We start from the raw sequence: 72,089 nt of genomic DNA, 5'->3' as shown, positions 1-72,089 counted from the left end.
TACACGCAACCACGGGGAGAACATGCAATCTCCCAATATACAGGCATTAGTCGCGATCGAACCCACGACCTCCTGTATACCACGCGAGGTAGTTAACATCTCGACAAGAGAATCACAATGCAGTTCTCCAGGAATTTCTGATATAGTTCTTACATAGTGCATAAAGGCTCAGTGCTTATTGTACATATTTCTGAGTGTTTTTTTACTTATGGTATTCTGGCCTACACTATGTTTCTATGATGGGTTTTCTCGTTAGTTACAGATTTGTCTGAAAGCAACCTGTGTACAAACAGCAAATTGAAAGTGATGCTGGATCAGATCTGGAGCCGTGTAGGACAGGACGAGCTTCTATACGAAAATAGCATTGGAAGCCAGCTAAATGGGCATGTAATGGCATCCATGTCATTCCATGAGACTTTAACAATCACATCTTCACGATGAGAACTACAAACTCGTGTTATTCTTTTGTTATTTTGATGTATCTTAATTGGCTGCAATGGCCACCAATACCATTGGTGGTGAGCATATTTGCACACACATAATGAAACAGAGATTTGTAAAACTCAATTCCAGTGGGCGTGGAGGAGCCATACCCGAGCTCGCCAGGAGAAGGCAGTATAGCAACTAGGACTAATCACCATCTGTTTCCATCTGTACAGAGATAGAACATTGTCACTTTGGGTTTTCTCCGGGTTCTCCGGTTTACTCCCCACTTGTATAATAAACACAACTCATCATTAATTGGATGAAAACATCTGAAAATGAAAACCCAATACAGCAGCAGGACCCTCCTGAAAAAGAGTCCTACAACTCAGTGCGGCTTTCCTGGATTTGGAAAGTCATGCTTTTTCAGCTGACAGTTTGTATGAAGACAGGAGCTTGATCAATACCACGAGAATACTTGCACATATCTAATAAAGTGTAATATTCTAGAACAAATATGATGCGTAAATAATGAGGAGCAGTAGAGGTCAGAATGTAATAATCACACCATATAAATGTGTTTGTCTCTCTTTACATGCACTCGCCGTCATATGGATCAGTTCCCACGATATCTCCCGGTGAGTTCATGCAATGCAACTGATGTAAACGCAGATAATGTAAAGTGATTGTGGATCATCTGAAGAGTTTTATCAAACCGAATGAGCTTCTGCTCCAATAACAGATAGCACCTGGTTAGAGGCAGGAACCTGCTGGTTGTTTTTCATACATAGCTCTTCATGGCATCTTCAAATTTGCATGTATAACTGGAGGCAACTATCTAAAACCAAAACAATTTTAATGTAAATTTCACAAAAAAATACGCTCTAAGGCCTTGGCACCGTGGTCTGAGGGGCTGTGCTAAAATGAATGTAGCTTACTATAGTTTTAATTTACAAAAATTATAAAACAAATATGAGTGTAATGGAAGGGGCGAGGTGGAAGGCAGAGCCGTCCCTCGGGTACGGTGAATCGGGGCGACCGCCCCAGGCGCTGCGCTTTGGGGGGTCCCGCGTTACGAAGTCATGGTGTGAGATGTAATCATTGCAATTTAGTTGGAAGGCGTCGGGGGACCCAGACAGTGGCATTTTCCCCGGGTCCCACACCCCCCCCACCTACGGACAGCCCTGGCGGCAGTGGTGGACTGGTTCACAGGACTGTGCGATGAAGCCAGCGAACTAAGTTATATCCCTGACCATAGCTAAAATCCGTGATGAGTGATGTCTGCATTGGTCACCAACCATGACTGATCAGCACGGTGAAGTATGGTCAGACAACCCCGAGGCTTTCATCAAGCAGTGGAGTGACAAACTCTGACATTTATTCCTACTTTTAAGAGGCTGACACTGTCAGATTAAATCACGCTGCTACAGACAGCATACTGCGTGAACTGATGATGAGATGAAAAAAACTACCAGATCCAAAGCATAATTGTGGTACCGGTATGTGTAGGATCTGCATGCGCATCGAGCCCGTGCCAAAACGGCGGGACCTGCATTGCGGAGTGGACGTTCGGGTGGGACCCTCCACGGCCCTACTGGTGCTACTGCAGCATGTTCTGGTCTGGCCCGGATTGTGAATATTGGTGTGAGTATGGTTCCAGTTGTACTTCGTTGTGCATGAGTGTTTGTCTTTTTGTAAATCTATATATATAAAAGGGAAATTTGTGATTATGTGTGTCTGTTCAAAATGTTTAGCGGACTTCCCGACATGCAAACAACTTTAAATTTGCCATGTGGGTACTTTCCAGACTGTACACCATACAAATATTATAAAAATACACTTTTGTATATATTTTTTTGGGGGGGGGGGCGCAATAATGCATATATTTTGCACGCCAAGTGAGCTGTGACGTCTCATCTCTGTCATGTGACCCGTATGCGGAAGAGTAACGGAGTGTGCCTGCTCATGTCACCCCCCCCCAACCCTCCGCGTGTTGCAGGTCTAAGGCGTTCTTCGCGCAGCATTGCTTTATTATTTCAGTCGTTTACTGCCGTACGCACCCTGAAAGTTGTGTGTGTCTGTAGCAAGCGCGTGTATGTGTACCTATGGACGCGCGTGTATGTGTACCCATGGACGCGCGCGCGTGTGTGTGTGGGGGGAGCAGTAGTGTAGTGGTTAGCTCGCTGCCCTACGAATCCGGCGAGCCGAGTTCGATTCCCGCTCACGGCCATCCCACCGTTGACGATTATTTTAACCGGTCCTGGGCTTCCCCTATGTCGACTCAGCCTCAATCGAGTAACTAGTGTGGTGTTCGAATATCACCACTGGGGAGACAATGACGGCCGGGCGTGGTCACTCCAAGTCCAGAGTTAGAATTAATAATTGGGATATTTTGTGTTAGGTCATGTAAAAACGTAAAAAAGAAATACTATTTAACTGTCACCATACTTATCTTTGTAGGATATTAAAACCAAATCAAGGAATATATATAGACATTTACAAATTATGCTTGCAATGTTTACTATAGGCCTGAAAGATAATATGATGAACTGAGATTTTTAGATGGAGTGACACAGTATTTGGGACACCTTTGATGATGATGATGATTTGAAACGGTGGTGGTGGTGGTGACGGTGAGGAATTCAAGAGGATGACTGCTCCGGAGATGCAGGTGTTTGATAACAATGCTTCGTTCTTATAATCTTAACACTGGGAAGCGCTAGCCGCAACACCTTCCTTGATTGCATTCCCATTTGTAATAGACCTCACAGTGGACTCGTTTATTCCAAAATGTATAAACGAGTCGACTGTAAGTACCTATAAAGTAAAAGTGCACAATAGCGAGTTCAGAGCGGGATCACTGCGAGACTTCACGACTAAGTGGGCAGCCGAGCGGGCATGCCGAATCTTCGCAGATAGTTTCAAATATAAAACGTTGCGTGTCACCACTACACGTGCATCTCCCCGGTGTTGGTGATTAGGCACTACGTACACTCGTGCATACTCGAGCCTGGCAGGTCGCGAATAAGGAATTCGTATCCATTTTGTAACTCGCGAATATACAAATCCAGAAGCCGTGCTGAGCAATGATTAACTGTATTGTCATCCAATAGCAAGCACACCATACTCTTTAGTTCTTACGGTAAAGTCACGTAGTTAGAAATAAAATAAAACATTTTTCCACCATGCTACGGAGAAGGTCTCACTTCAACTTCCAGTGAGACCTTGCAATGCATCTTAGGCAAAACGCAATAATGCATCTTATGAAAATGCTGGCTCAGATGAGGAGCTGTGTAGGAAGGACAAGCTTCTACATCAGGGGTCCTCAAACTTTTTAAACAGGGGGCCAGTTCACTGTCCCTCAGACCGTTGGAGGGCCGGACTATAGTTAAAAAAACTATGAACAAATTCCTATGCACACTGCATATATCTTATTTTGAAGTGAAGAAACAAAACGGGAACAAATACAATATTTAAAATGAAGAACAAGTAAAATTAAATCAACAAACTTGCCAGTATTTCAATGGGAACTATGGGCCTGCTTTTGGCTAATGAGATGGTCAATGTCTGGTTCCATATTTGTCACTGCTAGTCGTAACAAGTGATGCAAGTGTGCATCCGTTAGTCTAGATCTGGTTGGAGATTTCAAATGTTTAATTCTGGAAAAAGTCTGTTCACAGACATAAGTGTTGCCAAAGATGGTTGCCATTTTGAGTGCATGGTTCCTGAGATGAGGATATGTCTCAGAGGGGAGAGATGCATAGAAATTATGAAGGCTGCTTGACTTGAATGCGTCTTTCAGAGTCACAATTCTGCAGTTCAGCCAGTTCCATTTCGTAAATTGTATCCACATTTTCAATGTCAATAGAAAATGGGTTACGGAAAAGCTGTATGTCCTGTTCATGGAGATGAAGCTCTTTAAATCTAAATTGGAACTCCTTTTGCAATTTTTCCAGTGAATCCACACATGTTTTGTTTGGGAATCGCAACCAATGGTTTTTCCGCTAACAGATTTTGAGTTTTGGGGAGATGGCAGAAGTTTTCCTCCTTAACTTGTTTGATGAGGAGGCCTAATTTTACTTCAAATGCTTTGACATGTGATTGCATATCACAGATGAGCTTCCCCTTTCCTTGAAGTTGCACATTGAAACTGTTGCGTAGCTCTGTTACATCTGTCAGAAAGGCAAGGTGCAATTTCCATTCTGCATCATTGAGCTCTGGTACTTCTTTGTTTTTTGAAAGCAGAAAAGCTGTAATCTGTGTAAGTAAGTCATAGAAACGTTTCAAAACTCTCCCTCGACTCAGCCAACGGACTTCTGTGTGGTACAGAACATCTTCATAGTCAACATTTAGTTCAGACAGAAATTCCTGAAATTGTCTGTGGTTTAGTGCATGAGCTCTAATGAAGTTAACACAAGATTCCACAATTTTCATAACAGAGTCCCACTTCAGTGATTTACTACACAGTGCTTGTTGGTGGATGAGGCAGTGTATGGCTATTGGATGAGAATGGTTATGTTTGTCCATCTCTTGCTTAATGCGAGCAATTACTCCTTTCTTAGACCCCACCATGCTAGTAGCACCATCAGTTGTCACACTGGCTAGTTTAGCCCAGTTCAACTCCAAACCATTCACAGTTTGGCAAACTTTTTCATAGATATCCTCTCCTGTAGTTGTTCCTTTGATGCTTTGCAGTGCAGCAAGCTCTTCTGTGACTTCAAAATAGTCATTCGTCCCACGAATAAAAATTAGAAGTTGTGCAGAATCACGAACATCATTGCTTTCGTCGAGTGCCAAGAAAAAATAGGAAAGTTTTTTTGTGGAGTTTTGCAAATGCCGATGCAAATTGTCTCCCATTTCTTCAATCCTCCGTGTAATTGTAGGTCCTGAAAGACTCACTGTACTAAATAAATCGGCCTTCTCTGGACACATCTATTTGGCAACAGAAAGAAGGCATTCTTTAACAAATTTTCCCTCCACGAATGGTCTATTAGCTTGGCAACTTGAAAACTTGCTCGCAGTGATGAAATATTTAGCTGCTTCTGCTTCACAAAAGTATTTTGCTGAGTTGTTAATGTATTTTTCAGTTTTTCTCACTTCTCCGACCAAACAATCATATTTATCTTTATGTTGAGTTTCATAGTGTCGACGTAAATTGTATTCTTTGAACAGAGACACTATATTCTGGCATATCAGACACACAGCTCTTTCCTTGTACTGCATGAAAAAGTAATCATAAGTCCACTGTTCTTTGAATATCCTACACTCCGAGTCAATTTTTCTCTTTCTTGACATCATTGTTTCCTAGGGACTCAAAATTGCTATTAGTAAAATACCAATATATATACAGCGCTACAAAAACAATATACCAGCAATAACTTTGCCCACACAGAGACATACAGATTGCACTGCCCATCAATGCAGTCTGATTGGGGGAACTCCGCTTTTACCCCAGGCTCACACTGGTGCGGGTGCCATTAAAAAGTTAATTACACCTGCAGTTTTGTTCACAGATCGCAGTACATCCCCAGCACACAGGAAAATCACTGGGAGTGGAACCGAGGGGCAAGTGAGGGAGCTGAGGAAGGGAGAGCCAGTCAAGCGCAGCCAGGGGAGGGCTGGCAGCCTTAGGCCTGGGGGGCAAGTCCAGTCAATTGGCCCATTGAACCATTCACCAGCGCAGCCCAATGAGTGCCCACCGCCGCAGCCCAATCAGTGCCCACCGCCGCAGCCCAATCAGTGCTCACCAGCGCAGCCCAATGAGTGCTCACCAGCGCAGCTCAATGAGTGCTCGCCACCGCAGCCCAATCAGTGCCCACCGCCGCAGCCCAATTAGTGCTCACCAGCACAGCCAAATCAGTGCCCACCACCGCAGCCCAATGAGTGCTCACAAGCGCAGCCCAATTAGTGCTCACCAGCGCAGCCCAATTAGTGCTCACAAGCGCAGCCCAATTAGTGACCATGGGCCGGATAAATGTCCTCGGCGGGCCGTATGTGGCCCGCGGGCCGTAGTTTGAGGACCCCTGTTTTACATCAACCAGACATATCGCTAGTTAAGCAGACACATGTTGATAGTTGTTTTGACAATGTTTTCCATTGTTGCTTCAAATTCACACCGAGAACTATCTGAAATTGCATAAAACATTTAAAGAAAATGGAAATTTGTGGCAATCTGTTCATAAAACAAAAACGGGCTGGAGCTTTGGTGTGGGGGACTGAAGGGCTGGGCTACTAATGATCTCAAGGACTGCGATTTCAGTCCATGGTTAACATAATTGACGAGTGGTATCTGAATTGGTCCTCGGGCTCCCTTTCCTCGTCTAAACACTGTAATACAATGTATTCATCGTCATGTGGAGCAGCTCCGTGGTCAACTGTCGGTGAGATCTTGCAATGCAACGTGTGTTAACACGGCATATTTAAAGTGGCACCCGCTCAGGTGAGAAGCCGTGTAGGACAGGACGAGCGACCCTGGGGTTCTGAATAAACGGAAGTCAGAATCGTAATTAGTCAATGTATTTTGGCGACTCCGCCCCACCATGCACACAAACGCCGCGACCCACCTGGTGCGGATCATTCTGTTGTCATGTCGTCCAAGCGCAGCGAGGACGAATGCGCAGAAGAAACAAAACGTTGAAACCTTGTTGAGCGCATCGCGTAGAGCTCGTCGAGAGGAATAGATTGTTCGTATCGTTCGCCTTCAACAGACAAAATGACGTCGCAACGCAGTTTATGCGAGAGCCGGGGGCTTATGGGACCCCGGGGTCCCGCCATAAGGTTCACATGTCTTTCCATTGTATCTTCAAGTTCACATCTGTACCTATAGGCAATTGTATACGACATATTCTTGGTTCTTTCGGTAAAGTCACGTAGAAGGGAAATAATAAATTATAAAAACATAAAACAATATTTTTTATATATTTTTAAATATAAAACAATTTTTATATTTTTTTATATAAAACAATATTTTTTTATATCTTTTATTATTTTATTATTTCCCTTCTACGTGACTTTACCAAAAGAACCAAGAATATGAATCCCTGCAGTCACGAAAGCTTTAAATCAAAATTTGCATACGACATAGTTTAATAATAAGAAAAACTATTATTTTAGAAAATCAGTTCATAAAACAAAAACGTATAAATGCTCCGATATGTGCGTTGTCTTTGTACTTTTGGCATTCTCTGGTCAAGGCCATAGAGAAGGCTGTCTCTGGTGTAGGCCAATCAGTTTCAAAGACAAAGCCATCTATTATCAGAGCATGTTTGTTTGCACGTTCACCACAAGAACGTGTGATACAGACTTCATTCCCTGCAAAGGTTAATATTTGGTGTGTGGATATCTTAACACCTGTTGTATTGTCAGAAAGGGTAAAACCTATTCTTATTTTTTTTTATTTTGATACTGGCAAAAGGGTCCCATGATATAATAACAAGTTTTGGAGCTTTGGTGCAGTGGTCTGAAAGACTGTGCTATGAATGGTCTGAAGGACTGAGTTAGATTCCAGTCCATGGTTAACATAACTGATGAGTGGAATCTGAATTCATCCTATAAGATCTTTCCAGTCATGTCAATTAAAAGTGAGAACTGGAGGCAGTGATTGTCTACGAATACAAGTAGAATGGACCACCTTGTGGTTGAGTTTATTTTGCATGTTCTTTACCTACAACCACCAGTTTATCGGGAGGTCAGATACATTGTGCACCATTCTCGAAAACGGGCGATTATAAAGTGATGGTATCTGACTTGAAAGGTTTGCAAAAGCAGGAGCACGACCCCGAACAATAGAATGAGCATCATACTGAAGTATTCCAGGACGTATTTTCTACATAAATCCTTTGGAACACTACAGTTCATCACTTAATGATCACACCATGTGAACATGTTTGTGTCTCTTTACATATATTCACCATCATGCGGAGCAGCTGCTACATCAACTCCCGGTAAGATATTGCAACACAACTTTAGATGCAGCATATTAAAAGTGATGCTGACTCAGCTATGGAGCTGTGTCGGACAGGACTAGCTTCTACACCAACAAGGTAGCACCTAGTTAAGCAGGCACTTGCTGGTTCTTTTTGTAATCTAGCTTCCCATTGCATCTTGAAACCACCTCTATTACTATAGGCAACTATAGAAAATAACATTTAAACATTGTTTTTACTTGTGACATTAGATTTGTGGTGCAATGTTCTGCAGGACTGTGCGATGAACCCAGCAAAGTGAGTTAGATTCCTGTCCATGTTAACATCACTGAGTAGTGATATCTGAATTGGTGCTATGTTCCCATTTCACTCTCACATTCCTATTTGTCTCATTACATGTCTTCATTGTTGTACGGAGCAGCTGCTACGACAACTTCCGGTGAGATCTTGCAACGCAACTTGTGTAGATCAAGAATATTATATGTGACGCTGACTCAGCTCAAGAGCTGTGTACCAGTCCTAGCTTCGATACCAACAGGAGATTGCGCCTATTTCCACAGGCACTTGCTATATTCTTTTCTTTTACACAGCTTTCCAATTTATCGTCCGATCACAATTATAGATGTAGACAATAGAATAAAAAAAAATTCCATTTAAATTAATAAGTTCATAAATCAAATATAGCGTGAGGCCTTGATGTAGTGGCTTGAAGGGCTGTGATATGAACCCAGAGTCTAAATTCCCGTTCGTGGCCGACATTACTGATGGGAGTGATATCGCAATAGTTCCGAGGACCCCAGTTTACCATCCAACACCAATTAGAGCGTCTGTCTCTTTACATGTCCTCAGTGTTATACGGAGCAGCTTCTACAACTCTCTGTGAGATCTTGCATTGTAACTCTTGCAGATGCAGACTATTTAAAGTAATGCTTGTTAAGCTGAACAGCTGCGTAAGACAGGACTAGCTTGTATGTCAAACAAGATGTGGAACCCAATTAATTCGGCATATTGGATTATTTTACATTTTTCCACTCGTCTCCAAAAATACATTAAAAGCAATGATGTTTCAATAGAGTGTTTTGCCACTGTGGGACCTTGGCATATAACACTTAAGTTTTTTTATTCTAGGACAAATATTCTGCATTAATCATGACGAGTTATAGCGTTCAGACATATGTACGTGTTTGTCTCTCTTTGCATGTATTCACCATATGGAGCAGCTCTCACTACAACTGCTGGTGGGTTCATGCAAAACAACTTGTTTACAGACGCAATATTGAAAGTGATGCTGACTCGGCTAATGAAGCTGTGTAGGACAGGACGAGCTTCTACACCAACAAGATAGCACTTAGTTAGCAGGCACTTGCGGATTCTTGTCCTTATATTACTCTTCTGTATATATCAAAATACATATATCACTCTAGACAACTGTAGAAAACAAGATTCATAAAAAATGTTGACTTGCGATATTAAGTTCGGAAAGCAGATGCAGTGCGGGGGCTTTGATGCAGTGCTATGCAGGACTGAGCGATGAACCCAGCGAAGTGAGTTAGATCCCTGTTGTTGTTGCTGCTGTTTCCCTCGCACTTTCTGTTCATAGGTGGCGTTGTATCGCCACTTTAGATCCCTGTTCACGGTAAACATCGAGTGATGTCTGAAATGGTGGTGTTCCCATTGCACCATCAAATGTCGATTTGTTTTTTCACGTCTTCCCCATCATATGGAGCAGCTGAAGGTACATTTGCCGGTGAGCTCTTACAACGCAACTTGTGTACAGACAGGATATTGAAATTGATGCTGACTCAGCTATGGAGCTGTGTATGATAGGACTAGCTTCCACACCAACAAGAGATAGCACTGAGTTAAGCAGGCACTTGGCAGTTACTTTTCTTATACAGCTCTGTATTAGATGTAAAAGTTCACCTCTCTGACAATAGACAACGTAGAGGACTTGTCCAATTTTTCTAGTTAATTAATAAATGGGGGGCAAATACGGTCCATTCGTGGGACTGTGCTATAAACCTATTGACCTGAGTTAGATCCCCCAGATCATGGCTAACATCGTTGATGCGCTATGGGGACCTCATTTGCCAGTAAAAATATGATAATTGGTTCTTTACCCTTCTATCTGGCAACAAAACTGACACCTTTTTTGCAAGGAGTCATGTTTGCATAGACCACAATACCTGCAGTCATAATAGAAACAAAAGAACATAACTCTAATAATGTGCACTGTCCTTGAAGTTGATTGGTCCACACCCGAGACAGCTTTCCTTCGAGCCTAGTCTCATATGGGTTGGACCAGATGACGCCAGATGCGCCTTTTGGCGTCATCTGGTCCAACCCATATGAGACTAGGCTCGAAGGAAAGCTGTCTCGGGTGTGGACCAATCAACTTCAAGGACAGTGCACATTATTAGAGTTATGTTCTTTTGTTTCTATTATGACTGCAGGTATTGTGGTCTATGCAAACATGACTCCTTGCAAAAAAGGTGTCAGTTTTGTTGCCAGATAGAAGGGTAAAGAACCAATTATCATCGTTGATGCGATCCTGAAATTTTTTTCCCAGACCCACCCTCCTTTTACCATGCAACACTGACGAGCATGGTGAAATACAGTCAGACTTTTTTATTCCAGCTTTGGATTGACAATGGCCGAAATAAGTATTGAGTGATTCAAATTGTCAAGTTTAACCGATGCTGCAACAGAGAATCGAATCAACGACGTTATGAGATGCAAAGAATAACCAGATCCATGGCATTATTGTGATACCTGTATCTGCAGTCCCTGCGTGTGCATCGAACCCGTGCCAATACGGAGGATACTGCATAGAGGGGTGGACGTTTGAGTGGGACATTTGGCTCCCCTACTCGTGCATTTGCTACGGAGTCTTTTATGGCCCGGATTGTGGTGAGTATGGTTCGTACTGCACTTATTGATGCATATGCTTCTATGTTGTTGCAAATATATATGAACCACAGATAAGTTCAGTTACCATGGTTATCTTTGTGGGATTTGAAAATGAAATCGAATGATATATTTAAACAATATTTTCAGGGTTATAAATATGAATTAAACCTTTCCTCAGCAGTGGATGAGAAGGCGTTTAAAGTTGATATTATTATATCTTATAAAGGTTTGTAAAGAAGGAAACGTGATTAGTAAAACAACGTGCAGCCACAACACCGGGATATACGTCTAAATTAGCATTATTAATCGATAAAAATGTATTAGTTATACAGATGATCAAACAATACGTATGTAAATTGTTGTATTTATTACGTGGTATATTTGTGTTAATCATGTACATAGACTGCTAGTAAGCACGGCCGCTCAGTGTTTGTCAATCAGTGGTTGTGTAGAGGCAGGAACGTGATCACTAACTTGTGAATATTCACTCTAGGACAGGCCGAGCCTCTACACGAAACAAGACGTACAGTGAGGCAAAAAAATATTTGATACCCTGCTGATTTTGTACGTTTGCCCACTGACAAAGAAATGATCAGTCTATAATTTTAATGGTAGGTTTATTTGAACAGTGAGAGACAGAATAACAACAAATAAATCCAGAAAAAACGCATGTCAAAAATGTTATAAATTGATTTGCATTTTAATGAGGGAAAAAGCATTTGACCCCTCTGCAAAACATGACTTAGTACTTGGTGGCAAAACCCTTGTTGGCAATCACAGAGGTCAGACGTTTCTTGTAGTTGGCCACCAGGTTTGCACACATCTCAGGAGGGATTTTGTCCCACTCCTCTTTGCAGATCTTCTCCAAGTCATTAAGGTTTCGAGGCTGACGTTTGGCAACTCGAACCTTCAGCTCCCTCCACAGATTTTCTACGGGATTAAGGTCTGGAGACTGGCTAGGCCACTCCAGGACCTTAATGTGCTTCTTCTTGAGCCACTCCTTTGTTGCCTTGGCCGTGTGTTTTGGGTCATTGTCATGATGGAATACCCATCCACGACCCATTTCAATGCCCTGGCTGAGGGAAGGAGGTTCTCACCCAAGATTTGACGGTACATGGCCCCGTCCATCGTCCCTTTGATGCGGTGAAGTTGTCCTGTCCCCTTAGCAGAAAAACACCCCCAAAGAATAATGTTTCCACCTCCATGTTTGACGGTGGGGATGGTGTTCTTGGGGTCATAGGGAGCATTCCTCCCCCTCCAAACACGGCGAGTTGAGTTGATGCCAAAGAGCTCCATTTTGGTCTCATCTGACCACAACACTTTCACCCAGCTATCCTCTGAATCATTCAGATGTTCATTGGCAAACTTCAGACGGGCATGTATATCTGCTTTCTTGAGCAGGGGGACCTTACGGGCGCTGCAGGATTTCAATCCTTCACGGCGTAGTGTGTTACCAACTGTTTTCTTGGTGCCTATGGTCCCAGCTGCCTTGAGATCATTGACAAGATCCTCCCGTGTAGTTCTGGGCTGATTCCTCACCGTTCACATGATCATTGCAACTCCACGAGGTGAGGTCTTGCATGGAGCCCCAGGCCGAGGGAGATTGACAGTTTTTTTTTGTGTTTCTTCCATTTGCGAATAATCGCACCAACTGTTGTCACCTTCTCACCAAGCTGCTTGGCGATGGTCTTGTAGCCCATTCCAGCCTTGTGTAGGTCTACAATCTTGTCCCTGACATCCTTGGAGAGCTCTCATGGCCATAGTGGAGAGTTTGAAATCTGATTGATTGATTGCTTCTGTGAACAGGTGTCTTATATACAGGTAGCAAGCTGAGATTAGGAGCACTCCTTTTAAGAGTGTGCTCCTAATCTCAGATCGTTACCTGTATAAAAGACACCTGGGAGCCAGAAATCTTTCTGATTGAGAGGGGGTCAAATACTTATTTCACTCATTAAAATGCAAATCAATTGATAACATTTTTGACATGCGTTTTTCTGGATTTGTTGTTGTTATTCTGTCTCTCACTGTTCAAATAAACCTACCATTAAAATTATAGACTGATAATTTCCTTGTCAGTGGGCAAACGTACAAAATCAGCAGGGGGTCAAATGCTTTTTTCCCTCACTGTAGAATATATTTAATTGGGTATTCCATGACACCTTAACAATTACCTGTATTACTACTGACAACTGAAGACTCACATTCAACAATCATAAAAAAAAGGAAATGCACTACCTTGTGATCATGACTTTTTTATGCTTGCACATTTCATTATCTGTAACATCCCCTATTTGCACTGGTGGTAATATAGTTTGTTTATGATCCATAAAGCACACATTTGGAAAGTAATGGTATTTTAGCTTTTAGTTTTGTCGAGGCATAAACGTTTTTCCCTGTCAAAAAATTATTGTACATAACACTGAAGTGAAATATTCTAGGACATATATTCAGTATGAATCATGAATAGCAGTATTATTCAGGAATGAATAAACAAGGCATATTATTCTGTCTGTGTCTCTCTACATGTAATCGCCATCATACGGAGCAGCAACCACGACTCCCCGTGAGATCACGCACCACAACTCGTGTCTACGTCGCACGTTTTAAGCTATTCTGATTCGGCCGAGCAGACGCATAGGACGGGATGAGCATCTTTGCTCAACAAAAATTTGGATTCAAGTTGAATGGGCATGGAAGGATATAGGGATATGAAAATCATGCTGAGATCCGTTTTGAGATGAAGCAGAATTTCATTTTTGGGGATTATTCCAGAAAGGGAAGTGACATTAATAACATTTTGTCATGTTGTTTTCTCAATTAAAATGGTGTCACACGGCATTAAGTAACATTCTTGCTGAAAGACAAATAAACATAAAACACAGGGCAATTTAACCAAATGTTCAATGATATCAATATATTTCCGAAAAATAATAACATCACAAGCCTTTTTAAACTGAAACTCACCCCTATGAAATTAAATCGATTAATACGTTATTCCATTATACCTCAACATTCCCATCTATTTTTTATTGAGAACTGCAGGTGCGATTTGGTAATTTCACAATAAAAATAGAACTCACAACACTGTGATTAAGCGATGGTTATTTTTTCGTATCTTCTTTAGCTGCAACAGCCAACAACCTCCGTGGAAAGTTCATTTCCGACTCCAAAGACGTTTGGAAATAAATAATGTTTCAATGGAGGGTTTTGTAACTGTGGGACCATCACAAACACTGAAGTGTAATATTCTAGGACATTCTGCATAAATGATCAAAAGTAATCGATTTCAGACGTTATTAATCACAACCATATTCACGTGTTTGTTTATATTTGCATGTATTCACCGTCATATGGAGCAGCTCCCACTACAACTCCCGGTGAGATCCTGCAACGCCACTTGTGTACAGACAGAATATTGAAAGTGATGCTGGCTCAGCTAAGGAGCTGTATAGGACAGGACTAACTTAAGCAGGCACTTGCTTTTTGTTCTATCCTACATAGCTTTCCATTGTATCGTGAAATCAAAATGATTGCTGCAGACAACTGTATTAAAGCGTTTAAAAAATAAGCATTCGTAATATTAAGTTCATACATCAAATATGGTGTGAGGCCTTGATGGGTTGAAGGGCTATGCTATGCACCCAGAGAACTGAGACAGATTCCCGTCTGGAGCCAACATCACTGAGTGATATCTCAATAGTTCCTAGGAATCCATTTTACCATACAACACCAATTAAAATGTCTGTTATTCTCTTTACAAGTCATCTTTGTCATACGGAGTAGCTCCTACGACAACTCTAGGCAAGATCTTGCGATGCAACCCCTGTAGATGCAGGAAATTGAAAGTGATCCCGGTTAAGCTGAAGGGTTGTGTAGGACAGTACTTACTTGTACACAAAACAAGACGTGGAACCAAGATAATCAATTAACAGTTTACTCTGTGAGACCTTACCAGTCATGTCAATTAAAAGTGAGAATTGGAGGCTTGTGGTTGGCTATGAATACAAAAAAATTGCACCACCTTGTGGTTTAGTTTATTTCACGCATCTTCTTTACCTTCAACAGCCAACAGTTTCTCGAGAGATGAGATCAATTGTGCACCATTAAAGAATACAGACGTTTACAGAGTGATGGTATCTTCGTTGAAATGTTTAAAGACGGGAGATCGATCCCTAACAATCAAATATATGTCCATCATACTGAAGTGAAATATGCCAGCACGTGGTCTTCATTAATCATGAAGAGAAACAGAGTTCATCAATTAATATTCACACCACATTATCGTGTTTGTGTCTCTTTACATATATTCTCACCATAATATGGAGCAGCTCCTACGACAACTCCTGGTGAGATCTTGCAACGCAACTCGCGCAGATAAAACACATTGAAAGTGACGCTGACTCAGCTGCGGAGTTGCATAGGACAGGACCAGCTTCTACACCAACACGAGATAGCACCTAGTTTAGCAGGCGCTTTCTGTGTTTTTTCTCTTGTTTAGCTTTCTATTGTATCTTTCAATCACAATTATAGTTGTAGACAACCGTATAAAATATTTTTTTTATTGCAGATATGAAGTTCATAAATCAAATATGGTGTGAGGCCTTGGTGCAGTGGCCTTAAGGGCTCTGCTATGAACCCAGAGAACTGATTAGATTCCCACTTGTGGATATAACTGAGAAGTGATATCTCGATATTTTAAGGGCCCCATTTTACCATCCAACACCTATTAGAATGCCTGTTTGTCTCTCTATATGTCATGAATGGCATACGGAGCAGTTGCTATGACAACTCCATCTTGCAATGCAACTCGTGTAGATGCATCAAATTGAAAGTGGTGCTGGCTAAGCTGAAGAGCTGTGTAGGACAGTACTAACTTGTACACTAAACAAGATGTGGAACCAAGATAATCAATTAATAGCTTACTCTATGAGACCTTACCAATCATGTCAATTAAAAGTGAGAATTGGAGGCTAGTGATTGGCTATTCATGAAAAGTAAAACGGATCACCTTGTGGTTCAGTTTATTTCACTTATCTTCTTTACCTACAACAGCCAGAGTACCTCGGGTTCTGCGATAATTTGTGAAATCTGGTATGGGGATATGGTGCGATGTATCCAGCGAAGCAAGTTAGATATTCTTAGGTTTTTTCGGTAAAGTCACGTAGGTAAAAAATAAAAATTAATAAAAGTCTAATAAAATTAAAATCACGACGTTTCGGAGGCAACACAAGCTTCCATCTTCAGGTGGAACCATCACAGCACGCTTGCTGTATCAAGTAAATGAGAGATTCCAAGAGATACTACCCCGTATATATACTGGTCAGGGGTGGGGGGTGATGGGCCAGGAACGGCCCACTTTTTATTATTATGGTAAGGTGCGGATTGAGACTACGACTAGTCTACATAACAAAGGACTCAGCCTTTATTATGGTAAGGTGCGGCTTGAGACTACGGCTAGTCTACATAACAAAGGACTGAGCCTTTATTATGGTAAGGGGCGGCTTGAGACTACGGCTAGTCTACATAACAAAGGACTGAGCCTTTATTATGGTAAGGTGCGGCTTGAGACTACGGCTAGTCTACATAACAAAGGACTGAGCCTTTATTATGGTAAGGTGCGGCTTGAGACTACGGCTAGTCTACATAACAAAGGACTGAGCCTTTGTTATGGTAAGGTGCAGCTTGAGACTACGGCTAGTCTACATAACAAAGGACTGAGCCTTTATTATGGTAAGGTGCGGCTTGAGACTACGGCTAGTCTACATAACAAAGGACTGAGCCTGTATTATGGTAAGGTGCGGCTTGAGACTACGGCTAGTCTACATAACAAAGGACTGAGCCTTTATTATGGTAAGGTGCAGCTTGAGACTACGGCTAGTCTACATAACAAAGGACTGAGCCTTTATTATGGTAAGGTGCGGCTTGAGACTACGGCTAGTCTACATAACAAAGGACTGAGCCTTTGTTATGTAGACTGGCTGAGAGGGGGGGGGGGGTGCCAGAGTTGTTTAAAGTCCAACTGCTGCTAATGAGACCGAGCCTCTGCCATGTAGATGGTAAAAGCACAAAAGCAGGTCAGGAATAAACAGCTTCCTGCTATGTTGCTTGGTGGGTAAAATTTATAGCAGGAAACCAGTGTGTGAAAAAATAAGCTAAACATGGTAAAACAAAACTGGCTGTCTATCAGTAACCTGTACAGTTACTCAATAAGCAAGTTAGATCCCCGTCCATGGTTAACATCACCGAGTAGTGATATCTGCATTGTTCCCATTTCACCATGAAATGCCTATTTGTCTCATTACATGTCTGCATTGTCGTGGAGAGCAGCTGCTACAACAACTCCTGGTGAGAGCTTGCAACGCAACTCGTGTAGATAACGAATATTGAATGTGACGCTCGCCAGGGTCAGGAGCTGTATAGGACAGGCCTAGCTTCAACACCAACAAGAGGTCGCACAGAGTTACGCAGGGACTTGCCATGTTTTGTATCTTAAGTAGCTTTCCTTTGTATGTTCATATTAAAGTTATAACTGGATCCAATTGTATTAAAAGATTATTTAAAATATACATTTGTAATGTTAAGTTTATATGTCAAAATGGTGTGAGGCTTTTATTTAGTTGTCTGAAGTGATGTGCTATGAACCCAGACAACTGAGTTAGATCTCAGTGAGATCTTGCAATGCAACTACTGTGATGCAGCAAAATGAAAGTGATGCTGGCTAAGCTTAAGTGCTGTGTAGGACAGCACTAACTTCGACACTGAACAAGATGTGGAACCAATATTAATGGGGATATAAATAAATCAATTGCTAAGTTATTCTATGAGACCTTACCAGTCACGTCTATTAAAAGTGAGAACTGAAGGCATTGATTGGCAATAAATACAAATAAAATGGACCCCTTGTGGTTTAGTTTATTTCACGCATCTACATTACCTATAGCCACCAGTTTTTCTAGCAGCGAGATAAATTGTGCACCATTCAATAATACAGACGTTTATAGAGTGATGGTATCTGAGTTGAAAGCCAGGAGCTCGATCCCTAACAATCAAACATATGTCCATTATACTGAAGTGAAATATTCCAGGACGTGGTCTTCATTAATCATTAAGAGAAACAGAGTTCATCAATTAATAATCACACCACATTAACGTGTTTGTGTCTCTTTACATATATTCACCATCATACGGAGCAGCTCCTACGACAACTCCTGGTGAGATCTTGCAACCCATCTCGTGTAGATGCAGAATATTGAAAGTGATGCTGACTCGGCTGTGGAGCTATATAGGACAGGACTAGCTTCTACACCAACAAGAGATGGCGCTGCGTTAAGCAGGCCCTTGCTGTTTTTTTTTATCTTACATAGCGTTCCATTGTATCTGGAAATCAAGATGATAGCTGCAGACAACTGTATTAAAGCATTTAAAAAGATATATACATTCGTAATATTAAGTTAAAACATAAAATATGGTGTGAGGCCTTGGTGGGTTGAAGGGCTATGCTATGCACCCAGAGAACTAAGTCAGATTTCCGTCTGGAGCCAACATCACTGAGTGATATCTCAATAGTTCCTAGGACCCCATTTTACCATCCCACACCAATTAAAATCCACAATAGAGGTTTTTAGGTTAGATCGCGTAAATTTATAAATGTGGCGTTAAAACCCACCACCACCTGACACAGCCAACTAGTAAGGGTTGTCACGTAAACAAAACGTGCCAATTCGTCACTAGTACAGCACTAGTGTGTAGTGTATAGTGTAGTGTATAGTGTAGTATACTAGTACAGCGCACTGGTGTGTTGGAGAGCCAAGCCACGACATTTACAATCTGAGTACAACGTTTCACCAGTAATTACAACTAGCTTCATCAGGCGACAGTCAGATTTGTGGAGAAGTCCACCTGTTTCGTTCCTTTTATAGAGGCGTAGATGTTTTGACCTCCCTTCTGCGCTCTTGCACAATGTTGGGGGGGGGGGGGGATTACTAAGGCAAAGTACATTATGCATGTGCATTATGCGAGCCCTTTGAACTTGTCTTTCCTGTCTATTGTGTTTATTATAATAGCCCTACCAACGGTAATCGCTATTGAGGTTCGTTGCCCTTTGTCGGAATGTATTTAATTATTTATTATTTGATGATTCGCTTCCACGCAGCACTAAGGCGGTAGCTATCCGAACGGTTAAAATTATTTTGATTTCTTTCAATTTCGATAAATTTTCTAATCAGTTTTGGCCAGTAGTAGCTAGTTTTTCACAAAACTTCAACATTATCAAAATCAATTGAGTGTCCTTGTTGGCGCGCGTGTTCTGCTACTGCTGACAGTTGCATTTGAGAGAATTTAATATTTCTCTGATGTTCTTTTAGTCTCGTGCTGATCATTCGTCCTGTTTGCCCAACGTAACATTTACCACACCTGCAGTTAATCCTGTACACGCCTTCTGATAGCTTCGGTAATACATCTTTTGTACCCGATGTTAATTTCTGTATTTTATGTACCGTGCCAAATCTTACTCGGATGTTTTGTTTTTCCAAACATCTGGATAGTTTATCAGTTACTCTCGCAGTTTCAATGCTCTTGTTATTTTATTTGGTTTTGGTATTCAGTGGCCTGTTGTTTTGTGCATCATTGTAACCGTTCATTTGCAGCGCTTCTTTAACATGTTGAATTTCACTTCTCAGACTGTAACCATCTGACGCTTTTTTAGCTCGATGAATGAGCGTCTTGATAAGAGTAGATTTATGTGCGGTGTGATGGTCGCGAAAGCCTACGTGTTAAACTGACCAAGTAAAATGCTTGTTTGTCTATTTACATGTCCTCTTTGTCATATTGGGCAGCTCCTACGACAACTCCAGGTGAGATCTTGCGATGCAACTCGTGTAGGTGCAGCAAATTGAAAGTGATGCTGGCTAAGCTGAAGAGCTGTGTAGGACAGTACTAACTTGTACAGCACCAAGAAGTGGAACCAAGATAATCAATTCACAGGTTACTCTGTGAGTCCTTTCCAGTCATGTAAATTAAAAGTGAGAACTGGAGGCCAGTGATTGGCTATGAATACAAATAAAATGGATCCCCTTGTGGTTGAGTTTATTTCATGCATCTACTTGACCTATAGCCACCAGTTTCTCTGGAAGTGAGATAAATTGTGCACCATTCAAGAATACAGACGTTTATAGACTGATGGTATATGAGTTTAAAGGTTTAAAGGCAGGAGCTAGATCCCTAACAATCAAACATATGTCCATCATACTGAAGTGAAATATTCCAGGACGTGGTCTTGTTGTTTTCTCAATTAAAATGGTGTCACACGGCATTAAGTAACATTCTTGCTGAAAGACAAATAAACATAAAAAAACAGGGCAATATAACCAAATGTTCAATGATATCAATATATTTCCGAAAAATAATAACATCACAAACCTTTTTAAACTGAAACTCACCCCTATGAAATTAAATCGATTAATACGTTATTCCATTATACCTCAACATTCCCATCTATTTTTTATTGAGAACTGCAGGTGCGATTTGGTAATTTCACAATAAAAATAGAACTCACAACACTGTGATTAAGCGATGGTTATTTTTTCGTATCTTCTTTAGCTGCAACAGCCAACAACCTCCGTGGAAAGTTCATTTCCGACTCCAAAGACGTTTGGAAATAAATAATGTTTCAATGGAGGGTTTTGTAACTGTGGGACCATCACAAACGCTGAAGTGTAATATTCTAGGACATTCTGCATAAATGATCAAAAGTAATCGATTTCAGACGTTATTAATCACAACCATATTCACGTGTTTGTTTATATTTGCATGTATTCACCGTCATATGGAGCAGCTCCCACTACAACTCCCGGTGAGATCCTGCAACGCCACTTGTGTACAGACAGAATATTGAAAGTGATGCTGGCTCAGCTAAGGAGCTGTATAGGACAGGACTAACTTAAGCAGGCACTTGCTTTTTGTTCTATCCTACATAGCTTTCCATTGTATCGTGAAATCAAAATGATTGCTGCAGACAACTGTATTAAAGCGTTTAAAAAATAAGCATTCGTAATATTAAGTTCATACATCAAATATGGTGTGAGGCCTTGATGGGTTGAAGGGCTATGCTATGCACCCAGAGAACTGAGACAGATTCCCGTCTGGAGCCAACATCACTGAGTGATATCTCAATAGTTCCTAGGAATCCATTTTACCATACAACACCAATTAAAATGTCTGTTATTCTCTTTACAAGTCATCTTTGTCATACGGAGTAGCTCCTACGACAACTCTAGGCAAGATCTTGCGATGCAACCCCTGTAGATGCAGGAAATTGAAAGTGATCCCGGTTAAGCTGAAGGGCTGTGTAGGACAGTACTTACTTGTACACAAAACAAGACGTGGAACCAAGATAATCAATTAACAGTTTACTCTGTGAGACCTTACCAGTCATGTCAATTAAAAGAGAGAATTGGAGGCTTGTGGTTGGCTATGAATACAAAAAAATTGCACCACCTTGTGGTTTAGTTTATTTCACGCATCTTCTTTACCTTCAACAGCCAACAGTTTCTCGAGAGATGAGATCAATTGTGCACCATTAAAGAATACAGACGTTTACAGAGTGATGGTATCTTCGTTGAAATGTTTAAAGACGGGAGATCGATCCCTAACAATCAAATATATGTCCATCATACTGAAGTGAAATATGCCAGCACGTGGTCTTCATTAATCATGAAGAGAAACAGAGTTCATCAATTAATATTCACACCACATTATCGTGTTTGTGTCTCTTTACATATATTCTCACCATAATATGGAGCAGCTCCTACGACAACTCCTGGTGAGATCTTGCAACGCAACTTGCGCAGATAAAACACATTGAAAGTGACGCTGACTCAGCTGCGGAGTTGCATAGGACAGGACCAGCTTCTACACCAACACGAGATAGCACCTAGTTTAGCAGGCGCTTTCTGTGTTTTTTCTCTTGTTTAGCTTTCTATTGTATTTTTCAATCACAATTATAGTTGTAGACAACCGTATAAAATATTTTTTTATTGCAGATATGAAGTTCCTAAATCAAATATGGTGTGAGGCCTTGGTGCAGTGGCCTTAAGGGCTCTGCTATGAACCCAGAGAACTGATTAGATTCCCACTTGTGGATATAACTGAGAAGTGATATCTCGATATTTTAAGGGCCCCATTTTACCATCCAACACCTATTAGAATGCCTGTTTGTCTCTCTATATGTCATGAATGGCATACCTAGCAGTTGCTATGACAACTCCAGGTGAGATCTTGCAATGCAACTCGTGTAAAAGCATCAAATTGAAAGTGGTGCTGTGTAGGACAGTACTAACTTGTACACTAAACAAGATGTGGAACCAAGATAATCAATTAATAGCTTACTCTATGAGACCTTACCAATCATGTCAATTAAAAGTGAGAATTGGAGGCTAGTGATTGGCTATTCATTTATAGTAAAGCGGATCACCTTGTGGTTCAGTTTATTTCAATTATCTTCCTTACCTACAACAGCCAGAGTACCTCGGGTTCTGCGATAATTTGTGAAATCTGGTATGGGGATATGGTGCGATGTATCCAGCGAAGCAAGTTAGATATTCTTAGGTTTTTTCGGTAAAGTCACGTAGGTAAAAAATTAAAATTAATAAAAGTCTAATAAAATTAAAATCACGACGTTTCGGAGGCAACACAAGCTTCCATCTTCAGGTGGAACCGTCACAGCACGCTTGCTGTATCAAGTAAATGAGAGATTCCAAGAGATACTACCCCGTATATATACTGGTCGAGGGGGGGGGGGATGGGCCAGGAACGGCCCACTTTTTATTATTATGGTAAAGTGCGGATTGAGACTACGACGAGTCTACATAACAAAGGACTGAGCCTTTGTTATGGTAAGGTGCAGCTTGAGACTACAGCTAGTCTACATAACAAAGGACTGAGCCTTTATTATGGTAAGGTGCGGCTTGAGACTACGGCTAGTCTACATAACAAAGGACTGAGCCTTTATTATGGTAAGGGGCGGCTTGAGACTACGGCTAGTCTACATAACAAAGGACTGAGCCTTTGTTATGGTAAGGTGCAGCTTGAGACTACGGCTAGTCTACATAACAAAGGACTGAGCCTTTATTATGGTAAGGTGCGGCTTGAGACTACGGCTAGTCTACATAACAAAGGACTGAGCCTTCATTATGGTAAGGGGCGGCTTGAGACTACGACTAGTCTACATAACAAAGGACTGAGCCTTTATTATGGTAAGGTGCGGCTTGAGACTACGGCTAGTCTACATAACAAAGGACTGAGCCTTTATTATGGTAAGGTGCGGCTTGAGACTACGGCTAGTCTACATAACAAATGACTGAGCCTTTGTTATGGTAAGGTGCAGCTTGAGACTACGGCTAGTCTACATAACAAAGGACTGAGCCTTTATTATGGTAAGGTGCGGCTTGAGACTACGGCTAGTCTACATAACAAAGGACTGAGCCTTTATTATGGTAAGGTGCGGCTTGAGACTACGGCTAGTCTACATAACAAAGGACTGAGCCTGTATTATGGTAAGGTGCGGCTTGAGACTACGGCTAGTCTACATAACAAAGGACTGAGCCTGTATTATGGTAAGGTGCGGCTTGAGACTACGGCTAGTCTACATAACAAAGGACTGAGCCTTTATTATGGTAAGGTGCAGCTTGAGACTACGGCTAGCCTACATAACAAAGGACTGAGCCTTTATTATGGTAAGGTGCGGCTTGAGACTACGGCTAGTCTACATAACAAAGGACTGAGCCTTTGTTATGTAGACTGGCTGAGAGGGGGGGGGGGTGCCAGAGTTGTTTAAAGTCCAACTGCTGCTAATGAGACCGAGCCTCTGCCATGTAGATGGTAAAAGCACAAAAGCAGGTCAGGAATAAACAGCTTCCTGCTATGTTGCTTGGTGGGTAAAATTTATAGCAGGAAACCAGTGTGTGAAAAAATAAGCTAAACATGGTAAAACAAAACTGGCTGTCTATCAGTAACCTGTACAGTTACTCAATAAGCAAGTTAGATCCCCGTCCATGGTTAACATCACCGAGTAGTGATATCTGCATTGTTCCCATTTCACCATGAAATGCCTATTTGTCTCATTACATGTCTGCATTGTCGTGGAGAGCAGCTGCTACAACAACTCCTGGTGAGAGCTTGCAACGCAACTCGTGTAGATAACGAATATTGAATGTGACGCTCGCCAGGGTCAGGAGCTGTATAGGACAGGCCTAGCTTCAACACCAACAAGAGGTCGCACAGAGTTACGCAGGGACTTGCCATGTTTTGTATCTTAAGTAGCTTTCCTTTGTATGTTCATATTAAAGTTATAACTGGATCCAATTGTATTAAAAGATTATTTAAAATATACATTTGTAATGTTAAGTTTATATGTCAAAATGGTGTGAGGCTTTTATTTAGTTGTCTGAAGTGATGTGCTATGAACCCAGACAACTGAGTTAGATCTCAGTGAGATCTTGCAATGCAACTACTGTGATGCAGCAAAATGAAAGTGATGCTGGCTAAGCTTAAGTGCTGTGTAGCACAGCACTAACTTCGACACTGAACAAGATGTGGAACCAATATTAATGGGGATATAAATAAATCAATCGCTAAGTTATTCTATGAGACCTTACCAGTCACGTCTATTAAAAGTGAGAACTGGAGGCATTGATTGGCAATAAATACAAATAAAATGGACCCCTTGTGGTTTAGTTTATTTCACGCATCTACTTTACCTATAGCCACCAGTTTTTCTAGCGGCGAGATAAATTGTGCACCATTCAATAATACAGACGTTTATAGAGTGATGGTATCTGAGTTGAAAGCCAGGAGCTCGATCCCTAACAATCAAACATATGTCCATCATACTGAAGTGAAATATTCCAGGACGTGGTCTTCATTAATAATTAAGAGAAACAGAATTCATCAATTTTCTAATCACACCACATGAACGTGTTTGTGTCTCTTTACATATATTCACCATCATACGGAGCAGCTCCTACGACAACTCCTGGTGAGATCTTGCAACACATCTCGTGTAGATGCAGAATATTGAAAGTGATGCTGACTTGGCTGTGGAGCTATATAGGACAGGACTAGCTTCTACACCAACAAGAGATAGCGCTGCGTTAAGCAGGCCCTTGCTGTTTTTTTTTATCTTACATAGCGTTCCATTGTATCTGGAAATCAAGATGATAGCTGCAGACAACGTATTAAAGCATTTAAAAAGATATATACATTCGTAATATTAAGTTCAAACATCAAATATGGTGTGAGGCCTTGGTGGGTTGAAGGGCTATGCTATGCACCCAGAGAACTAAGTCAGATTTCCGTCTGGAGCCAACATCACTGAGTTATATCTCAATAGTTCCTAGGACCCCATTTTACCATCCCACACCAATTAAAATCCACAATAGAGGTTTTTAGGTTAGATCGCGTAAATTTATAAATGTGGCGTTAAAACCCACCACCACCTGACACAGCCAACTAGTAAGGGTTGTCACGTAAACAAAACGTGCCAATTCGTCACTAGTACAGCACTAGTGTGTAGTGTATAGTGTAGTGTATAGTGTAGTATACTAGTACTGCGCACTGGTGTGTTGGAGAGCCAAGCCACGACATTTACAATCTGAGTTCAACGTTTCACCAGTAATTACAACTAGCTTCATCAGGCGACAGTCAGATTTGTGGAGAAGTCCACCTGTTTCGTTCCTTTTATAGAGGCGTAGATGTTTTGACCTCCCTTCTGCGCTCTTGCACAATGTTGGGGGGGGGATTACTAAGGCAACGTACATTATGCATGTGCATTATGCGAGCCCTTTGAACTTGTCTTTCCTGTCTATTGTGTTTATTATAATAGCCCTACCAACGGTAATCGCTATTGAGGTTCGTTGCCCTTTGTCGGAATGTATTTAATTAATTTATTATTTGATTATTCGCTTCCACGCAGCACTAAGGCGGCAGCTATCCGAACGGTTAAAATTATTTTGATTTCTTTCAATTTCGATAGATTATCTAATCAGTTTTGGCCAGTAGTAGCTAGTTTTTCACAAAACTTCAACATTATCAAAATCAATTGAGTGTCCTTGTTGGCGCGCGTGTTCTGCTACTGCTGACAGTTGCATTTGAGAGAATTTAATATTTCTCTGATGTTCTTTTAGTCTCGTGCTGATCATTCGTCCTGTTTGCCCAACGTAACATTTACCACACGTGCAGCTAATCCTGTACACGCCTTCTGATATCTTCGGTAATACATCTTTTGTACCCGATGTTAATTTCTGTATTTTATGTACCGTGCCAAATCTTACTCGGATGTTTTGTTTTTCCAAACATCTGGATAGTTTATCAGTTACTCTCGCAGTTTCAATGCTCTTGTTATTTTATTTGGTTTTGGTATTCAGTGGCCTGTTGTTTTGTGCATCATTGTAACCGTTCATTTGCAGCGCTTCTTTAACATGTTGAATTTCACTTCTCAGACTGTCACCATCTGACGCTTTTTTAGCTCGATGAATGAGCGTCTTGATAAGAGTAGATTTATGTGCGGTGTGATGGTCGCGAAAGCCTACGTGTTAAACTGACGAAGTAAAATGCTTGTTTGTCTATTTACATGTCCTCTTTGTCATATTGGGCAGCTCCTACGACAACTCCAGGTGAGATCTTGCGATGCAACTCGTGTAGGTGCAGCAAATTGAAAGTGATGCTGGCTAAGCTGAAGAGCTGTGTAGGACAGTACTAACTTGTACAGCACCAAGAAGTGGAACCAAGATAATCAATTCACAGGTTACTCTGTGAGTCCTTTCCAGTCATGTAAATTAAAAGTGAGAACTGGAGGCCAGTGATTGGCTATGAATACAAATAAAATGGATCCCCTTGTGGTTGAGTTTATTTCATGCATCTACTTGACCTATAAGCCACCAGTTTCTCTGGAAGTGAGATAAATTGTGCACCATTCAAGAATACAGACGTTAATAGACTGATGGTATATGAGTTTAAAGGTTTAAAGGCAGGAGCTAGATCCCTAACAATCAAACATATGTCCATCATACTGAAGTGAAATATTCCAGGACGTGGTCTTCATTAATAATTAAGAGAAACAGAATTCATCAATTTTCTAATCACACCACATGAACGTGTTTGTGTCTCTTTACATATATTCACCATCATACGGAGCAGCTCCTACGACAACTCCTGGTAAGATCTTGCAACACATCTCGTGTAGATGCAGAATATTGAAAGTGATGCTGACTCTGCTGTGGAGCTATATAGGACAGGACTAGCTTCTACACCAACAAGAGATAGCGCTGAGTTAAGCAGGCCCTTGCTCTTTTTTATCTTACATAGCGTTCCATTGTATCTGGAAATCAAAATGATAGCTGCAGACAACTGTATTAAAGTATTTAAAAAACATATATACATTCGTAATATTAAGTTCAAACATCAAATATGGTGTGAGGCCTTGGTGGGTTGAAGGGCTATGCTATCGACCCAGAGAACTGAGTCAGATTTCCGTCTGGAGCCAACATCACTGTGAAATCTCAAAGTTCCTAGGACCCCATTTTACCATCCAACACCAATTAAAATCCACAATAGAGGTTTTTAGGTTAGATCGCGTAAATTTATAAATGTGGCGTTAAAACCCGCCACCACCTGACACAGCCAACTAGTAAGGGTTGTCACGTAAACAGAACGTGCCAATTCGTCACTAGTACAGCACACCGGTGTGTTGGAGAGCCAAGCCACGACATTTACTATCTAAGTACAACGTTTCACCAGTAATTACAACTAGCTTCATCAGGCGACAGCCAGATTTGTGGAGAAGTCCACCTGTTTCGTTCCTTTTATAGAGGGGTAGACGTTTTGACCTCCCTTTTGCGCTCTTGCACAATGTTGGAGGGGGGGGGGATTACTGAGGCAACGTACATTATGCATGTGCATTATGCGAGCCCTTTGAATTTGTCCTTCCTGTCTATTGTGTTTATTATAATAGCCCTACCAACGGTAATCGCTATTGAGGTTCGTTGCCCTTTGTCGGAATGTATTTAATTAATTTATTATTTGATGATTCGCTTCCACGCAGCACTAAGGCGGCAGCTATCCGAACGGTTCAAATTATTTTGATTTCTTTCAATTTCGATAGATTATCTAATCAGTTTTGGCCAGTAGTAGCTAGTTTTGCACAAAACTTCAACATTATCAAAATCAATTGAGTGTCCTTGTTGGCGCGCATGTTCTGCTACTGCTGACAGTTGCATTTGAGATAATTTAATATTTCTCTGATGTTCTTTTAGTCTCGTGCTGATCATTCGTCCTGTTTGCCCAACGTAACATTTACCACACGTGCAGTTAATCCTGTACACGCCTTCTGATAGCTTCGGTAATACATCTTTTGTACCCGATGTTAATTTCTGTATTTTATGTACCATGCCAAATCTTACTCGGATGTTTTGTTTTTCCCAACATCTGGATAGTTTATCAGTTACTCCCGCAGTTCCAATGCTCTTGTTATTTTATTTGGTTTTGGTCTTCAGTGACTTGTTGTTTTGTGCATCATTGTAACCGTTCATTTGCAGCGCTTCTTTAACATGTTGAATTTCACTTCTCAGACTGTCACCATCTAACACTTTCTTAGCTCGATGAATGTGCGTCTTGACAAGAGTAGATTTCTGTGCGGTGTGATGGTCGCGAAAGCCTACGTGTTAAACTGACTAAGTAAAATGCCTGTTTGTCTATTTACATGTCCTCTTTGTCATATTGGGCAGCTCCTACGACAACTCCAGGTGAGATCTTGCGGTGCAACTCGTGTAGGTGCAGCAAATTGAAAGTGATGCTGGCTATGCTTAAGAGCTGTGTAGGACAGTACTAACTTGTACACCACCAAGACGTGGAACCAAGATAATCAATTCACAGGTTACTCTGTGAGACCTTTCCAATCATGTCAATTAAAAGTGAGAACTGGAGGCCAATGTTTAGCTATGAATACAAATAAAATGGACCCCCTTGTGGTTTAGTTTATTTCACGCATTTACTTTACCTATAGCCACCAGTTTCTCTGGAAGTGAGATAAATTGTGCACCATTCAAGAATACAGACGTTTATAGACTGATGGTATATGAGTTTAAAGGTTTAAAGGCAGGAGCTAGATCCCTAACAATCAAACATATGTCCATCATACTGAAGTGAAATATTCCAGGACGTGGTCTTCATTAATAATTAAGAGAAACAGAATTCATCAATTTTCTAATCACACCACATGAACGTGTTTGTGTCTCTTTACATATATTCACCATCATACGGAGCAGCTCCTACGACAACTCTTGGTGAGATCTTGCAACACATCTCGTGTAGATGCAGAATATTGAAAGTGATGCTGACTCGGCTGTGGAGCTATATAGGACAGGACTAGCTTCTACACCAACAAGAGATAGCGCTGAGTTAAGCAGGCCCTTGCTCTTTTTTTATCTTACATAGCGTTCCATTGTATCTGGAAATCAAAATGATAGCTGCAGACAACTGTATTAAAGCATTTAAAAAGGATATATACATTCGTAATGTTAAGTTCAAACATCAAATATGGTGTGAGGCCTTGGTGGGTTGAAGGGCTATGCTATGCACCCAGAGAACTGAGTCAGATTTCCGTCTGAAGCCAACATCACTGTGAAATCTCAAAGTTCCTAGGACCTCATTTTACCATCCAACACCAATTAAAATCCACAATAGAGGTGTTTAGGTTAGATCGCATAAATTTATGAATGTGGCGTTAAAACCCGCCACTTCCTGACACAGCCAACTAGTAAGGGTTGTCACGTAAATAGAACGTGGCCAATTCGTCACTAGTACAGCACACCGGTGTGTGGGAGAGCCAAGCCACGACATTTACAATCTGAGTACAACGTTTCACCAGTAATTACAACTAGCTTCATCAGGCGACAGCCATATTTGTGGAGAAGTCCACCTGTTTCGTTCCTTTTATAGAGGCGTAGACGTTTTGACCTCCCTTCTGCGCTCTTGCACAATGTTGGGGGGGGATTACTGAGGCAACGTACATTATGCATGTGCATTATGCGAGCCCTTTGAATTTGTCCTTCCTGTCTATTGTGTTTATTATAATAGCCCTACCAACGGTAATCGCTATTGAGGTTCGGTGCCCTTTGTCGGAATGTATTTAATTAATTTATTATTTGATGATTCGCTTCCACGCAGCACTAAGGCGGCAGCTATCCGAACGGTTAAAGTTATTTTGATTTCTTTCAATTTCGATAGATTATCTAATCAGTTTTGGCCAGTAGTAGCTAGTTTTGCACAAAACTTCAACATTATCAAAATCAATTGAGTGTCCTTGTTGGCGCGCGTGTTCTGCTACTGCTGACAGTTGCATTTGGGAGAATGTAATATTTCTCTGATGTTCTTTTCGTCTCGTGCTGATCATTCGTCCTGTTTGCCCAACGTAACATTTACCACACGTGCAGTTAATCCAGTACACGCCTTCTGATAGCTTCGGTAATACATCTTTTGTACCCGATGTTAATTTCTGTATTTTATGTACCGTGCCAAATCTTACTCGGATGTTTTGTTTTTCCAAACATCTGGATAGTTTATCAGTTGCTCTCGCAGTTTCAATGCTCTTGTTATTTTATTTGGTTTTGGTATTCAGTGGCCTGTTGTTTTGTGCATCATTGTAACCGTTCATTTGCAGTGCTTCTTTAACATGTTGAATTTCACTTCTCAGACTGTCACCATCTGACGCTTTCTTAGCTCGATGAATGAGCGTCTTGATAAGAGTAGATTTATGTGCGGTGTGATGGTCGCGAAAGCCTACGTGTTAAACTGACCAAGTAAAATGCCTGTTTGTCTATTTACATGTCCTCTTTGTCATATTGGGCAGCTCCTACGACAACTCAAGGTGAGATCTTGCGATGCAACTCGTGTAGGTGCAGCAAATTGAAAGTGATGCTGGCTAAGCTGAAGAGCTGTGTAGGACAGTACTAACTTGTACACCACCAAGACGTGGAACCAAGATAATCAATTCACAGGTTACTCTGTGAGACCTTTCCAATCATGTCAATTAAAAGTGAGAACTGGAGGCCAATGTTTAGCTATGAATACAAATAAAATGGACCCCCTTGTGGTTTAGTTTATTTCACGCATTTACTTTACCTATAGCCACCAGTTTCTCTGGAAGTGAGATAAATTGTGCACCATTCAAGAATACATACGTTTATAGACTGATGGTATATGAGTTTAAAGGTTTAAAGGCAGGAGCTAGATCCCTAACAATCAAACATATGTCCATCATACTGAAGTGAAATATTCCAGGACGTGGTCTTCATTAATAATTAAGAGAAACGGAATTCATCAATTTTCTAATCACACCACATGAACGTGTTTGTGTCTCTTTACATATATTCACCATCATACGGAGCAGCTCCTACGACAACTCTTGGTGAGATCTTGCAACACATCTCGTGTAGATGCAGAATATTGAAAGTGATGCTGACTCGGCTGTGGAGCTATATAGGACAGGACTAGCTTCTACACCAACAAGAGATAGCGCTGAGTTAAGCAGGCCCTTGCTCTTTTTTTATCTTACATAGCGTTCCATTGTATCTGGAAATCAAAATGATAGCTGCAGACAACTGTATTAAAGCATTTAAAAAGGATATATACATTCGTAATGTTAAGTTCAAACATCAAATATGGTGTGAGGCCTTGGTGGGTTGAAGGGCTATGCTATGCACCCAGAGAACTGAGTCAGATTTCCGTCTGAAGCCAACATCACTGTGAAATCTCAAAGTTCCTAGGACCTCATTTTACCATCCAACACCAATTAAAATCCACAATAGAGGTGTTTAGGTTAGATCGCATAAATTTATGAATGTGGCGTTAAAACCCGCCACTTCCTGACACAGCCAACTAGTAAGGGTTGTCACGTAAATAGAACGTGGCCAATTCGTCACTAGTACAGCACACCGGTGTGTGGGAGAGCCAAGCCACGACATTTACAATCTGAGTACAACGTTTCACCAGTAATTACAACTAGCTTCATCAGGCGACAGCCATATTTGTGGAGAAGTCCACCTGTTTCGTTCCTTTTATAGAGGCGTAGACGTTTTGACCTCCCTTCTGCGCTCTTGCACAATGTTGGGGGGGGATTACTGAGGCAACGTACATTATGCATGTGCATTATGCGAGCCCTTTGAATTTGTCCTTCCTGTCTATTGTGTTTATTATAATAGCCCTACCAACGGTAATCGCTATTGAGGTTCGGTGCCCTTTGTCGGAATGTATTTAATTAATTTATTATTTGATGATTCGCTTCCACGCAGCACTAAGGCGGCAGCTATCCGAACGGTTAAAGTTATTTTGATTTCTTTCAATTTCGATAGATTATCTAATCAGTTTTGGCCAGTAGTAGCTAGTTTTGCACAAAACTTCAACATTATCAAAATCAATTGAGTGTCCTTGTTGGCGCGCGTGTTCTGCTACTGCTGACAGTTGCATTTGGGAGAATGTAATATTTCTCTGATGTTCTTTTCGTCTCGTGCTGATCATTCGTCCTGTTTGCCCAACGTAACATTTACCACACGTGCAGTTAATCCAGTACACGCCTTCTGATAGCTTCGGTAATACATCTTTTGTACCCGATGTTAATTTCTGTATTTTATGTACCGTGCCAAATCTTACTCGGATGTTTTGTTTTTCCAAACATCTGGATAGTTTATCAGTTGCTCTCGCAGTTTCAATGCTCTTGTTATTTTATTTGGTTTTGGTATTCAGTGGCCTGTTGTTTTGTGCATCATTGTAACCGTTCATTTGCAGTGCTTCTTTAACATGTTGAATTTCACTTCTCAGACTGTCACCATCTGACGCTTTCTTAGCTCGATGAATGAGCGTCTTGATAAGAGTAGATTTATGTGCGGTGTGATGGTCGCGAAAGCCTACGTGTTAAACTGACCAAGTAAAATGCCTGTTTGTCTATTTACATGTCCTCTTTGTCATATTGGGCAGCTCCTACGACAACTCAAGGTGAGATCTTGCGATGCAACTCGTGTAGGTGCAGCAAATTGAAAGTGATGCTGGCTAAGCTGAAGAGCTGTGTAGGACAGTACTAACTTGTACACCACCAAGACGTGGAACCAAGATAATCAATTCACAGGTTACTCTGTGAGACCTTTCCAATCATGTCAATTAAAAGTGAGAACTGGAGGCCAATGTTTAGCTATGAATACAAATAAAATGGACCCCCTTGTGGTTTAGTTTATTTCACGCATTTACTTTACCTATAGCCACCAGTTTCTCTGGAAGTGAGATAAATTGTGCACCATTCAAGAATACATACGTTTATAGACTGATGGTATATGAGTTTAAAGGTTTAAAGGCAGGAGCTAGATCCCTAACAATCAAACATATGTCCATCATACTGAAGTGAAATATTCCAGGACGTGGTCTTCATTAATAATTAAGAGAAACGGAATTCATCAATTTTCTAATCACACCACATGAACGTGTTTGTGTCTCTTTACATATATTCACCATCATACGGAGCAGCTCCTACGACAACTCTTGGTGAGATCTTGCAACACATCTCGTGTAGATGCAGAATATTGAAAGTGATGCTGACTCGGCTGTGGAGCTATATAGGACAGGACTAGCTTCTACACCAACAAGAGATAGCGCTGAGTTAAGCAGGCCCTTGCTCTTTTTTTTATCTTACATAGCGTTCCATTGTATCTGGAAATCAAAATGATAGCTGCAGACAACTGTATTAAATTCATTTAAAAAGGATATATACATTCGTAATGTTAAGTTCAAACATCAAATATGGTGTGAGGCCTTGGTGGGTTGAAGGGCTATGCTATGCACCCAGAGAACTGAGTCAGATTTCCGTCTGAAGCCAACATCACTGTGAAATCTCAAAGTTCCTGGACCTCATTTTACCATCCAACACCAATTAAAATCCACAATAGAGGTGTTTAGGTTAGATCGCATAAATTTATAAATGTGGCGTTAAAACCCGCCACTTCCTGACACAGCCAACTAGTAAGGGTTGTCACGTAAATAGAACGTGGCCAATTCGTCACTAGTACAGCACTAGTGTGTAGTGTATAGTGTAGTGTATAGTGTAGTATACTAGTACAGCGCACTGGTGTGTTGGAGAGCCAAGCCACGACATTTACAATCTGAGTACAACGTTTCACCAGTAATTACAACTAGCTTCATCAGGCGACAGCCAGATTTGTGGAGAAGTCCACCTGTTTCGTTCCTTTTGAAGTACTCTTGAAGACGCGTGGACACCGTAGTAAGGCACACGTATTTATTTACACAATGTCGTACAGCACTGGAGGGATGTATCGGCCCCCTCACCCGTATAACTGGGAATTCACCTCTAGCTAGCCTTCCTAGCCGAGTCCTCCGCTAACGGGCTAGGGGAGGCTGTCTGGCCCGACACTGGTCAGTCGGGCTACGGTACCCGGAATCCCAGAGGACTAACTCTGGTTCCGGAACCACGCCACTGGCTCCAGCCTGCGCTGCCCTTACAAGGGCGGCGTCCCAGGGGGAGTCCAGGGCCTATCTGGCCAGTCTTCCTTCTTCCTTTAACTACACTAAGACTCAACCCCGAGCTCTCTGGCTCATCCCTTTTTATACCCCCCTAGAGGATCGAAACCCCCCTCACGCCGTCCAGTGCGGACGTCGTTGCGGGCACCACCCCGTGTGCTCACGGAGTCCCCGCCCACTGTGTTTGTTATCCGTTAGCTCCTATGCAAACAGCCCTACACAAACAGCCCCTCTGTAACAGCCCTACATCACCCCCCCCTGTACAGCTCGCAGCCGTCCCGGCTGCAACAACTTCAATAAAGGTTATTTAACCCCTGGATCCCCGCGTGTGCCTTAAAAAAACGTTTTTAACGATAACATGAAGGGAACAACAGCAACAACAACAACAACGACAACAACAAAACCCACAACCCCGACGGGAACAATCCGACGCACCCCCCCTGAATAAATACGAATACCGTAAGAGCGACGTATATACAGGTTTAGCAGGAAACCCCTAGCACGCATGCAACACAACAAAAATGTGGTAGGAGCTCCCCACCGACGCAGCACCCCGCAACCGTACATAAGAGAATTAAGTGTTCTTCCAATGCATTATAAGAGTCTGCGCATTTTTGCGCGTGTCCTTGCTGCAGGCCCGTCACACGGGGCAATCCCGGGTGGCGAACCCGCCGGTGGCAGTTGTTCATTTTGTATTGAGTCCGCGTCTGACGTCGCGAGACCCTCGGCATCCCTCGCAGCGGTAGGTGGGTGCGAGCTCGTCAATCCCGGTGCACCTGTGGGTGGGACAGCCGGCGACACGTCAGGCGAGGGCAGTAAGGACGGACCCTTTGAGTCGGCCGACCCCCCACATGTTTGGCCACGCGTGTGTGGAGTGGGGCCTCGCACCGCAACGAATGGTTTTAGCCTCGAGGGGTGCACAAACCACCGGCGCTTCCCCCATTTGATGCGAACACACTGAGGCCGCAGAACCTCGACCACCTCTACAGGACCCCTCCACGGCCGCGCCAGTTTAGGGGATGTTGCGAGCGGTACCTGGGGGCAGTGCAGCCATGCCCTGTCCCCCGGCTTCCACTGCAGCACGTGCGCGCGACCCAGTCTGAGGCGCTCGTTTGCTTTTTGACGCTGTTCTGAATTTAACATGGCAGCATCCCGTGCCTCAGTCAATTTTTCAAGGTTGAATTTGACATGGTCAATTAATTTTGTTTTACCCAGTGGTGTGGGGATCTGCAGCTGCGCCCGAATGGGTGGGTCAGGGTCGCGCCCATACATGAGGAAGAATGGCGAAAATCCCGTTGCAGCATGGGGGGCCAATCTGTATGCTGCCAAGACCCCTTGAATTTTCAAGTCCCAATCAGTCTGTGAGTCCGAAACCTGCTGTGATAACATAGACGAGATGGTGCGATGCAGACGCTCGACCATCCCGTCAGTTTGCGGGTGATAGGGGGAAGTACAAATCTTTTTCGTTCCTAGGAGCTCACAAACCTGTTGGAGGAGTTTTCCGGAAAAATTTCTACCCTGGTCGGTCAGCAGCCGCTCCGGGGCACCTTTGTCCATGACATAGCCTTGGACAAAGGCGTCGACGATGGCTGCTGCCGACTGATTGGCCAGGGGCCAGGCCATAGGCCAGCGCGTAAAATACTCGACCCCGGTTAACAAGTATCTGTTTCCCCTAGGGGTGGCGGGGAATGGGCCCAGAATATCCAGCGCGACAAGTTCGTTTACTCTGGAGACCCTGATAGACTGCAAGGGCGGGTTTGATTCTCGTGCTGGTGGTTTTCGCTGTGCACACCGCGGGCATGAAGCCAACAGATCAGAGACATCCCTTGTCATGCCTTGCCAAAAGAAATCACGCTGGAGCAAGGCGAGGGTCTTTTGGGTACCCAGGTGGAGGAGGCGCTCATGAGCAGCCCACACCACCCTACCCCGTAAGCCCGAAGGGACCACCAGCCGGTGTCGGTGGGATTTTCCGTCCCAGTGCAACAGCAACCCCGCGTGCATTTCCCATGCGTCGGCATCACCCGATCCCCGCCCTGCCTCCCCGGCGCGACGACGCAACGCGAGGAGGGAGGTATCCTCCATCTGGAGGCGCCCCCATTCCTGAATGTGCAACCCCAGCAGGGAATCTTTCCCTTGTTGTTCAATAGAATTCTGAACAACTGTCCCGCCGTCGGCGGCGGCCGCAAGGCCCGGAACCGACACGTCCCCTGCTGGTTTGCAACGTCCCGACCCCAGGAGGCACGCGCATTCCGAGGTGGTTGGCATGCGCGACAGAGCGTCCGCGTTGGTGTGGCGGACGCCCTTACGGTATGTGGTGTCAAAATCAAAATCCTGGAGGATCTCCAACCATCGGGACAATTGTCCCGATGGCTGTTGAACTCGCAGGGCGTACTGCAGTGCCGCATGATCTGTGCGGACGGTGAAATGCCGACCGTACAGATATGGGCGATACTGTTGGATGAAATAGACAATTGCCAACAGTTCTCTGCGGGTAACACAATATCTTTGCTCTGCTTGAGACAACACCCGACTGCCGTACGCAACCACCCGTTCGACGCCGTCAACCACCTGGGAAAGCACGCCCCCAATACCCGTGTTGCTCGCATCGGTGTCGAGCAGGAACGGCTTTGAAAAATCGGGGTAGATCAATGGAGGAGCTTTTACCAAGGCGTCCCGAAGGGAGCAAAAAGCAGCCTCCTCCTCTTGGCCCCAGTGGAACCGAACCCCCTTTGATGTCAATGCGTGTAGGGGTTTGGCAATTGTTGCAAAGTCGGCGACGAACCGTCTGTAATATGACGCGAAGCCGACGAAACTCCTGACCTCTCCCACCGTGGTGGGAGTTGGCCAGGAGCTGACACACTGCATTTTGGCGGGATCGGTAGCAATACCCGAGCGCCCTACGATGTGCCCCAAATAACGCACGGAATCGCGTAACAAATGACACTTTTGGGGCTTGAACTTCAAATTAGCAGCCCGCATCTTTAGGAAAACCGCCCGCAACCTCTGGAGATGTTCGTCATAAGTTTTAGCGAAGACAATAACATCATCCAAATAAATCAGGCACGACTCCCATTGCAATCCAGCCAAAACCAATTCCATCAAACGTTGGAAGGTTGCCGGCGCTGAGTGTAAGCCCATCGGCAACCGGTTGAATTGGAACAGGCCGTGCGGTGTACGGAAAGCAGTTTTAGGTTTCGACTCATCATCCAGAGGAAGCTGCCAGAATCCCGAAAGTAAATCCAGCGTGGAGAAAAATCGCGCTCCCGCCAAGGCGTCCAGCGATTCGTCCATCCATGGGAGCGGGTATGCGTCGGCAACCGAGATTTTGTTAAGGCGCCGAAAATCAACGCAAAACCGCAACGAGCCGTCCTGCTTTTAAACCAGGACGATCGGCGCTCCCCAAGGGCTGGTAGAGGGAGAAATGATGTCGGCGGCTAACATGTCATCCACAGCCAATTTGACATGGTCCTTTTCGGCGGGACTCAACCGAAACGGATTTTGGCGAATTGGCGCGCTGTCACCCGTGTCAATATGGTGACGCAGCAGATGAGTGCAACCCAAATCATATTTATCTCGACTAAAAACGTCGGAAAATTCCTGCAGTAGTGATCTAAGCTGTTGGCGCTCTGAATTTGACAGGTCCGTCGATCCCGCACAAAGCGCGTCGAGCCACCCGTCATCGCTGTCCGAATGTGGGTGCAGTCGGGTGGCGGTGCTGACATGATTCGCAACCGGTTCCTCGCAGGGCATCGGCGTCGCGTGCGCAAGCACCGTCCCTCGAGGAACCACAACAGGTTGCGATCCCACATTGAGGACCGCGATGAAAGGGTCACCATCTCCCCTCACAACGGTCAGGGCCGGAATCAAATGCGGTCCACTAACCCCGGCCCTAGACGGTCCCAACAGGATCCCCTGGGCCCCGATACCCTCTGCGAAGGGCCGACGAAGTTTTAGAGGTACTAACATCTGAGCCCCCGGCGGCACACGAACGGTTTCGACGACGGACGCTGGTATAGTTACGAACGCCGTCCGAATCACAGAAGGGGAGGGTAAGAACGCCATGCGCCGTCCCGACGGGAGCTCAATGCATCCCTGGTCTATTAAAATACGGATCGGCATTTTACCCAAGAAGTCCGTCCCCAGCAGGCACGGAACCGCCAGCGAGGAGGAAACAAAAATCGGGCCTGATAATTTGATATCCCCGATACAAATTTGCGCTCGAATTTGTCCAATAATACCAAGGGAGCCCCCATTCGCCGCATAGAATGGGACATTAACTGGTAGTAAGGGACGGCTTTGGACAGGCAAAATGTTGTAAATCAATTCGGAAATAATGGTCGCCGATGCCCCCGTGTCAACCAGGATGCGTACCTCAACCCCGTCAATAAGTCCCACGACGGCCGACGACCCTGACGATGCGGCCACAACGCGATGGGCCAACGCGGACCACTGCCCGGGCTCAATTCGAGTCCCCACAGTGGTACGCGCCGGCCCGTCGCGATGCGACGTCGTCCCCCCATTCGTTGCGATGCGAGAGTGTGCGACAGGTGTGTGTGCTGGCCAAACATGTGTGGTGTCGCGACTCGCCGGATCATGCTGATGGAGCTTGGGAGGAGGAGGAGGCCCGGCGTCCTGGCGAGGCGTCGTCCCACGCTGTCGGGGAGAGCGGCACCCCGAGGCGACATGGCCCCGGACGCCGCGGTTGAAGCAGCGCGGAAGCGGCGGCGGCGATGACGGACGGTCGAAGCGGCTCGACCCATCCCAGCCCGGCCGTGCTCCCGTCCCCTGCTGCCGACGATGGTTGACGGCGAAGACCTCCTCCGCCGGGAGGGTGGCTGCCGCCACCGCACGCCCAGCCGCTGCTCTGCTGGCCTTCCGCCGCTGCGACAGCAGGTTGGCGTGGAGGAGTCGCGCCGCTTGTAGAGAAGTCATCTCTGTATCCTCCTGTGCCACGACGGCGATGTCCAGGTCGTCTGCTAGCAGGAGGATTTTCTCAGTCACCATGGCGTCGACCCCGTCCTCGTCCATGCGAGGAAAGGCTGTCTTGGCCAACGCCAGGAGACTTGTTCTGTAAGCCAGCGGCGACTCCTTCGCGCCCCGCTGGCGGTCGTAGAACTGCTGCCTACACTCCGCGGAAGGCCCGTAGACTCCGGCCAGCAGCTGCAGCGCCATCGGCAGTGTAGAGCGCTTCTCCTTCGGCGCCGATGTGAGGGCGGTGAGCGCGTCGCCGTCGAGGAGCGCCGGCAGCACGCTGAGAGCTTCAGCGTCTGTCCATTTGGCCATTTCTTGGTGGGCGAGGAAGCGTCTTTGGAAGCCGCCCCAGTCGCCCTCTGCGCCCACAAATTCTTTAAGCGGAGGCAGCCTTTGGTGCAGCGCAGCGGTTGCCGTGGAGTCCCGTGGGCTGCTGTCTCCCTGACTCGGCTGTGTCTCGGCGCGAACGGCAGATGGTATCGCCTGTCGCAGCCTTGATGACGCGCCTTCCTCCGTCGTTGACGCGGCAGCCCCAGCGCGGCCGATGTCGGACCCAAGGTTGAGGTTGGCCACGCCCCTAGCGGTCGCCGCGTCGATGGCGGGAAATTCAAAGTTTGAATCTTCGGAAATGGCGGGAAGGCGCTCCGGACGCCGGCTCCCCTCGCCCCGCGGTAGACCACCAGCCCCCAGCCGTGTGATGTTTTCTAGCGTGGCGGCAGCGGCGTAGAGCAGTTCAGCCAGCCTCTCGTGAGCCAGCCTCAGCTCGTCTGTCCGCGGCTCCTCTTCATGCCGACGCTCCGGTAAGAACGCGTCCGGCCCCGGCTGCACGTTGTCTTGTTGAGCCATCTCGGGCTCGACAATTTCGGCGGCGTCTTCCATTTGCTGTACTTTGGCTCGAGCTGATTGGCGCGTGTCCATGTTCGTGGTTCTTCTGACGCCAGATGAAGTACTCTTGAAGACGCGTGGACACCGTAGTAAGGCACACGTATTTATTTACACAATGTCGTACAGCACTGGAGGGATGTATCGGCCCCCTCACCCGTATAACTGGGAATTCACCTCTAGCTAGCCTTCCTAGCCGAGTCCTCCGCTAACGGGCTAGGGGAGGCTGTCTGGCCCGACACTGGTCAGTCGGGCTACGGTACCCGGAATCCCAGAGGACTAACTCTGGTTCCGGAACCACGCCACTGGCTCCAGCCTGCGCTGCCCTTACAAGGGCGGCGTCCCAGGGGGAGTCCAGGGCCTATCTGGCCGGTCTTCCTTCTTCCTTTAACTACACTAAGACTCAACCCCGAGCTCTCTGGCTCATCCCTTTTTATACCCCCCTAGAGGATCGAAACCCCCCTCACGCCGTCCAGTGCGGACGTCGTTGCGGGCACCACCCCGTGTGCTCACGGAGTCCCCGCCCACTGTGTTTGTTATCCGTTAGCTCCTATGCAAACAGCCCTACACAAACAGCCCCTCTGTAACAGCCCTACACTTTTTATAGAGGCGTAGACGTTTTGACCTCCCTTCTGCGCTCTTGCACAATGTTGGGGGAGGGGGGATTACTGAGGCAACGTACATTATGCATGTGCATTATGCGAGCCCTTTGAATTTGTCCTTCCTGTCTATTGTGTTTATTATAATAGCCCTACCAACGGTAATCGCTATTGAGGTTCGTTGCCCTTTGTCGGAATGTATTTAATTAATTTATTATTTGATGATTCGCTTCCACGCAGCACTAAGGCGGCAGCTATCCGAACGGTTAAAGTTATTTTGATTTCTTTCAATTTCGATAGATTATCTAATCAGTTTTGGCCAGTAGTAGCTAGTTTTGCACAAAACTTCAACATTATCAAAATCAATTGAGTGTCCTTGTTGGCGCGCGTGTTCTGCTACTGCTGACAGTTGCATTTGGGAGAATGTAATATTTCTCTGATGTTCTTTTCGTCTCGTGCTGATCATTCGTCCTGTTTGCCCAACGAAACATTTACCACACGTGCAGTTAATCCTGTACACGCCTTCTGATAGCTTCGGTAATACATCTTTTGTACCCGATGTTAATTTCTGTATTTTATGTACCGTGCCAAATCTTACTCGGATGTTTTGTTTTTCCAAACATCTGGATAGTTTATCAGTTACTCTCGCAGCTTCAATGCTCTTGTTATTTTATTTGGTTTTGGTATTCAGTGGCCTGTTGTTTTGTGCATCATTGTAACCGTTCATTTGCAGTGCTTCTTTAACATGTTGAATTTCACTTCTCAGACTGTCACCATCTGACGCTTTCTTAGCTCGATGAATGAGCGTCTTGATAAGAGTAGATTAATGTGCGGTGTGATGGTCGCGAAAGCCTACGTGTTAAACTGACCAAGTAAAATGCCTGTTTGTCTATTTACATGTCCTCTTTGTCATATTGGGCAGCTCCTACGACAACTCAAGGTGAGATCTTGCGATGCAACTCGTGTAGGTGCAGCAAATTGAAAGTGATGCTGGCTAAGTTGAAGAGCTGTGTAGGACAGTACTAACTTGTACACCACCAAGACGTGGAACCAAGATAATCAATTGACAGGTTACTCTGTGAGACCTTTCCAGACATGTCAATTAAAAGCGAGAACTGGAGGCTAGTGATTGGCTATGCATACAAATAAAATGGACCCCCTTGTGGTTTAGTTTATTTCACGCATCTACTTGACCTATAGCCACCAGTTTCTCTGGAAGTGAGATAAATTGTGCACCATTTAAGAATACAGACGTTTATAGACTGATGGTATATGAGTTTAAAGGTTTAAAGGCAGGAGCTAGATCCCTAACAATCAAACATATGTCCATCATACTGAAGTGAAATATTCCAGGACGTGGTCTTCATTAATCATTAAGAGAAACAGAGTTAATCAATTTTATAATCACACCACATGAACGTGTTTGTGTCTCTTTACATATATTCACCATCATACGGAGCAGCTCCTACGACAACTCTTGGTGAGATCTTGCAACACATCTCGTGTAGATGCAGAATATTGAAAGTGATGCTGACTCGGCTATGGAGCTATATAGGACAGGACTAGCTTCTACACCAACAAGAGATAGCGCTGAGTTAAGAAGGCACTTGCTGGTTCTTTTTCTTATAAAGCTTCTTGTTGCATCTTCACAGCACATCTATTACTATCGGCAACTCTAGAAAACAAGACTTCATAGACTTCATGGTGTTAGGTTTTGGTGTAATGTACCCAGCAAAGTGAGTTAGATCCTTGTACATGGTTAACATTGTCAAGGAGTGATATCTGAATTGGACCTGTGTTCCCATTTCACCATGAAATTCCTACTTGTCTCCTGACATGTCTTCATTGTCGTACGGAGCAGCAACTACAACAACTCCCGGTGAGATCATGCAACGCATCTCGCGCAGATAAAACACATTGAAAGTGACGCTGACTCAGCTGCGGAGCTGCATAGGACCGGACCAGCTTCTACACCAACACGAGATAGCACCTAGTTTAGCAGGCACTTGTTGTGTGTATTCTCTTGCTTAGCTTTCCATTGTATCTTCCAATCACAATTATAGTTGTAGACAACTGTATTAAAGATATTAAGGTAATAAATCAAATATGGTGTGAGGCCTTGGTGCAGTAGCCTTAAGGACTCTGTTATGAACCCAGAGAACTGATTAGATTCCCACTTGTGGATATAACTGAGAAGTGATATTTCAATTTTCTTAGGGCCCCATTTTACCATCCAACACCTATTAGAATGCCTGTTTGTCTCTCTACATGTCCTGAATGTCATACGGAGCAGTTGTTATGACAACTCCAGATGAGATTTTGCAAGGTGACTTATGTTTATGCATCAAGCTGAAAGTGGTACTCGCTAAGCTGAAGAGCTGTGTAGGACACTACTGACTTGTTCACAAAACAAGACGTGGAACCAAGATAATAAATTCCTAGGTTACTCTATGATACCTTTGCAGTCATGTCTATTAAAAGTGAGAACTGGAGGCTAGTGATTGACTATTCATGAAAAGTAAAACGGATCACCTTGTGGTTTAGTTTATTTCACGTATCTTCTTTACCTACAACAGCCACCAGTTTCTCGGGAGGTGAGAATTTTAACGCCATTCAAGAAATCCGACGTTCATCTAGTGATGAAATTTGAGCTGAAAGGTTGCCAAATGCGGGACCTCGATCCCTAACAATAGAATGTGAATCATACTGCAGATATATATATTCCAGGACATGTTTTCTGCATATATCATTCGGAGCAGTGGCATCCATCAATAATCACACCACGTCGTGATCTTTATTTTATTTTATTATTTTTTATTAATTTTGATGTTTTACCTACGTGACTTTACCGAAAACACCTAAGAATATAATTACACCACATTAACCTGTTTGTGTCTTTCTATATGCGCCATCATACGGAGCAGCTTCTACTACTCCCGGTGAGATAATTCAAAGACACTTGTGTAAACACAGAATATTGAAAATGTTGCTGGTTTAGCTGAGGAGCTGTATTGGACAGGACTAACTTCTATGTCAAATAAAGATGTGGACCCCTATTAATTGAGCATGTGGCAACTCCAAAAATACATATTAAAAGTAATTATGTTTCAAGTATTAAGTATTTTGCAACTGTGGGACTTTAGTCACTAACAAGAGAATATTAACACATTTACACTGACGTTCAATATTTTAGGACAAATATTCTGCATAAATCATCAATAGTTATAGTGTTCAGACATTGATATTCACTATCATATTTACGTATAAGTTTATCTTTTCACGCCTTCACCCTCATATGGTGCAGGTCTCGATACACGTGTTGAGTTCATGCAACATGTGTACAGACAGAATATTGAAAGTGATGCTTTGTGTAGGACAGGACTTGCTTCCACACCAACAAGAGATAGCAACTCGTTTAGCAGGTGCTTGCTGGTTAACTTTCTTATATGGCTCTTCATTAGATGTAAAAGTTCACTTATTTGTAATCGTGTACATTTGTGATGTTAATTTCATGAATAAAACGTTGAGTGGTGGGCGGTGGGCGGGCGAAAACGGTGCAGTGGTGGGACTGCTATGAACTCATTGACTTAAGTTCGATTCCCAGACCACAGCTAACATCGCTGTAATACTGAAATTTGGTCTTTGGACCACCTTTCACCACGCAACACTGACCAGCATGGTGGAGTACAGTCAGTGTTGGGTTAGGGTTAGGTGAGACCACGCACCACAACTCGTGTATACGCGGCACATTTTAAGTTATTCTGACTCAGCTGAGCAGAACCATCGAACGGCACTCTCATTAATGATAAACAGGACATGGCAGCCAGTTAAATGTGCATCATATGGCATGCTTTAACGTGTCATTCTACAGGATATTAACATTTATATTTATTACGATGGTGATCTGGAGGTTCGTATTTGGCAATTATTGAAAAGAAAATGCATGACCTTGTGGTTATGAATGTATTATTATTGTACATTTAATTATCTGCAACAGCTCCCATTATCACTGTTGGTGAGAATTTTTACACCACTCGTGAAGCAAACATTTTGAAAGTAATGATAGTTCAGCTGAAAGTTTTGTAGAGTCATGAACTTTATTCGTTTCAAGAAATAATTGCACATGACACGAAAGTGAAATTTTCTAAGGTATGTATTCAGCATGAATCATGAAGAGCTGTATAATTTAGGAATGAATAATCACTCCATATTAATCTGTTTTTGTCTCTCTACATGCAATCGCCATCATACGGAACAGCTACCTCGACTCCCAGTGAGACCACGCACCACAGCTCATGTATACACGGCACATTGAAAGCAATTCTGGGTCAACTATAGAGCTGCGTAGGAGAGGACTACCTTATACAGCAACAAGAGGTAGCACCTCGTTAAATACAGTGAGGGAAAAAAGTATTTGATCCCCTGCTGATTTTGTACGTTTGCCCACTGACAAAGAAATTATCAGTCTATAATTTTAATGGTATGTTTATTTGAACAGTGAGAGGCAGAATAGCAACAACAAAATCCAGAAAAACGCATGTCAAAAATGTTATAAATTGATTTGCATTTTAATGAGGGAAATAAGCATTTGACCCCCTCTCAATCAGAAAGATTTCTGGCTCCCAGGTGTCTTTTATACAGGTAACGAGCTGAGATTAGGAGCACACTCTTAAAGGGAGTGCTCCTAATCTCAGCTTGTTACCTGTATAAAAGACACATGTTCACAGAAGCAATCAATCAATCAGATTCCAAACTCTCCACCATGGCCAAGACCAAAGAGCTCTCCAAGGATGTCAGGGACAAGATTGTAGACCTACACAAGGCTGTAATGGGCTACAAGACCATCACCAAGCAGCTTGGTGAGAAGGTGACAACAGTTGGTGCGATTATTCGCAAATGGAAGAAACACAAAAGAACTGTCAATCTCCCTCGGCCTGGGGCTCCATGCAAGATCTCACCTCGTGGAGTTGCAATGATCATGAGAACGGTGAGGAATCAGCCCAGAATTACACGGGAGGATCTTGTCAATGATCTCAAGGCAGCTGGGACCATAGTCACCAAGAAAACAGTTGGTAACACACTATGCCGTGAAGGACTGACTTTACCGAAAGAACCAAGAAGATGAATCCCTGCAGTCACGAAAGCTTTAAATCGAAACATCTGAATGATTCAGAGGGCAACTGGGTGAAAGTGTTGTGGCAGATGAGACCAAAATGGAGCTCTTTGGCATCAACTCAACTCGCCGTGTTTGGAGGAGGAATGCTGCCTATGACCCCAAGAACACCATCCCCACAGTCAAACATGGAGGTGGAAACATTATGCTTTGGGGGTGTTTTTCTGCTAAGGGGACAGGACAACTTCACCACATCAAAGGGACGATGGACGGGGCCATGTACCGTCAAATCTTGGGTGAGAACCTCCTTCCCTCAACCAGGGCATTGAAAATGGGTCGTGGATGGGTATTCCAGCATGACAATGACCCAAATCACACGGCCAAGGCAACAAAGGAGTGGCTCAAGAAGAAGCACATTAAGGTTCTGGAGTGGAATAGCCAGTCTACAGACCTTAATCCCATAGAAAATCTGTGGAGGGAGCTGAATGTTCGAGTTGCCAAACGTCAGCCTCGAAACCTTAATGACTTGGAGAAGATCTGCAAAGAGGAGTGGGACAAAATACCTCCTGAGATGTGTGCAAACCTGGTGGCCAACTACAAGAAACGTCTGACCTCTGTGATTGCCAACAAGGGTTTTGCTACCAAGTACTAAGTCATGTTTTGCAGAGGGGTCAAATACTTATTTCCCTAATTAAAATGTAAATCGATTTATAACTTTTTGACAAGCGTTTTTCTGGATTTTGTTGTTGTTATTCTGTCTCTCACTGTTCAAATAAACCTACCATTAAAATTATAGACTGATCATTTGTCAGTGGGCAAACGTACAAAATCAGCAGGGGATCAAATACTTTTTCCCCTCACTGTAGGCACTTGCCGGTTATTTTTCTTAATTGGTTCTTCATTATATACAAAAAAATCACCTGGCTTATGATTGACAACTGTAGAACACGTGTCCTATTTTAATCATGTACATTTTTCAGCTTCATTTCAAAAAGGGTGGGGGGGGGGGTAAAAATGGTGCATTGGTGGGACTGTGCTATGAACACATTGACCTAAGTACCCCAGACCATGGCTAACATCGTTGATGTGATACCGAAATTTGGTCCTCGGTCTTCCTTTTACCATGCAACACTGACCAGGATGGTGATGTATGGTCAGACAACCTCCATGGCTTACAATGTGTAGAGACTTTCATCCAGCTATAGATTGACAATGGCTGACGTTTGCATTGAGCGATTGACTTTGTCAAGTTTAAGCGATGCCACTGAAGAGAATATAATCCTTTATGTGATGAGATGCAAAGAATAACCTGATCCACGGCATAATTGTGATACCTGTATCTGCAGTCCTTCGTTGTGCATCGAACCCGTGCCAAAACGGAGGGGACTGCATAGAGGGGTTGGTTGTCGAGTGGGGCATTCGGAACCCCTACTCGTGCATTTGCTACGGAGTCTTTTACGGGCCGGATTGTGAATATGGTGGTGAGTATGGTTCTTACTGTACTCATGTGCTTCTATCTTGTTGCAAATATATATGAACCATAGATAAGTTCAGTCACCATGCTTATCTTTGTGGGGTGTGAAAATGAATGTATAGGATATATTTAAACAATGTTTGCAGGGCTTACTCCCATCCGGAAAATAACGTGATGCTTTGAGATGGCGCAGTGATGCCGTGGTTTGCGACACCACACTTTGAATCGGCTGCCCTGAGTGTGAATCCTAGCTATAGGTAACATCAGTGGTGACATCTGAACCATTTCTGGGCCCCACTTCACCAATCACCATGCCATGATTAACAAGGCGTGGAGAAACCTTTCCTCAGCATTGCATGAGAAGGGATTTCAAATTATTATTTTATCTTAAAGGTTTTGTGAAGAAAGAAACTTGATCACTAAAAATAACCTTCAGCCACAAGACCGAGACATAAAATAAAAATAAATCATAATTAGTCGAGGACATCTCATTGACAAATTTTCATTTGCTATAGAAATGAAACTGATTGTTCAAATGGTTTTACTTATTGTGCGGTTTATTTGTGGTGTTATTCATATACATTGCTATTAAACGCGGTCGCCCAGTGTTTGTCAAAAAGGTGGTTGTGTAGAGGCAGGAGCTTGATCACTAACTCGCACATTGCATGATCTACAATAGACACGATTGCCACTGCTATTAATATAATTTGCATACGATCCGTAAATCAGAAAATTGAAAAATATATTTTTTATGATCGTTTTGTAGAGGCACGAGGATCATCCTTTAAAAAAAGTAGTTAAACATAACACTAAAGTGAAATATTTTCGGACGTGCATTCAGGATGAATAATGTAGAGCAGTATAATTAAATAATTAATGATTTCATCTGTTTCTGTCTTTCTACATGCAATCACCATCATACGGAGCAGGTACCACAACTTCACGTGAGACCACGCACCACAACTCGTGTATACGCGGCACATTTTAAGTTATTCTGACTCAGCTGAGCAGAACCATTGAACGGCACTCTCATGTATGATAAACAAGACATGGCAGCCAGTTAAATGTGCATCATATGGCATGTTTTAACGTGTCATTCTACAGGATATTAACATTTATATTTATTACGATAGTGATCTGGAGGTTCGTATTTGGCAATTATTGAAAAGAAAATGCATGACCTTGTGGTTATGAATGTATTATTATTGTACATTTAATTATCTGCAACAGCTCCCATTATCACTGTTGGTGAGAATTTTTACACCACTCGTGAAGCAAACATTTTGAAAGTAATGATAGTTCAGCTGAAAGTTTTGTAGAGTCATGAACTTTATTCGTTTCAAGAAATAATTGCACATGACACGAAAGTGAAATTTTCTAAGGTATGTATTCAGCATGAATCATGAAGAGCTGTATAATTTAGGAATGAATAATCACTCCATATTAATCTGTTTTTGTCTCTCTACATGCAATCGCCATCATACGGAACAGCTACCTCGACTCCCAGTGAGACCACGCACCACAGCTCATGTATACACGGCACATTGAAAGCAATTCTGGGTCAACTATAGAGCTGCGTAGGAGAGGACTACCTTATACAGCAACAAGAGGTAGCACCTCGTTAAATACAGTGAGGGAAAAAAGTATTTGATCCCCTGCTGATTTTGTACGTTTGCCCACTGACAAAGAAATTATCAGTCTATAATTTTAATGGTATGTTTATTTGAACAGTGAGAGGCAGAATAACAACAACAAAATCCAGAAAAACGCATGTCAAAAATGTTATAAATTGATTTGCATTTTAATGAGGGAAATAAGCATTTGACCCCCTCTCAATCAGAAAGATTTCTGGCTCCCAGGTGTCTTTTATACAGGTAACGAGCTGAGATTAGGAGCACACTCTTAAAGGGAGTGCTCCTAATCTCAGCTTGTTACCTGTATAAAAGACACATGTTCACAGAAGCAATCAATCAATCAGATTCCAAACTCTCCACCATGGCCAAGACCAAAGAGCTCTCCAAGGATGTCAGGGACAAGATTGTAGACCTACACAAGGCTGTAATGGGCTACAAGACCATCACCAAGCAGCTTGGTGAGAAGGTGACAACAGTTGGTGCGATTATTCGCAAATGGAAGAAACACAAAAGAACTGTCAATCTCCCTCGGCCTGGGGCTCCATGCAAGATCTCACCTCGTGGAGTTGCAATGATCATGAGAACGGTGAGGAATCAGCCCAGAATTACACGGGAGGATCTTGTCAATGATCTCAAGGCAGCTGGGACCATAGTCACCAAGAAAACAGTTGGTAACACACTATGCCGTGAAGGACTGACTTTACCGAAAGAACCAAGAAGATGAATCCCTGCAGTCATGAAAGCTTTAAATCGAAACATCTGAATGATTCAGAGGGCAACTGGGTGAAAGTGTTGTGGCAGATGAGACCAAAATGGAGCTCTTTGGCATCAACTCAACTCGCCGTGTTTGGAGGAGGAATGCTGCCTATGACCCCAAGAACACCATCCCCACAGTCAAACATGGAGGTGGAAACATTATGCTTTGGGGGTGTTTTTCTGCTAAGGGGACAGGACAACTTCACCACATCAAAGGGACGATGGACGGGGCCATGTACCGTCAAATCTTGGGTGAGAACCTCCTTCCCTCAACCAGGGCATTGAAAATGGGTCGTGGATGGGTATTCCAGCATGACAATGACCCAAATCACACGGCCAAGGCAACAAAGGAGTGGCTCAAGAAGAAGCACATTAAGGTTCTGGAGTGGAATAGCCAGTCTACAGACCTTAATCCCATAGAAAATCTGTGGAGGGAGCTGAATGTTCGAGTTGCCAAACGTCAGCCTCGAAACCTTAATGACTTGGAGAAGATCTGCAAAGAGGAATGGGACAAAATACCTCCTGAGATGTGTGCAAACCTGGTGGCCAACTACAAGAAACGTCTGACCTCTGTGATTGCCAACAAGGGTTTTGCTACCAAGTACTAAGTCATGTTTTGCAGAGGGGTCAAATACTTATTTCCCTAATTAAAATGTAAATCGATTTATAACTTTTTGACAAGCGTTTTTCTGGATTTTGTTGTTGTTATTCTGTCTCTCACTGTTCAAATAAACCTACCATTAAAATTATAAGGCTGATCATTTCTTTGTCAGTGGGCAAACGTACAAAATCAGCAGGGGATCAAATACTTTTTCCCCTCACTGTAGGCACTTGCCGGTTATTTTTCTTAATTGGTTCTTCATTATATACAAAAAAATCACCTGGCTTATGATTGACAACTGTAGAACACGTGTCCTATTTTAATCATGTACATTTTTCAGCTTCATTTCAAAAAGGGTGGGGGGGGGGGGTAAAAATGGTGCATTAGTGGGACTGTGCTATGAACACATTGACCTAAGTACCCCAGACCATGGCTAACATCGTTGATGTGATACCGAAATTTGGTCCTCGGTCTTCCTTTTACCATGCAACACTGACCAGGATGGTGATGTATGGTCAGACAACCTCCATGGCTTACAATGTGTAGAGACTTTCATCCAGCTATAGATTGACAATGGCTGACGTTTGCATTGAGCGATTGACTTTGTCAAGTTTAAGCGATGCCACTGAAGAGAATATAATCCTTTATGTGATGAGATGCAAAGAATAACCTGATCCACGGCATAATTGTGATACCTGTATCTGCAGTCCTTCGTTGTGCATCGAACCCGTGCCAAAACGGAGGGGACTGCATAGAGGGGTTGGTTGTCGAGTGGGGCATTCGGAACCCCTACTCGTGCATTTGCTACGGAGTCTTTTACGGGCCGGATTGTGAATATGGTGGTGAGTATGGTTCTTACTGTACTCATGTGCTTCTATCTTGTTGCAAATATATATGAACCATAGATAAGTTCAGTCACCATGCTTATCTTTGTGGGGTGTGAAAATGAATGTATAGGATATATTTAAACAATGTTTGCAGGGTTTACTCCAATCCGGAAAATAACGTGATGCTTTGAGATGGCGCAGTGATGCCGTGGTTTGCGACACCACACTTTGAATCGGCTGCCCTGAGTGTGAATCCTAGCTATAGGTAACATCAGTGGTGACATCTGAACCATTTCTGGGCCCCACTTCACCAATCACCATGCCATGATTAACAAGGCGTGGAGAAACCTTTCCTCAGCATTGCATGAGAAGGGATTTCAAATTATTATTTTATCTTAAAGGTTTTGTGAAGAAAGAAACTTGATCACTAAAAATAACCTTCAGCCACAAGACCGAGACATAAAATAAAAATAAATCATAATTAGTCGAGGACATCTCATTGACAAATTTTCATTTGCTATAGAAATGAAACTGATTGTTCAAATGGTTTTACTTATTGTGCGGTTTATTTGTGGTGTTATTCATATACATTGCTATTAAACGCGGTCGCCCAGTGTTTGTCAAAAAGGTGGTTGTGTAGAGGCAGGAGCTTGATCACTAACTCGCACATTGCATGATCTACAATAGACACGATTGCCACTGCTATTAATATAATTTGCATACGATCCGTAAATCAGAAAATTGAAAAATATATTTTTTATGATCGTTTTGTAGAGGCACGAGGATCATCCTTTAAAAAAAGTAGTTAAACATAACACTAAAGTGAAATATTTTCGGACGTGCATTCAGGATGAATAATGTAGAGCAGTATAATTAAATAATTAATGATTTCATCTGTTTCTGTCTTTCTACATGCAATCACCATCATACGGAGCAGGTACCACAACTTCACGTGAGACCACGCACCACAACTCGTGTATACGCGGCACATTTTAAGTTATTCTGACTCAGCTGAGCAGAACCATTGAACGGCACTCTCATGTATGATAAACAAGACATGGCAGCCAGTTAAATGTGCATCATATGGCATGTTTTAACGTGTCATTCTACAGGATATTAACATTTATATTTATTACGATAGTGATCTGGAGGTTCGTATTTGGCAATTATTGAAAAGAAAATGCATGACCTTGTGGTTATGAATTTATTCTTATTATTGTACATATAATTATCTGCAACAGCTCCCATGACCACTGTTGGTGAGAATTTTTACACCACTCGTGAAGCAGATATTTTGAAAGTAATGATGGTTCAGCTGAAAGTTTCATGGTCATAAACTTTATTCGTTTCAAGAAATAGTTGCATATGACACGGAAGTGAAATATTCTAGGGTATGTATTCAGCATGAATCCTGAAGAGCTGTATAATTTAGAAATGAATAATCACTCCATATTAATCTGTTTTTGTCTCTACATGCAATCGCCATCATACGGAACAGCTACCACGACTCCCAGTGAGATCACGCACCACAGCTCATGTATACACGGCACATTGAAAACAATTCTGGGTCAACTATAGAGCTGCGTAGGAGAGGACTAGCTTATACAGCAACAAGAGATTGCACCTCATTAAATAGGCATTTGTCGGTTATTTTTCTTAATTGGTTCTTCATTATATACAAAATATCACCTTCCTTATGATTCACAACTGTAGAACACGTGTCCTATTTTAATCATGTACATTTTTCAGCTTCATTTCAAAAAGGGTGGGGGGCAAAAATGGTGCATTGGTGGTGGGACTGTGCTATGAACACATTGACCTAAGTTCCCCAGACCATGGCTCTTCCCCCCCTCCAACCCAGCTTAAAAAGACGCTCCAAGCCTGGGGTTGTCATTCAGACTCTGTCTTCTCGACAGACCTGTTCTTCGCCTGAGGACGGCTGCTTGCGTTGTGGCCGAAACGTCGTGAGAATTATTTTATTATGTTTTATTTTTATTATTTTATTATTTCCCTTCTACGTGACTTTACCGAAAGAACCAAGAAGAAGACATGGCTAACATCGTTGATGTGATACCAAAATTTGGTCCTCGGTCCTCCTACCTTGCAACACTGACCAGGATGGTGAAGTATGGTCAGACAACCTCCATGGCTTACAAGGTGTAGATACTTTCATCCAGCCATAGATTGACAATAGCCGACGTTTGCATTGAGCGATTGACTTCGTCAAGTTTAAGCGATGCCACTGAAGATAATCTAATCCTTTATGTGATGAGATGCAAATAATAACCTGATCCACGGCATAATTGTGATACCTGTATCTGCAGTCCTTGGTTGTGCATCGAACCCGTGCCAAAACGGAGGGGACTGCATCGAGGGGTTGGTTGTCGAGTGGGGAATTCGGAACCCCTACTCGTGCATTTGCTACGGATTCTCTTACGGCCCGGTTTGTGAAAATATGTGTGAGTATCTCTACTTATTGGTGCATCTGCTTGTTGAAAATATTTATGAACCATATATAAGTTGAATCACCATGGTTATCTTTGTGGGATTTTAAAATATATTAATAGGATATATTCAAATAATATTTCCATGGTTTACTCTCATGCTGAAAATAACGTGATGCTTTGAGATTTTTAGAGGGCGCAGTGACGACGTGTTTGGGACACCGTACTTTGAATCGGCCACCCTGAGTTTGATTCCTAGCCAGGGGTAACGTCAGTTGCGACATCGGACCATTTCTAGGCCCCACTCCACCAATCACCATTCCATGATTAACACGGCGTGGAGAAACCTTTCCTCAGCAGTGCATGAAAAGGGATTAAAATTATTGTTTTATCCTATAAAGGTTTTGTGAAGAAACTTGATCAGTAAAAATAACCTTCAGCCACAAGACCGAGACCTAAAATAAAAAGAAAACCATAATTAGTCGAGGACATCTCCATATTAACAAATTTTCATTTGCTATAGAAATCACACTGTTTAAATTGTTTTACTTATTGTGCGATTTATTTGTGGTGTTATTCAGATACATTGCTATTAAACGCGGTCGCCCAGTGTTTGTCAATGAGTGGTTGTGTAGAGGCAGGAACTTGATCACTAACTCGCACATTTCATGATCTACAAGAGCCACGATTGCTACTGCTATTAAGATAATTTGCATACTATCCGTAAATCAGAAAATTGGAAAATATAGTTTTTTCTGATCGTTTTGTAGAGGCACGAGGATTACATAACACCAAAGTGAAATCTTTTCGGACGTGCATTCAGGATGAATAATGTAGAGCAGTACAATTCAAACATTAATCATTTAATCGGTTTCTGTCTTTCTACATGCAATCACCATCATACAGAGCAGCTATCACGACTCTATACCAGACCACGCACCACAACTCGTGTATACGCGGCACATTTTAAGTTATTCTGACTCGGCTGAGCAGAACCATCGAACGGCACTCTCATTCATGATAAACCAGACATGGCAGCCAGTTAAATGTGCATCATATGGCATGCTTTAACGTGTCATTCTACAGGATATTAACATTTATGTATTACGATGGTGATCTGGAGGTTCGTATTTGGCAATTATTGAAAAGAAAATGCATGACTTTGTGGTTATGAATTTATTATTATTATTGTACATTTAAGTATCTGCAACAGCTCCCATGACCACTGTTGGTGAGGATTTCTACACCACTCGTGAAGCAGACATTTTGAAAGTAATGATAGTTCAGCTGAAAGTTGCGTAGAGTCAAACTTTATTCGTTTCAAGAAATAGTTGCATATGACACGGAAGTGAAATATTCTAGGGTATGTATTCAGCATGAATCATGAAGAGCTGTATAATTTAGGAATGAATAATCACTCCATATTAATCTATTTTTGTCTCTACATGCAATCGCCATCATACCCAACAGCTACCACGACTCCCAGTGAGATCACGCACCACAGCTCATGTATACGCGGCACATTGAAAGCAATTTTGGGTCAACTATAGAGCTGCGTAGGAGAGGACAAGCTTATACAGCAACAAGAGATGGCACCTCGTTAAATAGGCATTTGCCGGTTATTTTTCTTAATTGGCTCTTCATTATAAACAAAAAATCACCTGCCTTTATGATTCACAACTGAAGAACATTAATCATGTACATTTTCAGCTTCATTTCTAAACGGGCGGGGGGGGGGGGAGATGGTGCATTGGTGGGACTGTGCAATGAACACCTTTACCTAAGTTCCCCAGACCATGGCTAACATTGTTGATGTGATACCGAAATTTTGTCCTCGGTCCTTCTACCATGCAACACTGACCAGGATGGTGAAGTATGGTCAGACAACCTCCATAGCTTACAAGGTGTAGAGACTTTCATCCAGCCACAGATTGACAATGGCCAACGTTTGCATTGAGTGATTGACTTTGTCAAGATTAAGTGATGCCACTGAAGATAATCTAAGTCTTTATGTGATGAGATGTGTAGAGGTGTTACGGGAGGGCGAACAAACACACCAGGGGTGGTTATGCCCGCAGGGGGAAGGATGCTTACATCCACGTCCGCATCGTTTAGCCTGGGGGGCTGAAACGGCGCTGTGATCCCCAACGGCCCCACCCCTCGGGGGGGGGGAGTTGCTTTATAAGGCGGTGAGCCGGTGGGCTCGGGGGTTCAGTGTTTAGCTTAAACCAGTGAAGAAAGAAGACCGGCTAGATAGGCCCTGGGACTCTCCTGGATCGCTGTTCTAAGGACTGACCAGGGCAAGCCAGTGGCGTGGCCCCGAGAGCCCAGAGCCGATGCTCTTGTAAGAGCCGGTCTGGTGACTAAGGGTGCCGTGATCCTAGCTTGGCCAGAGCTGGATCAGTAGCCTCCCCTAGCTCTCGAGTGGAGGACCTGGGAATCGGCTGGCCGGGATAGAGATAGTGGGATCTCCCTGTTAGATGGGTGAAGGGGCAGATACCCCTTCGAGTGTTGTATACCTTGGTCTGTATTGAGTAAAACGTTTAATAAATAAGTGTGCCTCCGACTACGTCATCCACGTCTCATTGAACCTACTACAGATGCAAAGAATAACCTGATCCACGGCATAATTGTGATACCTGTATCTGCAGTCCTTGCTTGTGAATCGAACCCGTGCCAAAACAGAGGGGACTGCAAAGACGGGTTCGATGTCGAGCGGGGCATTCGGCTCCCCCACTCGTGCATTTGCTACGAATTATTTTACGGCCCAAATTGTGAATATGATGGTGAGTATGGTGCTTACTGCACTCATGTGCTTCTATCTTGTTGCAAATATATGAACCATAGATAAGTTCAGTCACCATGCTTATCTTTGTGGGGTGTGAAAATGAATGTATAGGATATATTTAAACAATGTTCGCAGGGTTTACTCTCATCCTGAAAATAACGTGATGCTTTGAGATGGCGCAGTGACAACGTGGTTTGCGACATCACACTTTGAATCGGGAGCCCTGAGTGTGAATCCTAGCTATCAGTGGTGACATCTGAACCATTTCTGGGCCCCACAACAATCACCATGCCACGATTAACACGGCGTTGGAAACCTTTCCTCAGCAGTGGATGTGAAGGGGTTTCAAATTATTATTATGTTATAAACCTTTTGGTAAGAAGGAAATATGATCAGTAAAAAATAACGTGCAGCCAAAACACCGTGACCTAAGTCTAAATTAGCATTATTAAATCGGATAAATGTTTCCTGCTATAAAGAAAAAACTATAATTATTTCAATTGGTTTACTTATTGCGTGGTCTATTTTGTTGTTCATGTACATAAACTGCTATCAAGCACCGGTCAACCAGTGTATGTCAAAGAGTAATAGTGTAGACGCAGGAACTTGATCACAAACTTGTGAATATTCACAGTAGGACTGGCTTAGCTTCTCCACCAAACAAGACATAATACAATTAATTTGGCATTTCATGACACCTTAACATTTACATCCACTTCCATGGTGAACTGGATGGATGAGTATTGCGAGTTGAAATGATTTAAAAATTCGTTAAGTGTATCTTTGCCCTGTGGCCAGACCACCAATGTGTCAGCCACACATCTAAACCAAGCAGATGGTTTTAGTGTGCTTGAAGCTATTGCTTTTGTTTCAAAATCTTCCATGTGTAGGGGTGTTAACGGAGGGGCTGTTATACAATGGGATCAGATGGGAAAGAAACACAGTGGGCGTGGCTATGTCGGTGCACGGGAAGGTGCTCCCAGCGACGTCCGCATCGGGCAGCCTGGGGGGCTGACTCGGAGCTGGGATCCCCCGGGGCCCCACCCCTCAGCGGGGGTTTTGGTATAAAAGGGGATGAGCCGGAGGGCTCAGAGAGAGATGTTGAAGCTAACCAGTGAAGACTGAAGATCGTCGTAGATAGAGCCCTGGACTCCCCTGGATCGCCGCCCTTATCAGGGCCGAACAGGATCGAGCCAGCGGCATGGTCCCGAGAGCCAGAGCCGGTGCTCTTGTAAGAGCTGGTCTGGGACTCCAGGTACCGTGAGCCCGACTTACCAGTGTCGGGCTAGCTAGCCTCCCCTAGCCCGTTAGTGGAGGACTCAGAGGTAGGCTAGGCGTAGCTAGAGAGTGTATCCCCAGTTAGACGGGTGAGGGGGCCGATACCCCCTCCAGTGTTGTATGTCAGTGTTGTGCTGTACCGACACGGAATAAATACGTGCGCCTCCAACCCCGGCGTCCAAGTCTCCTGGAACACTATTACACATGTTCAAAATCGCTATCACAGGAGACAAATAAGAGCCCATTGCTGCTCCTTCCTTTTGTTTATAGAAGTCACATTTCCACAAGAAATAGGTGTTCTTTAGACATTATTTATTTCAGTGTATTTACCATTTCACTTCCCCCCCCCCCCCCATTAATATAATGGTAATACATCCAAACTTCGTTATACTGAAATGTTGTATATCGAAGTCACATGTCTAGGTATTACTGTATTTAGGTGAGTGTGGTTTTTACTGTCGTTTTTGGTACATGTGGTTCTGTCTGTTTGCAAATATATATGAACCATAAATAAGTTGACTGTTACCACACATCTTCGTGGGATGTAAAAACAAATCCAAATCAGAAATATTTGTACATTTAAATGATGCTTGCAATGTTTACTGTAGGCCTGAAAATATCATGAATTGAGATTTTTAGATTACGAAGTGAAAACTGGTTGGGAAATTCCACGGTGATTCAGCCAACATGACTTTGATTCCCAGCCATGGGTAACATCAGTGGTGACTGATATTTTAACTGTCCCTGGGCCCCCACTTCACCAATAACCACGCCATGGTTAACACAGCATGGGAAACCCTTTCCTCAAATTAGTGGGAAACCATGCAATGGATTGTCATTCGAATTATATCTTATAAAGGTTTCGTGAAGGAAACGATCACCAAAATTTTTTACAGCCAAAACACCAGAACCTTGAGTCTAATATTGCATTAACCTTTGGCATCTAATATTGCACGTAGATTTCGATTTGCTATCAAAAAATAATTCAAATATAAACATTTTTGGAGTATTTGTGTTGTTGATGTACATGTGCTAATAAGCAGTCGCATAGTGTGTGTCAATTAGTAGAGTTGTGTAGAGGCTGGAGCTTGATCACTATCAACTGAATATTTGCACATAACATTAAGTGTATTTTTTGCAACATGTGTTCAGCATGAATTATGAAGAGCAGAAGAGTTATGTAATACATCATGTTAACGTGTTTGTGTCTCTTTATATATATGTATTCGCCATCACATGGATCAGTTTCCACTCCACCACCTGGTGAGATCACGCAACGCAACTCATGTAAACGCAGCACATTGCGAGTGAAGTTGGATTAGATGAGCTATGTAGGACTGGACTAGCTTCTACACCAAACATTATATAGAACCTAATTAATTGGGTATTCGACGATGCCGTAACATTTTCAGAACGTTAGGCTCGTATTTTATATTAAAATGAAATGCAGTACCGTGTGGTTATGATTGACTTATTCTTGCACATTTCATTATCTCAAACAGCCATCCTTATCAATGGTGGCGAGATAATTTACGCACCACTAATAAAACGGAACTTTGGATAGTGACGTTATCCCAATTGAGGTAATATTTCCACACAACACAAGACACAATGGACAGATGTTTGTGTCTGTATATGTATGCTTCGTCATATAGAGTAGTTACCACTGCAACTGCTGGTTAGATCTTGCAACTCAACTCCTGTAAACGCAGCATATTGAAAGTGAGGCCTTTATAGAGAGTTTAGGGATATGGTTAGGTCTGTGCAGCGTCACAGTGCAAATTTGAAGACGTCATGGCATAGTGACACTTTCCTTGTTAAACAAACGTAATAAGTCTAATACAACTATAATATTTATAACATGTTTTGTAAGTCTTGAGCAACCCAGAACTCTTGCATTGTGTTTTACGGCATCCACTGGATGATTCTAGGTACTGTGAACATGATTTAAAATTCAAGGCTCACATTTTTTTAAAGCTTGTGCTGAATGTAATGTCTCTCTCTAGTGGCTGCCCGGGGACATGGGACCTAATCGCACACGGCTTGTCCACCGAAAATAATATATTTTCACTCATGCCATGATGATTGCAGTGCGTTTGAGTCGCTGAATCGTTACACGCCTTATTTCTAATATCAATCAACATTAAAGAAAGTGAGATTCATGAACACGTCTCATTATCACGGTTGGCTACGTAGGGTGCAAACGTTCACGTAAACATACGTTAAGTACAGTACAAACAACAACACTCGAATGTGTATACATTCATTGCGGCTGTAAGAGGGTTCTGACATCCATTGGAGTGCAGTGTAAAGTAGAGCCGACACAAGGTTGCAGGGGGTTCGTCTTTTAATCCTTTTCTCCCATCCACACCCGTCCCCAGCCGTCCCAATCTCGTTCCCGCCAAAGGCCCCTTCTTCCCGCCCGTTCTCCCCTTATATCTCCTCGATTACCCCTCCCACTAACCCTCCTATTGGTGGGAATCCTTCCCCTGACACCCCTACAGCAGTATAAACACACATTAGTGATATATTGTTGACAAAAGTGTCAAAGTCGATTGCAAATTTTACAGTATGTTCAAGTCTTGGAGACTTGCAATCTTCTAAAACATATCTTAGAAAATGTAATTAAAACAAGCCCTATAATTTGTGACATTACAGCTGTATGTCGGACTTCTTTTGCACCATACATAGCCAGCCGTGCTAATCGGAGGCACGGATAATGATAGAACATGTGGCAACCAGGAAATGCTAAGGCATGTGTGGCAGTTTCACTCTTCCTCGAGTTTAAGAACAGCCAGGCGGTGGTTACTATGCACACCTGGATCACACACATGTTGTGAAACTCCTTTCCCATGTGCGTCGAGATGGTGTCATACCATGGCTTGCCAGGGGAATACGACACGGCAAAATGTGGACTCCATCTGTTCCATCTGTATGGGATAGTTTGTTTGCTCCCCTTGCATGCGTGGGTTTTCTCCGAGCGCTTCGGTTTTCTCTGGCATGCAAGCACTCATTAATTGGCCCACAACACCTTAATATATAGAGGACCGCAGATCTTGGGGGAGAATTTGTCTCCAGCTCACCTTTCCCAGTTGTCTGTGGTTCCTTCTTGCTCGTTTAAGTTACCATCTCTGGAGAACGAGCGAATACTGCGCGGCAAGTTACAAGCCTAAATTATTATCATTCAGTATCACATGGGTTGCTTATACTGTGCACGATTGCCTGATTGGCTTAGGAATCCAACAATGCCTTTTGGGGTCGAGGATTTTGCGATCGTGAAAAGGTAATTTAATAATACACGGTTCTCTTTTCTCAGGGGGATGTCTGTCTTTCCCATGCCTCAATGGCGGAGTCTGCGATTCCCAACAGTTCTATCCCTACTACAAGTGCCGATGCAGCCCAGGCTTGACAGGCATCAACTGTGAACATTTTGGTGAGAGGTTTCCCTGTTTTGCCTGCTGGTAGTCATTGTACACGGAATACATGCGTGTGTGTGTGTGGAGTGCTGGAGCAGCGGTTACCGCACTGTGCTACGCACCCGGCTATCCAAGTTCTATTCCTGTTCTCGTCCCACACCACTCACAATTATCTGAATCGGTCCTGGGCCTCCCCTAGTTCTAAAGCATTTGTGTTTAGTCAGATTCATTTTTGGGAGTGAAAATGGATGCGCCAACGTTCTTCGTGCACGTCCACTTTGCAGAGTCACCGCAACTGAACTGCACATCGCAATCCCTGGAGCTGCAGATCCGACTGGACGAACTGAGCGCACTCAACCTTTCACCGTATGACATCCACCTGGAGGACCCCTCGTGCCGTGGCTACTGCACGCAGCAGTACCTGATCCTGCATAGCGACTTTGAGTCCTGTGGCACCACGGCCGAGGTATTTCAACTGGGACCATGCTGAGCTGAGCACCCCGCGCACACACCTGAGATCCTAGACTAGTCTTACTTGACTCGGGACTCGTACCCAAGACCTGCGATTCAGCTGCCCTTCCCTCTGCTGCTCCAAAAGGAATCCTGCAGCTATACTTGCAGATAGCCACACAGGTCAATTTGACATCAGAAAAAGGCTGTAAAGCATATTCTAACCATACGTCGTTTCGAGTTTGAGGTTACATAAGAAGCTGATGCTATTCAATGTTGTTCTTTCGCATGGCAATATGAACGTTATGGCAGGACCCCAGGGTCCCATAATCCCCCGGCTCTCGCATAAACTGCGTTGCGACGTAATTTTATGTCTGTTGAAGGTGAACGATATGGTAATCTATTCCTCTCGACGAGCTCTACGTGATGCGATAAACAAGGTTTCAAAGTTTTGTTTCTTCTGCGCATTCGTCCTTGCTGCACTTGGACGACATGACAATAGAATGATCCATGGCAGGTGGGTTACCGCGTTGGTGTGTGCGGTGGGACGGAGTCGCCAAAAATACATGAACTAATTACGATTTTGACTTCCGCTTATTCGGGACCCCGGGGTCTCGCCATAAGGTTCATATGTTCAGGAGATAAATGCAAATGTCAAGGTCTGCTCCTAGCCCCAACGAGAGGCCTTTAGGAGAGTGTGTAGTTTTGCTATTCCGCCTCTGTTGAAGGAGCGCATGGCCACAGTCCTACCACTGTGGCTTATCCTACATTTTCCATGAAGATGTGTGAACAGCCTGCTGAAGTTCTGATGTGGTTTTTGGTTACACCTGTGTCTGTCGAGGAAGAATATCAAAGCTATGATGTATGGGTCTCAAATGCGGTGTTTATTCTGGACATGATGCTCTTGAGTGGGAGGGATGGAGGGGGCACGTGCGCTCTATGTTGTTTTCCCTCTCCCCAAGGCCCATGGCGACACCATCGTGTACTCGAACACGGCGTACGGCTTCGTGTCGGGAACCACAGCCAAGAAACTGCGCATCCCCGTGCACTGCTACATTGGGTCCGAAGGGAATGTAGTAGCGAGCTACGTGCCCAGGTAACGGCACCGGGTTCCAATATACTTTTGTCCCTGGGTGAAACGAAGCTCTTAAAACGTCTCGGTCGATGTTCTTTGGTGACTTGTTCGTCTACTAACAGTTACTGGCAACTGCACGCAAGAGACTGACATTTTCCCAACAATCAAATTTATGTCTATCAATGAATACAGTGAAGATCAGCCATGATCTATGTACTGCTGGATGAAGGCCTTTACAAGCCTGTACTATTTATCTAGACTTACACGCGAGTTGAATTCGTGGCTTCCACATCCACGGAAGATGTATAGCTTTGTTTAGCCTCCACTCCGGTGGTTCGTCTCAATCGCTAAACATTCATCCTTCCAAAGCTGACTTTTCTTCACAGTATGTTCTCTAATCCATGCAACCCTCTGCATGTGTCTCGGTTTAAATTACAGGTGTCTCTCTCCTTTTTTATACACTTTTAAGCTTTTGTTCTCAAGGGGCAATCATTGTGCACGAGTGTCTTTCGTAAGATTCTTAAATGTTGGGACCCTCTTTCTCGCTCTGCAGAGTGCATGACAAGTACAGCTCGGGCACCTTTGACCTGAGCATAGAGCTCTACATGGACCAGAGCTTCGGTCAGCCTGTCCACTCGTACCCATTCGAGGTGGACCTCGGAGCCCCGATCTACGTGGAGGTGGGACAGATTAATTAATTGCCGTGTTTTCAAGAACCAATGTAGCAAGGTGGATTCCTCACAATCTGCTGAGGTGGCAAATAAAAAATGTTATTCATATTAGTGATAATGCATATAAAAACAGTTTGAACAGTAAAAGCACGCATGAAGTCCCAGTGTGCTTTGTCGGAATGCAATCACTTTTGTGCATATTTTTTAAGGTCAATTATTTTTTTTATTAAAAGCAACAGTTTTGTTATAAACTGACATGTGTGGATCCTTAAAAGGGGAAAAAACAATTATCAGTGGATACGGGAAAGACCAAGGCGTTATAGGAGCAGGCAGAATAAATGTTGCTATTAGCCAGTGCGTTGCACAACTTGCATATTTATCATTCATACAGCACACAATTTGACCCATGATTAATTCTATTTCATAAAAGCCCAAGCCATTCATAAGGTTGCGTGCCTTTGTGGTCGATGCACGTTCACCGGTTTGTTTGCGACGTTGTGCCCACTGCCCCATCCCTCTCCTGATGCAGCCCACCCCACCCCTAAGAGTTCATCTGTGCGTTTCTTCACCAGGTGCTTCTCAACTCCCATGCCAATGACCTTCAGCTCTTTCTGGAGACGTGCAGAGCCTCCCCCTTCACCGGCGCCGATGACAGCGACTCCTACTTCATCATTAGAAATGGGTACACGGCCGACTTGGCTTTCTGTGGGATTGAAGCCCACTTACCTCCGTTCGTCAGTTCTCTTAATCAAGCTACGTACAGGCCAGATAGTGGTGGCTCTGCCCGTGGCCTCTAATCCACCACTGTGTAGGCGAGGGTTGATGGATCACACACAGCTGTTGTTAAACTCCCTTCCTGTGGACGTCGAGGAGGTGCCATACACTGGCTTGCCAGGAGAAAGCAGAACAGCAAAGTGTGGACTGAAATATTTTCTTTCTGTATGGGATAGGGTGTTGCCCCCTCGCATGTGGGTATTCATGGGACAGGTATAAACGCTAATTGGCCGATAACTCCTTAATATATAGAGGACCGCAGAGCTTGGGGAAGGGGGGGGGGATATTTGGTGTAGGCTCACCATGTGGCTGCTTTCCCCGCTTGGCTATAGTTTGTCGCACCCCAATCACTCTTCTCCAAGTGTGAGCATTACAGTTTTACTTTACTATAATTACTCTGACCACGTGCCCATCTTTCCATTCATGGAGTGCCTGTTGCTCATCTGATTCCATAATTATTAGCGCCGTCAATAATGCCTGTGAAGACTTGTCTGAAATAATTTTGCTAATTAAATTAAGTGCTTCTCATTTGGCGAGCAGGGAAACTTGCTAACGTGGCCTGTACACACAAACACGCCTCCTTCATGTTTTCCATAACGCAGAGATGGTGTACACCACCTTTCACAATGAGCATGTGGTGGCAAGAGCGGTGTATCGTTGATACAAGCACTAGGCCCATGGAGAATGAACACAGATACTTGAATGTGTTTGTGACGGCACGTGTTCGTGGGGCCGCAGATGTCAACAGGATCTCTCATACGTCAACTACTACAGTGGCGACAACAAGAGACAGCGTTTCAGCGTCAGAGTGTTGAGTTCTCCAATGGCTTTCAGGTAAAGTTCCCAACTCCTTGACCCGAGGTTTCATAAACAAAACTCTGTGACCTCCTTACGTTAGGGATTATCGAAATATTGCATCCTGTTCTCACATCTCTGATTCCCACGTGAAACGATAATGTAACCAACATGCTTAATGACAGGGAAACCTTTCTATCATCTGGAAAATCCTTTTTTCGTGGTATCCAGTCAGCTCCCATTAGCATCTCACAATTTTAAATGTATCCATGGTGTATATTTTACAAATCCCTATTACGGACAATGCACACCTGCTGTGGGCCCAGGTTGTCCCATATGCTCTCGTGTGCGTATGACAAACATACGCACATGTTTCTTTGATCCTCCCCCAATGTTAATATATGTATCTGTTATTCACTACGATAACCACGCCCTGTGTTGGTTATTCTTAGGTGGGAAGTTTGTCTTGGAGGTTTTCCATCTCCAGCAACGCTTGCTAAATACCAGACTTGCTGTATGAGAATCATACTTACCATTACTCCTAAAATTAAATAACACAGTAGGCAAGTTATTTTTAGCTACAAAAATGCACAGCTCTAGAGCACGAGGGCATACATCCAAGGGCAAATGAGTATATGAACAAGGGGAACTGTTCCGCAAGCCAGTTTCTCCCAGATTCATAGTTAATTCCTCCCCCTCACCATATCTGGTGTTGAAAATGTTCCCTGAGCTGGATTATTGAGTATATCAGTGCTTGAACATATGGGTTGCCAAGTGTAAAGAAGGCACAGGGGACTATATGCGGGTCTAATATTACTGTGACGATTCGTAGTTGTCATACATGGTGGGAGGTGGGGTTCCAGTGTGCAAGAGTAGCCATCAAAGGATTGCCGATGGGTAAAATCCTTTAGCACATGAAGCATTATATACCCACAGTAGTACATACAGCACTAGTGTAGCCTCTGGTATTGTCTCTCCGTACCGCAGCAGGTAGACAGAGTCCCCAGTTCTTGATGTAGTCGTTTCGCACTGCAGCAGCAGATGGAGCGCTCAGGGTCCTCGGTGTGGTCTCACCACACTCCAGCAGCGGATAGAGCACACGGGTGCTCGGGTGCAGTCTCTTCACACTAGACAGTCGTAAGCCAGGGCCTCTCACAGTTACTGATGTGGCCTTTTCACAGTAAGCAGCAGCTACAGCACACCTGTTCTTGCTGTAGTCTTTTCACACTCCAGCAGCAGACAGAGCGCTTAGTCCTTATACTTGGTGTGGTCCCCCCACACTCTCCAGCAGTCAACCAAGCACACGCGTGGCTCTTGGCGTGGTCTCTCCACACAGTAGCAGTCCGAAGTTCAGAACATTAAGCCCCCCCCCCATTGAATTATTATCATCCATGTTGTACCCATGCTCATTTGCATAATCCAGAGGGCCTTCTCCCTAGATGATGAAACCTTGGCTGGGCGACACCCAGATTTTCCACTCAATTCATACAATGCATAAGCATGGTCTCACCCACTCCTTCACAAACACCGCGAACAGATCAGAGAGACGCATTCTCTGAGCAAATTGTATGGTGGGGGAGGGGATTCTCTTTCAACTCGTCACAATTAACTTCCCTCATTTCGTTTTTCAGTGTTATTTATGCATTTGCCCATATCCAAAAAGTAATGAGATGATACAATGCACAGCGATTGTTTGATGTCTTCTGTGTTACTTTTAGTAATATGCATATATATCTGCATTGGGTAATGCATGAAGATTGTGCTGTATGGGGAACTATCCTCTGGCCATCGCGACATAGGGGCACCACAAAAGCAATAGAAAGACTCCCTGAAGAAGTCCCTCATTGCTTGCTGCATCGATCACCGTCAGTGGGCAACACAAGCAGCTGATCACAACTCCTGGCGGCACACAGTCCACCAGGCCACCTCCTTCTTCGAAGATACCCGCAGGGCCCGTATGGAGGACAAAAGGAGGAGGAAGAACCATGATCCCTCAGCACCCATCCCAGATGAGACCTATACTTGCAGCTGTTGTGGCAGGACCTGCTTGTCCCGCATAAGCCTCTTCAGCCACCAGCGTGCCTGCAGAAGACGTGGATGTCCTTCCTAGATCTTTGTTCGCGAAGCCAAGCCATGAATGGCCTGCATCACAGCAGAGCATAATGGATGCGTTTTTCACCTGTGTATCTTCATATATGCCATCACAATCCCTAATATTCGGACATTATAAACACAAAGGCTTCATTTTCGAGAACACAAACCAATCAGTAAAGTAGCACTAAGTAGCAAGGAGCTGCATCCCTCATTTTAGAACCCCATTACTTTTTTACATTTCCAATTGAATATCAAATGGTACCCTTTTGCAGATACAATTGATTAACCCAGCCTAGTGAAGCTTTGGCGTTTGCATTGTCCTTGTCCTGTTCGCCTGTTGGCGGCCTTTGGCCTAGCGCTGATGATTAAAAAACAATGCATACATTTTAAAAGCACATTTGCTTGCATTTTTACCATAAGCATGTGTGGTTAATGCAGATTTGATGCTTTGTAATAGGTGTCTATTTGGCGTTTAAACATCTTAAAGCACCTGTATGTATGCCTTTTTATCATATTTTAATACACATTTTATTACAGGTATTAATTTCAAAATGTATATATATATTCCTTCAAAAACTCATGTACAAAAGCAACTGTTAGTCAAAGGAACTGTGGGTCATGGTCTCTTACATAATTAAATTGTACTGTCGCTGCTTGCAAGTAGTTTGGTGGTGTTTACATTTGTAAAGAAATGACAATGGCCGATACTTTTACCGATGTCCTTTGCAGGTGTACCTGGAGTGCTCCGTACGCGTTTGCCAAATTTCCGACCTGAACTCGAGATGCCAGCGAGGGTGCGTTCGCGCCAAGCGGTCCGTGCGTGACCTCGTCAGCCGGGATAATCGTGCCGAGCACAAAGTGGACCTCTCCCAGGGCCCCGTGCTGCTCCGCAAGTCACGGCAGGGTGAGCTCCTCCTTACCGGTCGGCCGATCTCCAATGTGCCGTGCCCTCTGACAAATGGCACTGGCACAACTCTGATCTGTAGAAGCTGGCAGGGAGGATTGGGTAACAGATGAAAAGCGTTGCCATTAGATAATACACAAGGCAAGTCATGTTAATTGAACCATGGCAGCCATGTGCAATGATTCGGGGTGATCCATATATTTAACAAAATAAAAAAGCGTTCCAAATGTCTCCTTCATATATGTTCATAGAAATGTTTTTAAAGTATTATTTACACAACCCATCAGCGGCTTTCTAGGAGTAAATACATTCAGTAGCATTGAGTTAGTACAAGAAAAACCCTGAACCATAAATATATGCAGATTAACTGAAAGCTATCAGAATGTCTTCATGAACAAGTTCGATTTCATATCGCTTATGTGATTTCATATCGCTTATGTGTGGTGACAGGCCCATAGTGTACCCAATTGATTTCCTCAGTTTTCTACAGGAGCCCAATTAGCAGGGCTCTGCTGAAGCATCATGTAATGTGTAGGTAACACACACATTGGAGGAATTTAAAGTGAAAATGGACAACCGTATCACATTCACACAAACGCACACAAAATATGTTTTTAGACTGCAGGAATCTGGTGAGCTATGAAGCTTTTTTTCACAGATGCATAGTAGGGGTGGGTCAGCAAGTTACAACAAGATATATATGGAGAAGAGTCTCACATCTCTGTATTGGCTGGCTTGTGTGCTTTCGCTGGTTTTATCGCCCCTCCCTTTCCACCGCAGCTTCTGGGGTGCTGAGCTCGCTGGCGGGCATGGTGTACGCCCTGGCTGCCGCCCTGGTCGTCTCTGCCGTGTGCGTGGCCGCGGTGAAAGTCTACCGCCACCGCGCCGCAGGGCCCCGTTACAAACCCCTCGTCACGTACGAAGAATTCACAACTTAATGGACGCCACCTCCAACATGATCTCTTGCATGAAATCATTATATATACCAAATAGGTGTTTGGGTTTACTTAGAATGGATTTCAGAAGGCATATATTAATTTAGCAGTTTAAGTCCTGTGCCATGGGATTAGTCTACAATATGGATATTGTATGTGTTGGGAAATTTGATTTTATTCAAGAGTACAATGTTGGTAAACTTCCTTGATTGACAGGTTTCATATGAATGTACAATATATAATGGTGATTATTTATATTACCTGATACATATCATGATGCAATACAGGTACTGTAATTTGAGAGAAAAATACAACCTATGAAAGTACAATTTGAAGTTACTTTGCACAAAATTTGGGTTAGAGATCATTTAACTGTTCAGGCCTATATTGACTTCCAGAAGACTGATTTGTTTTGGTAATATTTGGGTGACCTCAATGTGATCAATTTTCAACTAATGCACTAATGATGTCCCACATGTTTAATAATAATTTTTTGATTACAGTAATTGCCAATTATATTATTTTAAACAGTATCGTTTTCTTGTACATTTATAGTGCCTATTGTAGGCCATACAATAACATCTTCTCACATGTTTATCTTATCTTCATAACGGGGGACTTGAATGGTTTCAATTCGGAACTATTGAGCTTCTTGTGTATACATGATTGAGTAGGAGTGTGGATCACTTTTTGCCCTTTGCTAATTATTGTACATCATAAGGTTGGTTATGGTGAAATAAAATTTTAACGTGAATTGGCATGGCTATTTTACCGACTTGTATAAAACATTTAATCTTGAGGACTTCACAATGAATTGCTTCTCGTCTTACTCAGATAAGATAATATAATTTTGGCTTGAAATAAAGGGATCAAAGGGACCCCTTTGCAATTGACATCACACATGCTTCTGCAATAACATGGCCCATATTGCTCTAGCATGAGTTGGTATCATAACTCGGTCATTGCGGTGAGGGGGAGGATGGAGACGGACTCCTTTATGGATTGCGTTAATATTTTTGGTGCCCTTCTGTTGCCTGTCTCAGCCAATCGCCATCATCGCTTCTTGCGATGCATTCTACCGAAGCCCACCTACCTTGTGGAACAAGACATCAAATACACATTCGCAGACAAGCTCAGTACGGAACTTATGGAGTATAAGCCACACAGCCATCAACATTGACATTGCACATCCACCTGCATAGGCATCACCTCAAACAAAGAGCTCATGCTTTACATAACGGTGTCATGCAATTTTGAGTTCATGCAAGCACACGTGGGGGTGGGGGGGGTTTGGAACGGCTAGTTCCACCACTCCCGGGTCACAACTAATGCTGACAAGTTGCGACTGGCATGAAGGGACCGGCTTGACACGGTGACCTACCAGTGACTCACCCCTGAAAACAGGTGGCCCCCATGGGTCCCAGATGTCTTCAAGGTCTCAAAACAATATCTGCTGGAGGGCGTCTCAAAGACTCTTCCGGCAGCGTTTCGGCCAGTGGTGTCAGCCTCCAAAAGTCGAGCGGTAGCTTGAGTGCTGCCTTGGCCGAGGCTCGCTGCCGTCTCAGTGGGAAACAAAATATTGCGAGCAGTGTCAAGGTGACTGCTTCGTCCAACTCGAGGGCGTCCCTCAGCAGCCCATGTGATACCTCGGAAACGGGTTAGTGGTGTCAAAAGTGTGGCTTGCTGGTTGCCCAGGAGAGCCGGACATCCTTCCTCAACAGTCAGCATGTCACAGCAGTCACAAAGGTGAGCAGGGTTCAATGGTTAGCTGTTGAGACAAACTGCAAACTCCAGAATATGTGAAGCACTGTTATGAAGTTGACAATGGTCATATAGTATGGATAGGTAAGCCTGGTTCCCTTACTAGGAACAAAGTGTGGAGAGGTTCGAAGATGACCTTTTCAAACTGGAAAGTGAATATGGTTCTCATCCTCAGGGAAATGTGGACAGGTAAGTATTTTACCTTGTCAAGTTTTGATCCATTTTCTAACAAGTTAAAGAGTAACCTATGACTTTTTTTTTTACTAATTATGACCTTGCTTGAATACTTTTTGGAACGAAATTTATTTCAAGGTGACTAGGATCTGTGTATATTCTCTGGCATCAACTATTTATATGGAGAAGGCACAGAGGCTCACAAGACCAGTTAAAAATAACAAATCACGTTGGAAAAAAGTAAAAAGTATGTTTACATTTACCCAGCTAAAATATCATAATTAAAAAGGTCCGGGCCCCATACATTTTAAAGTTTGCCTAATTACACATATCTTGGGAGAGCTCACTAACCTGACCAACTCGGATATCGCATTCCAAGCCAAGATGGCATCCAGCTGCCTTTCAGGCAAGCACCAGACCAGACACCTCTAAGAGGTGAGAGGGGGGGGATGAACTCAGGCGCTGTGATACAAAAAACAGTAGACTGCATCAGAATCACCAATCATGCAAATATTAGCCTATCAAAAAAGGGGGCATTTCACATGACACTATACTACCCAATGGGATTACTCAATCGGCACGGCAATTCACCCGCGAATGATGAACCCGATAGTTATTAACCCGTTGTCAATACTGTACGTATACAGTACCGTTGTTGGTGTGAGTGGGGGATGTGTATGTAGATCAGTGCGTGCGAGGGGCTGGTGACCCCTCCACCTGGCACTTTTTTCTACCAAGCACCACGGTGGAAACACCAAATAAGAGAGACCTAGGTGCTAGAGACCAGGTGCTAAAGACCAGGTGCTAGAGACCAGGGGGACAGGTGTTCATGACGCCTTCTGGC

At 43.5% G+C, this 72,089-nt stretch overlaps 1 protein-coding gene across 1 annotated transcript; it reads left to right on the top strand.

The window, feature by feature from the left end:
- Positions 1-33,825: 33,825 nt before the first annotated feature.
- LOC133341129 (oncoprotein-induced transcript 3 protein-like) lies at positions 33,826-70,068 on the top strand. Its single transcript, XM_061549600.1, has 23 exons — positions 33,826-33,839; positions 42,204-42,221; positions 42,744-42,761; positions 43,143-43,160; positions 44,206-44,220; positions 45,540-45,554; positions 47,741-47,875; positions 48,798-48,812; positions 49,360-49,374; positions 51,567-51,701; positions 52,624-52,638; positions 53,185-53,199; positions 54,011-54,145; positions 56,782-56,916; positions 59,442-59,459; positions 61,513-61,629; positions 61,897-62,078; positions 63,025-63,158; positions 63,691-63,817; positions 64,381-64,490; positions 65,321-65,416; positions 68,201-68,375; positions 69,156-70,068. The coding sequence occupies exons 13-22, from the start codon at positions 54,142-54,144 to the stop codon at positions 68,244-68,246; spliced, it is 969 nt and encodes a 322-aa protein (XP_061405584.1). The 5' UTR covers positions 33,826-33,839; positions 42,204-42,221; positions 42,744-42,761; positions 43,143-43,160; positions 44,206-44,220; positions 45,540-45,554; positions 47,741-47,875; positions 48,798-48,812; positions 49,360-49,374; positions 51,567-51,701; positions 52,624-52,638; positions 53,185-53,199; positions 54,011-54,141; the 3' UTR covers positions 68,247-68,375; positions 69,156-70,068.
- The last annotated feature ends 2,021 nt before the right edge of the window (positions 70,069-72,089 follow it).

Source organism: Lethenteron reissneri, chromosome 2 (genome assembly GCF_015708825.2).
Source record: "Lethenteron reissneri isolate LAM-NWPU_2019-01 chromosome 2, ASM1570882v1, whole genome shotgun sequence".
NCBI classification, from domain to species: domain Eukaryota; kingdom Metazoa; phylum Chordata; class Hyperoartia; order Petromyzontiformes; family Petromyzontidae; genus Lethenteron; species Lethenteron reissneri.
The sequence above is the reverse complement of the archived record's forward strand: the minus strand, read 5'-3'. Positions and strand labels throughout refer to the sequence as shown.

Bases quoted from the DNA above. Each gene is read 5' to 3' on its own strand.
- LOC133341129 (XM_061549600.1), top strand. The intron at 61,630-61,896 runs GTGAGAGGTTTC...TCCACTTTGCAG, and splicing joins CATCAACTGTGAACATTTTG to AGTCACCGCAACTGAACTGC. The intron at 62,079-63,024 runs GTATTTCAACTG...CCTCTCCCCAAG, and splicing joins CCTGTGGCACCACGGCCGAG to GCCCATGGCGACACCATCGT.